Consider the following 60,948-nt stretch of genomic DNA (forward strand, 5'->3'; position numbering starts at 1 on the left):
GCTGACGAAGCATTGCTACCTAAGTGGATTGTTCCAACAGGGTATACCAATTTTTGTTTAACTATGTCACCAAAAAAGCATCAGAGGTATCAAAGTTGTTCGGATGGAGTGTCAGTAAACATGTGGAATTTTTTCTACATGTTAATAGCAATTTAGATTACGGACATGACGCGGACATTGCATAATTGTTATAATAAGAAATTCATTAATCGTGTGCCAACAAGTTACGTAAAATAGTAAACTCCAATGGAAATGTACAAATGATGTAAAAAATATTAATCGTAACTGATAGTTATTGGCTAATTAAATATATTAGTACAAATGTATTCTTAAACTTATTCGAACTAATTAATAATTTCTATTAGTAGATATGTATAATTATTAGTATAATTCATAATATTAATTATATTGCATAAATTAATATACATATATAATACATATATAATACCATTGTCATTGGTGCACTGAAGAGACGCATAAGCATTGTGAGCAATGAAAATAGATGGGGAGAAACAAAAGTTACTGTTCCTACACCAGAATGGAACGATGGGCAAAACAAAAGGCGTTGGGCCTTACGGTCATTGGTTAGGATAGCAAGGAGACGAAGAAACAGCCCATATCGTAAAAGCAGTTTATAGCAGCAGCGTAAGGCACCAGTTTACAAAACCTGGGCAACTGAAGATGATTCCCAAGTAGCCACTTCGGAAAACGTCTATCCCACGAAGAGATTTTGCGCAACATACGCTTCCACTTAATTTCCTATTTACAAAAAAGGACCGTAATACACAATTTGTCAACTACTTACTCTCTCCTATTAACCAAGTGCAGCAGCACTATTTGCTACAACAGTGCTTACGACGCAACCATGACAGTCATGCATCTTGTGATCCTTCTGTGCATGACGCCTTCGGTGGAACTACAGTGACTTACCCATCTAGACCTAGCTAGCAACCTTCAATACTCTTGCACCTCTACTCACCAAAACCTGCCTTATTTATTGCGTAACTGCAAACCGAACCATCACAACAGTTGTGCCTCATCTTTCTCCTGGACTTCTTTGTTGGTCACCTGTGTCCCTTCCACCGCTACCGCATGCTTGTGGTGCAAATGCTTGTCCTCTCCATTCGCCTGAGTCGCTCCACCCCGTACCAATTTCAATTGATTTTTCCAGCGATTCATCCAAACAATTTTCCATATGATCATCATGAACTGCTGTGTTGTGCGAATTCTTTTTGTATGGGCATGTTCGTTGGTTGTGGCCTGCCTGCAATCTTCAACCCATATATCACATGTCAAATCATTTGTGACTGCAAGTAACCACGTCAACTAAGTACATTGCTAACATTACACCACTTCAACTTTCTTGCACTGCCAATAACTTTGTATACTTTGTATGCACTTTCAATTATGTGTTTATTTGCTACTGTTCAAAAATACCCACATAATAATTATTACCTTCACTGTCCACTTCATGTATTTTATCAATTAACAAATTGCTTATAACTACGTATGCATTTTCGATAGTACCTGCAATGACCACACTTTCTTTTCTTCTTTGATTCTGCATGCTTGTGATCACCTTTACACCGGGACACCCTGGGATCTAACAGCCCGAATGTTCTTCTACTTCTATCGTTCATCACTCTTGAATCCATTGCAAATCCGTCTCCCCCATATCCACTTTCAATCCACTTCTCCTTTAGGTCCACAGAATGCTTGTCAAACATCTGCTGCAGGTCATTAAACGCATCATCCATGTAGGACGCATAGTAACACATACTATTACAGCTCGACTTTAAAGTGCCATATCTGGCCATTTGTGTCAGCTGTTCGTCTGCAACAAATGCTTTCATTCCATTATTAGTACTGTAAACTCCCTTTGTCCACCGCTTCGAAATGCATGCTTCTGGGATCCTGTTCATTCCTTCTACCACCATCACGCGAAACATGTGAGCACAAGGAATCCCCTTTGACTCGAATTTCATGCAAGAGCAGATTAGCTTCTCCATTGACCTATCATAAACCACCCTCCAACTAATTTCGTGTCCACCATATTTCGAGTAATAATATGTACGACTCCCTCCATCCTCGCTCCAGCCCTCAGAAATTAGAAGTCCCTGCCTGTTCAAATGCTTCCTCACCATGAAGAACACATTCCTTGTAAACACCTCCGCTGCGCTCCCCTCTAATTCGGGCAGGATTGTGGTTAAGACTGGTTTTGTGTTTTCGCTTGTGTGAACTGCTTTGCTCTCAGTATGTCGAAGCCATGCTATTGCCAAATCAAAACTTCTAACGAATTCATATAGTCGCATTTTTTCATTCAAGTACTCATTCAAAAAAGCATTCATTTTCTCACACCTTTGAGTGCTTCTCATACCTGCAAAAAAATGACCGCGTAAATAGGCCTCTGCCCATAACCTTCTCCTACGGTACAACTTCTTCACCCACTCATTCTCTACCACCCCACATTCATTAACTAACCTAGCCCAGCGATCCTCAAACTCAAGAGTGCTAAACTTTCTCGCCATCAGGTCATACAACCTGTTATTAAACTCCTCGCAGCGAATATTACTCCGTGCATTCCTATGCAAGTGCCACGAACATAGCCTGTGACAAGCATCCGGGAGAAGATTCTTTATCGCTCTTCGCATTGCACTGTCCCCATCTGTCATCACTGCTACTGGCTTTCTACCTTTCATAGCCTCTACAAATGTACTTAGCACCCATTCATATGTTTCAATCCTCTCATCTGATAACAGTGCACAGCCGAAAATAGTACTGTTCAAATGGTTGTTTACCCCTGCAAGTACAACTAGTGGCTTGCGGTATTTATTTGTTTTGTATGTTGTATCAAACACCAATACATCTCCAAATACACTGAAGTCCACACGAGATTTAGAATCTGCCCAAAACAACCTTGCCAATCTTCCTTCGTTATCTACATGATATTTATAAAAGAACATGTCATCGGCATCCTTCTTCGCTGCCAAGAACCCAAGTGCCCCTTCTGCATCGCCATTAAAAATATCTTTTCTACGTTCCTCGTCCATTCGGTTATACAGATCCTTAATGCAAAATCCCACGTTACTATACCCTCCGGCTTTGATAACAAAATGTTTCATTATCTGGCATATTCTGGCCCCAACCAACTTTAGACTTTTTGCCTGCGCATATTCTGCATCGCTCACTTTTCTATGCGACTTAAGGTGTTGCACACTTGCCTCTGATGCCAGCGGGTGATTGTGCTCCATAATGAAACGTGTCACCACATACTTTACCAATTCTGTGTCATATTTCACGCGAAAGCAAGCCCCACACCCGGTCCTTGTGATTGCTTTTGCTTCTCTTTTCCGGTCTTCATAATTAAACCACTTTTCATTCCTATAACCTTCACAGCAACATACCCATTTTCTAAATCTTGAAATGCCATCTTCATCTCGTTTGGCATTACTTTTACGAATCCCAAATCCGCTTAGTTTCGCATACAAATTATAAAATTCCCCAGCTTCTTCCGTGTCAAATGTTAATTTCATTACGTCATCCACGCCTATTGCGCCCACCAATTCATCTGCCTCCTCATCTTCGTGTCCTCCTATTGAACCACCGCTTTCTTCACTGCATGTGTCTCGGTCACACTCAGGTTCTTGGTTAAGGTCAAATGACATTAACCTGCCGCAACCATCCATCCCCATTTTTCCCTTCTCTGTTTCCTGCACCATGTCATGAGTTTTAAGCACCCCATCCTGCCCCATACTTACAACCCCTGTGTGGTTGTTCAATGCTTTTTCTAACCATGGTCGCTTAACATTTTTTTTTCAGCCTCCCCATATGCTTTCGTTTGTAACATAAATACTGATCGTCTACTAATGGAACAAAACATATATACACGATCATTTCACTTAACAAACCATACTTTACCTCACAACTTTCACAAAATGCAGACGATAAACATTACTCTAACATTCATATACACAGTTTTTATAAGTGTGGCTGATGCAATTATATCAACCTTTAGCACAAAATACCACTATCGACATGCATTTTCATTAACACCAACAAACTCAACCTCTACTGTGTGTTTCTTTAATTCTTTTCACATAACCATGCGCAATGCAGTATGGGGGCCATTATCGATGTCCACACGGCCATCCAAATCACTCTATTTTAAGACTTTAGTCCTGTTACAACGTCTTCTTCACGTCTTCACTCATTTCTGCTTAATTTCCTTTACACTATTTAATACAAATTAGAGGACCAACATTTCCTACGTACGTACACAAAGCTCCGTGCACAAATAAACTGCGATAATTTTCCGGTTTCGTTACATCTTCGTTCGAAGACGCAGGGTCTTACACCCCGTACTTCGTATTCCTTATTCCTCTATCATTGCCTCTTACAAGAACTGTAGAAATCACCCTAGTAGACGTACAGGTGTTTTACTCGTTATTTTACTCCATTTTTCAAAGTTATGGAAAAACTCAAAAAAGTACTCACTTTTGATTTCTCTGCTTCTGTTCCACGCCGCTGCATTCTGTCACCACAGCTTCGCAAGGGCCTTCCTCAGATATATCTACCGTCACCGCCTGCGCCTAAATTTACGCCAGTAGACACCACCTCTGTCTATTCCGCCTTGACTTCTTCTTTACCAAATTTTTGCCTTCGATTCCGACGTCCACCTGTCTTCAAACACACGCATCACTGCGGGCCCCAACATGGCTGTGTGTTTAGTACCTAATACGCTTCCTCTTCGGTGGCCCCAGCATGGCTTTGTTTAGTACTGCTTTCTTTTTTTCTTCGATGTTTTATACAACAGTCTGATGGACGAAAGCCGTAAACAGCAGGTCGTTTATAAGACAACCGTTTTAACTAAATTTTATCCCATTACCCAACATTTGTATTTAAGGCACGTTGGGTACTCTGTCACTGTAATGGTTGAAAGGCACAAAGAGCTGGTCTTTTACTCACCAACGGGTTTAATTTCTTTTTATCCGATAAATCAGTCTGTCTTTATGTCACCTTCGGTATTATGTTGTTGTAATGGAAGAGAGCCAAGGGGAGCTGAAACTTTTAAACTGGGACACCCGTTTGAATATAAGATTGACCAATCCAAAATGGATTTAATCTTTAGTTGTAGTGCAGGAAAGCCATAAAGAGTTGGCTATTTATTCTAAAATGCATTCCAATATGGGTACTGCGTTGTTATTATGGACGAAAGAGTTGAAAATTGGGGTTGTTTTAATAAAGTTAACGGGTTTTTTTTTACTCCTTACCCCATTATATTTATGTTAATTCCGTTTCACCCCAATACATTTCCAACATTTGCCGTACGCTACATTCACCGCGGTTATAGGTCACCACTTACTTTTTTAGAAACATTCCCTTCATCTCCGTACATGTCAGGTTGCTACGTGCCAGCTTCTTTGCCATATAATTTACTTTCCACACCTGTCTTTGAAATATGTGAATACACTACAGAATTTACCTTAAAAACATACTTGCCCCATGGAGGTAAATTCTGTAGTGTATTCACATATTCCAAAGACAGGTGTGGAAAGGTAAAAAATATGGCAAAGAAGCAGGCACGTGGAAAGGTAAAGAATATGTCAAAGAAACTGACATGTACGGATGATGAAAGGAATATGTTTACAAAAGCAAGTGGTGACCTATAACAGGCACGGGTCGGTTTGGAAATGTTGTGTATGGCAGAAGCTGAAAATGTATTGGGGTGTCACGAAATTAACATATATATAATGGGTATAGAAATAAAACACCGAAAAGGAAGCGTAAGCAGTACTAAACACAGCCATGCTTGGTTTTGAAGCAACATATGGACATTATTGAATAACGAGTTGAGAGCCTTTAAAAAGTGAAACTTAAGAAAATAAATGTTTGAAATATTAAGTTTTTTAATTATGTAATCTATTTTGATTATCGCTGTTCTAATATATAGTCATTTGGAGGATTTCTAGAGCTGAAGTACTAAATTCTTTTTGGACTTTTAATAAATTTGAGTTATTTTTCTTTTGGTTTCTCACTTTTCTAACAACTTTTATCTAACCTACTAAATTTGAATTATTTAAATTGATTTTAATTGTTATATTAGTAAAATATTAACATTTTTGGAAACTGGGTTCATGGGAAGACAGATTGTTGCATGTTTCATATTTAATTGAATACAAATATCTCTACTTTACATAAAGCGTCCAAGACTGAGGAATAGTGGATTCCAATTGATTCTCCCGATTATGGGTATTACATCAACAAAATACTATCTATTTATGGGCATTTTACTCTGAATAATTACAATTATGTAAAATAAATAAATGGTTATAACTAAAATTGAAAAACTGTTACACTAATATTTTTGTGAAAGGTAAACTGATTGTCCTGTATTTAGCATAAACTGATTTTGAAAGTAAAAAACAAATTGCCCATAACATACGTGCTCTTTATAATTTTTTTTGCATTATATCAACAAAATACTAGCTATTTATGGACATTTTACTCTGAATCATTACATTTATGTAAAATATATAAATGTTTGTAACTAAAATTAAAAAAGTGTTACACTAATATTTTTACAAAAAGGAAACTAGTAAATTTTGTATTTAACAATTTTTAAATATGTGAAAGTAAAAATGTTTTTGCCCATAACATACCAGCTCTTTATGAGTTTTTTGCATTACATCAACAAAATACTAACTATTTATGGGTATTTTACTCTGAATCATTATATTTATGTAACATACATAAATGTTTGTAACTAAAATTGAAAAAGTATTATACTTATATTTTTACGAAAGGGAAACTGGTAGATTTTGTATTTAACAAAATTTAAATATGTGAAAGTAAAAAAGATTGCGCCCATAACATACCAGCTCTTTATGGATTTTTTGCATTACATTAACAAAATACTAGCTATTTATGGACATTTTACTCTGAATCATTACATTTATGTAAAATATATAAATGTTTGTAACTAAAATTGAAAAAGTGTTACACTAATATTTTTACAAAAAGGAAACTAGTAAATTTTGTATTTAAAAATTTTTAAATATGTGAAAGTAAAAAAGTTTTTGCCCATAACATACCAGCTCTTTATGAGTTTTTTGCATTACATCAACAAAATACTAACTATTTATGGGTATTTTACTCTGAATCATTATATTTATGTAAAATACATAAATGTTTGTAACTAAAATTGAAAAAGTATTATACTTATATTTTTACGAAAGGGAAACTGGTAGATTTTGTATTTAACAAAATTTAAATATGTGAAAGTAAAAAAGATTGCGCCCATAACATACCAGCTCTTTATGAATTTTTTGCATTACATTAACAAAATACTAGCTATTTATGGGCATTTTATTCTGAATCACTACATTTATGTAAAATAAATAAATGTTTGTAACTAAAATTGAAAAGGTGTTATACTTATATTTTTACGAAAGAGAAACTGGTAAAATTTGTATTTAACATAAATTAACTATGTTAAAACAACATTACAGGTGATTTTATTAGTTACTTAATTTGCTGGTAAGAAACAAGGTTTTTTTTTTGCAAAATTTGTTCATTAGATTTTTTCAAATAATTAGGATATAAAGGTAAATTTTCACAATCTTTTATTAGCAATAGACCCCATTTCTTCCTAAGCAGTGACGAAATCAAGATTTTTTCCTTGGAGGGGGGTCCAAAATGATTGACAAATAAAATTATTTTAATATGTTATATTCAAAATAATTTTCATCTATTTAAATATATGGCATCCTAAAATATCAAATATTAACTTTAATTATAAAGGTATGTCTATTTAATAAATATGTAATATAGTCATAACAAAAATTAAGACAAGAAATAACATTTGATTAAATATTTTATAGGAAAAAATGCACTTTTCATCCTCAAAGTTTCACCCCAAACATATAGCATCCTCAAAGTTTCGTAATTTTGGCCAATTAAGGACAATTGACGGGAAATGAAGAATTGATCGTTAGAACCAACGATTTTACCCAATAAAAAATGGGTAAAATCGAATAGAGCCATTTTTAACGGAACAATTGCAAAGGACAAAAAGCTCAATTCTTCTCCTTCTTCACTCTGCCTTTATGCAACTCCAAAAATTTTTTGCCAATCTCTAGAGTTTTAACGACCATTATACAACTTTCAAAACAAATAAATTCATTCTAAATTTTTATTTGGGATTATTTCATAAACCAAATTGCGGTCACTTTGTGTAAAGTATCCCTTTCCCATAAAAGACCAGTTCTTTATGATTTTCCTCCATTATTAGAACAGGGTACCCATTTTTTTATAACTAAATTTATTTATCGAATAAAATAAAAATAAATTCATTTTCTAATAAAAGACCAGCTCTTTATGATTTTCCTCCATTATAAGAACAGAGTACCCATTTTCTCATAAATAAATTTATTTATCATATAAAATAAAAAAAATCTATTTTTTAATAAAAGACCAGCTCTTTATGACTTTCCTCCATTATAAGAACAGAGTACCTATTTTTCCATAAATAAATTTATTTATCGGATAAAATAAAAATAAACCCATTTTTCAATAAAAGACTGGCTCTTTATGACTTTCCTCCATTTTAAGAACAGAGCACCCATTTTTCCATAAACAAATTTATTTATCAGATAAAATAAAAATAAACCCATTTTTTCAATAAAACACCAGGTCTTTATGACTTTCCTCCATTATAAGAACAAAGTACCCATTTTGAAAGTAAAAAGGAATTTTTTTATCGGATAAAATAAAAATAAACTCATTTTTCAATAAAACACCAACTCTTTATGACTTTTTTTCATTATAAGAAAAGAGTGCCCATTTTGTCATAAACAAGTAACTTCTTTAATTAGAAACCATCGACCCCTTACCAAAGACGATCAAATGCAACTAAATGATTTTCTTGCAAGAAAGTTGCCAAAAGTAGCTTTGTGACTGTAGTTGCTACTTTTTTTTTTCACCCATTTTTCAACAGTACAAAGCACAAAGATACTCAAAGCCAAAAGCCAAAAGCCACAGCTCAATTCTACAGCTAAAAGCCAAAAGAAAAATGAAAAATGTCGAGAGCTCAATTGCCAACAAAGCTTTTCTTCGCAGCAGCATGTTGGGCCAACCACAGCACTCGCACGTATTTTCCTACAGCTCGTCCTGCAAAAGGGTGGAAGTAAGAGAGTTAAAACAATTGAAATTTCTGATAACAAATCATCATGGTTAACTCAGCACTGAAGGATCAGACAAAGCCCTTGCTTTAACATTTTCCTCAGCTGCGGCAGTAACATCTTCCTTTGTTTCTGATTTGGCGTCTGCATCATCACTATCTGCTTCATCAGCAGCATCATCATCATCGCCTTCCTCAGCCTAAAAGAACAAGTTTTTCCCATTAAGAAAGTGCACGTAATAAGAACATATCACAGATAAAATCTGGAGCAAAAAGAGTCTCTTTTGAGAACAACATTTTAGTCAGGAACTTACATCAGAATCGACAGGGTCATCCTTTGCTTCCTGAAACAAATCAGACAGGAGTTCGAGATATAAGTTGTCTCTTCATAATCAAATGATCACTGTTCAAATAATGCAGTATAAAGGAAGTCCAAAGTCCAAACTATACAGAAATGGAATTCAAATGTACTCAAGACATCATGCAACAGAGGAGAATTAATGAAAAGTACCTCCTCCTCTCTCTTCTTTTCTGCCTCATCAAAAGCAGCTTTTTCAGCCTACAACATGAACATTTTCATGTGTCAACAAGCAGACGAAAGTAATTTAAACCTTTTTATTTTTTGTGCATCGCTTGGGGAAAAAAAATTCCACATACATCCTTATGCTTGCCCCATGTCTCTTCAGCCAACTTCTTAGCATATTCAAGATCATCAGATACCAATACATTGTCAAATAGAGTTCCAGATTTCACCTGAAGAGATACCAATATATTGTCAAATAGAGTTTTTCTTGCGATTGTTAAATTGACCAAAAATGCAAGAAAAAGGCAATTGACAAAACAGAGATGAAAATAACATATTAAAAAACCTACACCATCGCTTTTCCTTGAAGTCTGCCATTGCATCGGAAGGGTCTTTAAAGTGTGTCCATGATTGTATAAATTCAGATCTGGATGCTAGAGAGGAAGAGGGGAACCATATGTCTATGGGAAACTGAAAATTAATAGAGAGGGAAAGAGAGATAGAAGGAGAAAGGTGCAGGGGAGGTTGCAATTGAACTTTCGAGCGCTCTGATCTGAGAACAATATTTGGGAAAGTAGCCTTGCAAGTGTGGAAGGCTTGGAATTCATGTGGTGCTAGGCTTGACAAGTGCTGTGCCGGGAATGGTTAAAAAATTTTCAATGCGCGGCTCTACCAAAAATTGGAAGGGAGCAAAATTTTGAAATTTTCACAAAAAAGCACCCATGATTTCTCACCAATAACATAGAAACTTTGGCCCTCTAGAATCAGTATTTGGAGGGAAGCTTTCCCGCTCTCCTTTTGGCGAGAATTTTAAGCGAGAAAAGTCCTTACCCTCGCAGAGTATATGATGGCTCCAATTTCTTGTGAGGTATTGTCATTTTCCTTGCTATAAGCCTCTTAAGAGCGTCAAGCTTTCTACTTCTTCATAAAGTTGTTGTCACTAATACCCTTTTTTGTTGTAGTGAAGGGAGGAAAATCATAAAAAACTGGTGTTTTATTGAAAAATATATTTATTTTTTCATCCGATAAATAAATTTATTTATGAAAAAATGGGTACTCTGTTCTTATAATAGATGAAAACTATAAAGAGCTTGTGTTTTATTGAAAAACGGGTTCATTTTTATTTTATTCGATAAATAATATTTTTTTTTAGAAAAATGGGTACTATATTCTTATAATGGAGGAAATTCATAAAGAACTGATTTTTTATTGAAAAAAGAGTTTATTTTTATTTTATTCGATAAACAAATTTGTTTATGGCAAAATGGATACTCTTTTCGTATAAGGGAGGGAAGCCATAAAGAGCTGATGTTTTATTGAGAAACGGGTTCATTTTTATTTTTTCGATAAATAAATTTTTTTTATCCGATAAATAAATTTATTTATGGCAAAATGGGTACACGGTTCTTATAATAGAGGAAAGGCATAAAGAGTTAGGATTTTATTGAAAAATGGGTTTATTTTTATTTTATCTGATAAATAATTATTTTAAAAAAATAGGTACTCTGTTCTTATAATAGAGAAAAGTCATAAAGAGTTTATTTTTTTATTGAAAAATGGGTTTATTACAATTTTATTCCAGCCAATTGTGACCCATTTTCCCATTAACCTAAGTTAGACGGACTAAATCATTGAGTTTGTTAACCACAGTCAAAATTAACACAGAAGCAACTGACTCAAATTACTCAATCCTTTATGACTTATACCGAATGAATACTAGGAAGCTTATTTGAAATAACAATAAAAATATTCTATAAATGATTTAGTACATTAGTTAGTAAGTACTTGTAACATACTTGTATAATGCATGATTATATGTATAATTTAATATTCTTTTGTACTTATATATTTTAAAATATTTTGTGAAAAATATTTTGACCTTTCACATAACCTTAGAAAATAATAAAATTTTATCGTATTATAAAATAATAATTTTATCTTATTATATTCATAGGTTTTAAGTTATAAAAATTGTGATATAGAAACAAGTGATATTCTACATGTAACTAGAAAGATTTGTTGTTATTGTTATCCAAACTTTCAAATTTTTCAAAAATTGAAAATGATTACAAACTTACTATTCTACAATTAGTATAATTTGTTAATTAGCCAAAATTCAAGCAAAAGGCAAGCAAATGCAACTTGTAATCAATCCATTCTGATGCATGAAAAAATAAGGTAGCATTCTGCAAATAAATAAAAAAATCCACTTTATATGGTTCGTTGTGACAACCAGGCTTATCCCCACTTTTGTTTGAGTTTTGATTACAATGGATATAACCTATTCCCTCCAAACCCCAAATTTTGAATTATAACATTCAACCAAAACATGCTCAAACTCTCAGGCTTGATCATACAAGGACAACTAGTGTGAATATCCGTGTTACGCACGGTACTTACATTATTAAAATAAATTAAAAAATTATACCATTTTAATTTGAAAAAAGTTAAAAAAATTATACCAACATAATTTAAATTTAAGATTTGTCTAACAATAGTTCAAAATATGACAAAAACTGTAAATCATTCAAGAATTGTGTTTTTGCAAAAGATGGATCTTAAAATAATAATAATAATTTACATTAGAAAATGAATGATATATGGATAGAAATAAATGTAATTTCATGTTTTTTTTATTTTAAAATGAAATACTTACCAATATTATGCATTCGATTTGATAATCTTATATATATATATGCATTATGAGAATATATATATGTATGTATATATCTGTGTGTGTGTGAATTAACTACCTTTGAATTAATTTTTTAAAAAAAAATTATTTATTTTTAATGCCTTTATAATTTGTGAATGATTGTGAGAGTAAAATATATTATGACAATAAGATACGTTGAATTGTGAAAATTGTAATTTAAACAGGCTCCTAAATTTTGGATATTTGACTTTCGTAGTTGCGAATTTCTTAAATTAACGGTTAGTTATTACTCTAAGTGATATGGTAAGTGTCAGTAATAAATGTGAGATGTGAATTGGAATTTGCAGATATCATATTACAGGGGTGGTTATTATCCGTTAGTTAAAGTTTAGGAGTTTGAATTTTATGGGGTAGTGGAAAAAACATAAGGGAAATGTGGAAAAAATATAAGTATGATTATAGGATTTGTAGGGCCGGTTACATGATTAGTTAAGAGATAAATATTTTTTAATTAAAAAATGTAAAATTCTATTAAAATAGCATTCAGACTTTTGATAATTTTGAAAGCTCCTTATCCAAAACCCCCTCAGCAATACATTTAGATATAGTTACTAAGCGATAGTTATGATAGCGCAATAGTTTTTACCTGATATAACACGTTATTACACTTTTAGCGATCATTTGATTTATTGTTGGACACATTCGCCTAAATAAAATAACACCTAAAATTATGGAAGTAAGTTTCCTATCTAAAATAGTAAGTTAAGTGTAATAGATTAGTAACTTTTATACCTCAAAAGGTAAATTGGAATAAATATTAAACTTAATTTTTAAATAAATAGATTACTACTTGATATCCCAAACTTACTTTTAAAAGAGTAAGTTTAGTTCAAATAACAGTAAGTTTTTATACATCAATAGTAATTCTTACTAATAACATGGCAATAAAAATGATTAAGGATCAAAATTTACCATTTTTTGGAATGCATGTACAATTTTTACATTAAAACCTTATCTCAAAGTAGTATTAGAAAGCTTATTTGAAATAATGATAAGATGTTTTTATTAATGATTAAAACTTAGTACCTTAGTTAGTAAGCACTCATAATATACCTTAGTAAGTTTAATTCAAGTAATAGTAAGTTTTTATACATAAATAGTAATTATTACTGATAACATAGCAAATTTGATTAATAATCAAGATTTATTGATTTATGGGACGCATGTACTATTTTACTTTAAAACTTATTTCAAACTAATATTAGGAAGTTTATTTGAAATAACGATAAGATGTTTTATCAATGATTAAAACTTAGTACCTTAGTTAGTAAGTACTCATAATATACTCGTATAATACATTATTATAGGTATAATTTAAAATTTGTTGTACTTATATATTTTAAAATACTATGAAAAATAGTATGAACTAAACCTACTCTCCAAAAAGTAAATTTCTGATATGCAGTAGTAATTTATTTTTAAAAAATTTAAGTTGCATATTTATTTCAATTTACGCTTGAACATACATCGATCGGTGCTCTTTGGATGCGTTCAAACTCCAGTGAATGTCTTTAAACTAAATTCTAATCAAAGTAGTATCCAAAATGTAATGATTCAGAGTAAAATGCTCATAAAACTTAGTACAAGGATAGCTAGTGTGAATATCCGTGCTATCCAAAATATTTATGTATTTTACATAAATATAATGATTCAGAGTAAAATGCCAATAAATAGATAGTATTTTGTTGATGTAATGCCCATAATCGGTGGCCCCAGGATGGCTTTGTTTAGTAATTAGTACTGCTTACGCTTCTTCACAAATGTTTTATTCTTAGGCCCTTTATATTTATGTTAATTCCGTGACATCCCAACACACTTTTAGCTTCTGCAGTACGCAACATTTCCAAATCCCGGTTATAGGTCACCACTTACTTTTATAAAAATAGGTAAATTCTGTAGTGTATTCACATAATTCAAAGACAGGTGTGGAAAGTAAAATATATGGGAAAGAAGCTGGCACGTAGCAACCTGACAGGTACGGACAATGAATGAATATTTGTAAAAAGGCAAGTGGTGACCTATAACCGCGGTTTGGAAATGTGAATAGTGCACTGCAGAAGTTCGAAATGTATGGGGGTGTGAGGGAATTAACATAAATATAATGAGTCTACGAATAAAACACCGAAAAGGAAGCGTAAGCATTACTATCTACTTATGGGCATTACATCAATAAAATACTTTTTATTTATGGGCATTTTACTCTGAAGCATAACATTTATGTAAAATACATAAATATTTGTAACTAAAATTGAAAAACTGTTACACTAATATTTTTACGAAAGGAAAATTGATTGTTCTGTATTAAACATAAACTGATTTTTGTGAAAGTAAAAAGCATATTGCCCATAACATACCTACTCTTTATGATTTTTTTGCATTACATGAACAAAAGGCTAGCTATTTATGAGCATTCCACTCCGAATCACTACATTTATGTAAAATACATAAATGTTTGTAACTAAAATTGAAAAAGTATTACACTAATATTTTTACAAAAGGGAAACTAGTAAATTTTGTATTTACCAAATTTTAAATATGTGAAAGTAAAAAAGTTTTTGCCCATAACATACCAACTCTTTATGAATTTTTTGCATTACATCAACAAAATATTAACTATTTATGGATATTTTATTGTGAATCATTATATTTAGGTAAAATACATAAATGTCTGTAACTAAAATTAAAACAGTATTATACTTAGATTTTTACGAAAGGGAAACTGGTAGATTTTGCATTTTACAAATTTTAAATATGTGAAAGTAAAAAAGATTGCGCCCATAACGTACCAGCACTTTATCAAAATTTTAAGCATTACATGAACAAAATACAAGCTATTTATGGGCATTTTACTCTGAATCACTATATTTATGTAAACTACATAAATGTTTGTAACTAAAATTGAAAAAATGTTACACCTATATTTTTACAAAAGAGAAACAGGTAAAATTTGTATTTAACATAAATTAAATATGTTAAAGTAATATTAAAGATGATTTTATTAGTTACTTAATTTGTTGGTAAGAAACAAGGTTTGTTTTACAAAATTTTTTATTGGATTTTTTCAAATAATTAGGATATAAAGATAAATTTTCACAATCTTTTGTTAGCAATAGACTCCAATTTTCTCCTAGGCAATGACGAAACCAATATTTTTTCCTTGAAGGAAGGGCCAAAATGATTGACAAATAAAATTATTTTAATATGTTATGTTCAAAATAATTTTCATCTATTTAAATATATGGCATCCTAAAATACCAAATATTAACTTTAATTATAAAGGTATGTCTATTTAATAAATATGTAATATAGTCATAACTAAAATTAAGACAAGAAATAACATTTGATTAAATATCTTATAGGAAAAAATGCACTTTTCATCCTCAAAATTTGGATGGTTGACCAATTTCATTCTCAAAGTTTTACCCCAAACATATTGCATCCTCAAAGTTTCGTAATTTTGGCCAATTAAGGACAATTGACGGGAAATGAAGAATTGATCGTTAGAACCAACGATTTTACCCAACAAAAAATGGGTAAAATCGAATGGAGTCATTTTTAATGGAACAATTGCAACGGACAAAAAGCTCAATTCTTCTCCTTCTTCCCTCTGCCTTTCTGCAACCCCAAAATTTTTTTGTCAATCTCTGGAGTTTTAACGACCGTTATATAACTTTCAAAACAAATAAATTCATTCTAAATTTTTATTTGGGATTATTTCATAAACCAAATCGCGGTCACTTTCTGTAAAATATCACTTTCCCATAAAAGACCAGCTCTTTATGGCTTTCCTCCATTATAGGAACTGAGTACCCATTTTTTTATAACTAAATTTATTTATCGAATAAAATAAAAATAAATCTATTTTCTAATAAAAGACCAGCTCTTTATGCCTTTCCTCCATTATAAGAACAGAGTACCTATTTTCTCATAAATAAATTTATTTATCAGATAAAATAAAAATAAATTCATTTTTTAATAAAAGACCAGCTCTTTATGACTTTTTTCCATTTTAAGATCAGAGTACCAATTTTTTCATAAATAAATTTATTTATCAGATAAAATAAAAATAAACCCATTTTTTAATAAAAGACCAGCTCTTTATGATTTTCCTCCATTATAAGAACAGAGTACTCATTTTGAAGGTAAAAAGGAATTTGTTTATCGGATAAAATAAAAATAAACTCATTTTTCAATAAAACACCAACTCTTTATGACCTTTCTCCATTATAAGAAAAGAGTGTCCATTTTATCATAAATAAATTTATGTAGCAAATTGTCATGGCCCTTGTTCCTTCACATGTGTGTAGGGACGGTAATTGTCATGGATCGCTTACAACTTATTCCCTCCAAACCTTTTCTTATAATGGAGTTTCTGATTTTATCCAAGTAATAAATTACTTCCGTGAAAAAAAAATAAAACTTTATGGAGAAAAGCCACAAAGAGTTGGTGTTTTATTGGAAACCATCGACCCCTTACTAAAGACGATCAAATGCGGTTAGATGATTTTCTTGCAAGAAAGTTGCCAAAAACAGTTTTGTGACTGTAGTTGCTATTTTTTTTCAATCATTTTTTTAGCAAGAGGTATCATTAATGTCAATATTGAGATATAGCAAAAATTTTATACGAAATAACAAACCAATTTGAAATTACAAATACAAAACGAGCAACAATATATTACAATCAATACTATCAACAGTACAAAGCACAAAGATACTCAAATCAAATCCTAATTAGGCTTTAATATGTACAACCAAAATTGTCAGGAATAACAAATGCTAAGATAGATCATGTGCCGATATACAATGAGTATCATGTTTGCATTAATTGGCGAAATCCATAATCGAAGTAGCTTGTAAGAGCTTTATAGCCAGGTTTACTTCAATCCACCATCAACCTATAGAGTCCAATGAAAAAAAAAATTATTAAACAGAAATTTACATTGATAGTTAGATAAATTAAACCTGCATTAGCCTAATATATCAACTAGGACATTGATCCTTATATTGTTGCATGAAAAGAAATGAAAATGAGGGACTTTAAAAAAATGCTAAGGATCACTTTTATTAACCACAAGTACAAAATGTGAACTGAATTTCAAACTACAAGTTGGTAGCATGTACTTAAGATGAAGAAATCATTATGACCCCAATTAACATGAAATCAATTGCAAAGTAACGCCAAGACTGTTTCCTTTAACACAAAAATCGTAAATGCATTCACCCATTGCAGTTCATTCAAAATTGAGAAGTAGCTAAGCAAGCGTAACATTCGAACTTAGAAAGCATGAAATGAACTTGAAAAAAGGAATTACATTTTACTGCCAACAAGGCTTCTAAGGTGCAAATAGCCAATGAGATCCTTTTTTCTAATCTTTATTATTTTTGTCCAGTATGTTCACTTAAAAGAAAACTATATTCTATTTTCTAGATCTTTAGTTAAGAAATAAACAATAAAATTAAATCATCAAATAGCAAAAAAATCAAATGCATTAAAACTTGCACAAACATTCAGGAGGAGGAGAAGTTATCACCTAAGAGAATCACATGCAGCGCAATAAAAGCATTAGAATTAGCCCAAAGGAAGGGAAAAAATATGCTTCACGAATGGTCCTACAACACTGAAACATAAAACAATAGATAATGATGAAGCACCACAAACCAGTCCAAAGACAAGCAAAATCACCTACACCATCAATCCTAATCACCAATCGGAGTAGAAAATCATCCAAAATTTCAGTTAAGTCACTGAATAAATAAGGCTTCAATCTTAGAACATGTCATAATCAGTGTTTAGCATTCAAAAATTGTGTAAGATACAGGGGGTTTGGGACAATTAGAGCTGGGCAACGAGAGGTACGGAGGAATGGAAGCGAGAGTGGTAAAGAGAGGAGATTGAACAATACGACAAAGCAGGGAAAAATCAAATCGTGGAAGGAAGAATTCTAGTATGAAAATATGTTGGAAACTACCTGAAATCTTAGATCTGAAATTTTGACGGCCAGTTTTCATTTTGCCTTCCAGTAAGACCCCTTTCTCTACTCCAACCGAGACGCCCATTCATTCTAATCCACTGAAGTAGATGCTTACAATTTCAAAAAGTTTATCTTGCGATTGTTAGATTGACCAAAAATGCAAGAAAAAAGCAATTGACAAAACAGAGATGAAAATAACATATCTACTTAAAAAACCTACACCATTGCTTTTCCTTGAAGTCTGCCATTGCATCGGAAGGGTCTTTAAAGTGTGTCCATGATTGTATAAATTTAGATCTGGGTGCTAGAGAGGAAGAGGGGAACCATATGTCTATGGAAAACTGAAAATTGATAGAAAGGGAAAGAGAAATAGAAGGAGAAAGGTGCAGAGGAGGTTGCGATTGAACTTTCGAGAGCTCTGATCTGAGAACAATATTTGAAAAAGTAGCCTTGCAAGTATGGAAGGCTTGGAATTCATGTGGTGCTACGCTTGACAAGTGCTGTGCCGGGAATGGTTAAAAAAATTTCAATGCGCGGCTCTGCTAAAAATTGAAAGGGACCAAAATTTTGAAATTTTCACAAAAAAACACCCATGATTTTCCACCAATAACATGAAACTTTGGCCCACTCGAATCAGTATTTGGAGGGAAGCTTTCCCGCACTCAATTTGGCTCCAAATTTTGATGAGGTATTATTGTCCTTTTCCTTGCTATAAGTCTCTTAATAGTGTCAAGCTTTCTACTTCTTGCTAAAGTTGTTGTCGTTAATACCCTTTTTGTTTTAGTAAACGGAGGAAAGTTATAAAGAACTGGTGTTTTATTGAAAAATATATATTTTTTCATCTGATAAATAAATTTACTTATGAAAAAATGGATACTTTGTTCTTATAATAGAGAAAAACTATAAAGAGTTGGTATTTTATTGAAAAACGGGTTCATTTTTATTTTATTCGATAAATAATATTTTTTTTAGAAAAATGGGTACTATATTCTTATCATGGAGGAAAGTCATAAAGAACTGATTTTTTATTGAAAAAAGAGTTTATTTTTATTTTATTCGATAAACAAATTTATTTATGGCAAAATGGATACTCTTTTCTTATAAGGAAGGAAAGCCATAAAGAACTGATGTTTTATTGAGAAACGGGTTCATTTTTATTTTTTCGATAAATAATTTTTTATCTGATAAATAAATTTATTTATGGCAAAATAGGTACACGATTCTTATAATAGAGGAAAGGCATAAAGAGTTAGGATTTTATTGAAAAAAGGATTTATTTTTATTTTATCCAATAAATAATTTTTTTTAGAAAAATGGGTACTCTGCTCTTATAATGGAAGAAAGTCATAAAAGTTCATTTTTTTTTATTGAAAAACGGATTTATTATAATTTTATTCCAGCCAACTGTGACCCATTTTCCCACTAACCTAAGTTAGACGGACTAAATCATTGAGTTTGTTAACCACAGTCAAAATTAATACAGAAGTAGCTGACTCAAATCACTCAATCCTTAATCATTGAGTTTGTTAACCACAGTCAAAATTAACACAGAAGTAGCTGACTCAAATCACTCAATCCTTTATGACTTATACTAAATCAATACTAGGAAGCTTATTTGAAATAACAATAAAATATTTTATAAATGATTAAAACTTAGTACATTAGTTAGTAAGTACTCGTAACATACTTGTATAATATATGATTATTTGTATAATTTAATATTCTTTTGTACTTATATATTTTAAAATATTCTGTGAAAAATATTTTGACCTTTCACATAACCTTAGAAAATAATAAAATTTTATCGTATTATAAAATAATAATTTTATCTTATTATATTCATAGGTGTTAAACTATAAAAATTGTGATATAGAAACAAGTGATATTCTACATGTAACTAGGAAGATTTGTTGTTTTTGTTATCCAAACTTTCAAACTTTTTAAAAATTGAAAATGATTACAAACTTACTTTTCTACAATTAGTATAATTTGTTAATTAGCCAAAATTCTAGCAAAAGGCAAGCAAATGCAACTTGTAATCAATCCATTCTGATGCATGTAAAAATAAGGTAGCATTGTGCAAATAAATAAAAAAAATTCACTTTATATAGTTCGTTGTGATAACCAGGCTTATTGCCACATTTGTTTGAATTTTGATTACAATGGATATAACCTATTCCCTCCAAACCCCAAATTTTGAATTATAACATTCAACCAAAACATGCTCAAACTCTCAGGCTCGGTCATACAATGACAACTAGTGTGAATATCCATACTACGTACGGTGCTTACATTATTAAAATAAATTAAAAGATTATACCATTTTAATTTGAAAAAAGTTAAAAAAATTATACCAACATAATTAAAATTTAAGATTTGACTAACAATAGTTCAAAATATGACAAAAACTGTAAATCATTCAAGAATTGTGTTTTTGCGAAAGATGAATCCTAAAATGATAATAATAATTTATATTAGAAAATGAATGATATTTGGATAGAAATAAATGTAATTGCATGTTTTATTTGATTTTAAAATGAAATACTTACTAATATTATGCATTCGATTTGATAATCTTGTACAAAGGTGCGAATATTTTTTACACCAATCAACTTTTAGTATGAAAATTAATATTGGTGGTTTAATTAATTCTATTGAATTTTGAAGAATTCGTACTACAAAAAAAGTTCAGCAAGACTTGTATTTTTTTGAAATGAACTTGCTGAATCTTTTTAAAATATTTCATTGGGATCACTATGGTATGAGATTCGCTTTGTGATTAGTTATTTTTTTTCTTTGTAATCTTACAGGTTTGAAATTAAGATGCTGTTGAAATCAATAATGGAACCAATGGGGGCTAATGGAGGTCATAGCCCTCCTCCCCAAGTTTTAAAAATTTTAAATTATATAAATATTTGTGTAAAATAAAACTGGTCCTCCAAATTTATTATAATTTTAGTTTATATTATGAGAATATATAAGTATATATATGTACATGTGTGCGTGAAATAACTACATTTGGGTGGGATCACCATAGTGTAAAATTCATTTTGTGATAAGTTATTTTCTCTTTTGTAATCTTGCAGGTTTGGAACTAAGACGCTATTGAAATTTGTTTGGATAGAGTGTTATTTAAAATATTATTTGAAATAATTATGATAGCACTTTTTGTGATATGATGTATGTGAGATAAAAAAATGGATTGAAAAATGTATTTATAATATAAGCAAAATATTATTTGAAAAAATCTGCTTTCCAAACACTCCCAAACTAATAGGGGCTAATCGGGGCCATAGGTCCCTTCTTTTCAAAGTTTTAAAAATTTTAATTCATATTGTGTAAATATTTGTGTAAAAAAAAGTTAGCCCTCCTAATTTTTTATAATTTTAGTTTATATTATGAAAATATATATATATATATATATATGTATATATATGTATGCGTGTGTGTGTGTGAATTAACTACCTTTGAATTAATTTTTTATTAAAAATTATTTATTTTTTAATCCCTTTATAATTTGTGAATGATTGTGAGAGTAAAATATATTATGACAATAAGATACGTTGAATTGTGAAAATTGTAATTTAAATAGGCTACTAAATTTTGGATATTTGACTTTCGTAGTTGCGAATTTCTTATATTAACGGTTAGTTATTACTATCAATGATATGATAAGTGTCAGTAATAAATGTGATATGTGAATTGAAATTTGCAGATATCATTTTACAGGGGTGGTTATTATCTGTTAGTTAAAGTTTAGGAGTTTGAATTTTACGGGGTGGTGAAAAAAACGTGCGGGAAATGTGGGAAAAATATGAGCATCATTATAGGATTTGTAGGAGCGGTTACATGATTAGTTAAGAGATAAACATTTTTTAATTATAAAAATGTAAAATTCTATTAAAATAGCATTCAAACTTTTGACAATTTTGGAAGCTCCCTATCCAAAACCCCCTCAGCAATACATATAGATATACTAAATGATAGTTATGGTAGCGAAATAGTTTTTACCTAATATAACATGTTGTTGCACTTTTAGCGATCATTTGATTTATTGTTGGACCTATTCACCTAAATAGAATAACACCTAAAATTATGGAAGTAATTTTGTTCAAAATATTGTTGTTAACAGGTTTGTTTGGATTGTGAATTATTAGAGATATTTTTACTGTAGCACTTTTTGTGATGTGATGTATGTGAGATAAAAAGGTGTGTTGAAAATTGTAATGATAATGTAAGCAAATATATTTTGGCAAATAAATCGCAATCCAAACAAACCCTTCCTATCTAAAATAGTAAGTTAAGCCTAATAGATTAGTAACTTTTATATCTCAAAAGGTAAATTGGAATAAATATTAAACTTAATTTTTAAATAAGTAGATTACTACTTTATATCCCAAACTTACTTTTAAAAGAGTAAGTTTAGTTCAAATAATAGTAAGCTTTTATACATAAATAGTAATTCTTACTAATAAATAGAAATGTATAAAAGTATTTATCGAAAAAAAGTATAAGAATGGAGTACCCATTTTCCTTAAATAAATATTTATTTATCTGACAACATTATATTGAAATGCATTTTTCGATAATAAAACTAGTTCTATATGGCTTTCCCCCATTATAAGTAAAGATTAAACCCATTTTCCGTAGAGGCCCATTCATATATTCAAACGTGTGTTTCAATTTAAAAGTTTCAACTCTTTATGGCTTTCCTCTCTTACAACAACATAATACCCAAGGTGCCTTAAAGACACAATGTTTTATCAGATAAAATGAAAATAATCCCGTTGTTGAATAAAAGACCAGCTCTTTATGTCTTTTGGACCGTTACACGGACAGAGTAGCAAGGTGCCTTAAATAGAAATGTATTTATCGGAAAAAAAAGTATAGTTAAACCCGTTGTCTTATAAACGACCAGCTCTTTATGGCTTTTGTCCATCATACGGTCAGGAGTACCCAATTTTCTTAAATTGAGTATTTCATTTATCGGAAAGTATACAAAATAAACACATCGGTGTTTATTAAAAGAACCCCACTTTTCAATGCTTTCGTCCGATTTCGTGCTTCTTCCTTACTACTATACATACTGTGTTTAGCTTATCCGCCAAGCTTCGCGCCTTTTTTCCCTGCCCTTACTTCAGCGTACGACCACCTCACTTTGGAAGTTGCCTAATTTAGGCACTCCACATTTTACATTTGCAGTTGTAATCCCCCAACACCCAACAGCCCTCTAGGTTGCAGGTAAAGAAGCCCTTTACAGGTGTCTATCATCCACACTTCCCCTATCATTTGTGGTCACAATCATACCGCAACAACTTTCCACACCTCTTCTCTGATTCCTAAACATACCGCAGCAACATCCATAAAAATAACCCTTCTTGATCTGTACATGTCAGTTTCTTTGAAATATTCTTTACCTTTTCACGTGCCTGCTTCTTTGCCATATGCTTTACTTTCCACACCTCTTCTTTGATTACTAAACATACTGCAGCAACATCCGCCCCATGGAACACTAAATTTAGGAACGAATCTCACAGGGCCCCACTTTTATGATTTTTTTATTATTATTTTGAAAATTTGGCCTTTATTATTTTTTTTTTGTCAAACAAAAATTGGTCTTTATTTGAATGTGTCTTTTAATTTTTTCGGTTCCTGCTTAAAAATGAAAAATGGTAATGGGCCAAAGCTTCATTCTTGGACCCGTTAATAGAGTTGAGGCCTCCGGACCTTTCTTATTTGCCAACCTCTTAGTATTAAAAGCCTAATCAATAAGCCCCGTCTATTATAAGCCTAATCTTAGTATTAAAAACCTCTTAGGATTAGTCAGGGCAAAACCCTGGATACCGTGGCAGGCAACCAAAAAAAAAATAAGCCCCGTCTAAAGGAATAAAATATCTAAATTTTGCAGTATGCATTTTTTTTTTTGGAGCAAGCATGTTCTTTGTCTCTTTAAATGATTGCCCAGAGAACTAAACGAATCGTACATCTGTTCTAAGGGTAGTAGGATTTTCTACGCCTCTACTTTTCCTTCAATCTCCTTCTATACTTTCTTTTAGACTTCTATCTTCCATTTTCTACATCAGAATACTTCTTCGGAACACCAGTTTGAATCATTGTATCAGGACCCTCTTCATGCCTTTGGTTGGAAGACAGAGACAATGGATCCATTAGATAATTCCTATTAGAATGACAACTTTTGCCTAAATAAACAAGTGCTTGCTAAACACCCGTTTGATAACCGTTTTGGGTGCATCGATCATCTTAACAAACTCATTACATAGTAATATTGTATTCGGAAAAAAGAAGTCTCACATTTGTATCATGTGATCAAGTACGTATACATTTACTTTAAAGATAAAAAGAAAAGTAAATGTGCATTCTGTTCCCGATGATTTTTTGGATTATATATAAGCTTCAAAACACGAGCATGGGGCAACCAAAAAAAAAGGGTCTGTATTCTGATTTAGATTCTGCTTATGTTTATCTCAACCCCATCAACTGGTATTGGATGTCGGTGGTAACGCATCCCTGCATTAGCAATTACTAGTTCCCATCTGAAATGTTTTACCAGTATAAAATGTCTCATTATTCTGCTAAGAATATAAAGTTACATTGCTTAATGAACAATACCTTTGTTTCTCATTTCGAAAAGAATTCAAACAAAAACTAGTTTTCAAAAAAAAAAAAAAATTATATAGACATATAACACATTTTACCTGCACCCCGAGACAAAATGGTGGATAAAAATGGCAACCTGCATTCGAGCAAGCATATTTCCTGGACATAACCTTGACCCCCCTCCAAAAGCCCAAAATGTCCCAGGATTTGATTGTCCCTGAGTAAGTACATATCTAAAATTTGATAAATATGCATTTTGAAACTGGTAATTTCCAGGAAGTACAAATAATGTTTCCACTTACGTTCCATCTATCTGGATCGAAACACAACGCATCTTCATAATTTTTTGGATCTGTAATTCTGTGTGAATGTGCCTTAGCCAACTTACAACTCTCCATCCTCTGGATATTTTGTATCCTGTCAAGAGCTTCATCAACTCTTAAGCTATATGCTTCTCTAGAAAGATTGCCATCATCACGTAATAAGGAAATAAGGAAGAAATGTACTTTTACCTTTGTGATTAACATCCCTTTTCCCAGTTCGGAAAACAATGGTGATAGATTGCCTAATCTCATAGTTTCTTCCACAAGCTGCTTGAATGTCAATCGTCTATACATGAGTAATTTAAGACGATCAAGCAAATAGTAAACTAGGAAAATCCTTAGGTACACATACACTAACATTCGTAAATTGTGTCATCAAGATTTAACCATATCATTCATCATATAGATTCTTTAAGCCAGTCTGAACTACTTCTCCATCCCATTGAAATTATTATACTTTCCATTTTGAAATATTCTAAAATGCTTGTCATGTTATAATAGTCAAAGCCATTTTTAGCCAGTAATTCCAGTCTTGTCCCTTTCTTTATTCACATGCATCTTATATTCAAATTCAAATTTTAAAATTTGGAGCATAAAGTTGAAAAGAAAAAAAGAGAAATATAAATTTCACAATCAAAATACTATTTTTAAAAGGTTGGATTCTCGAAAAGTCTATTAAAATATTTTTCCTCACAACATGATGCATCATAACCACCAAGGCAGACAACAAACTTGATCATGAATTTATCAAGAAGATACACAAATTAGTTTAGTAGAAATCTTTGTGCAGATATACCTTGTTTATGTACGGCAATTTTAGAATGTCGTCACATGGGATGAAATCGCCCTTTGTACCAATTTTCATGTGCTCCTCCTAGGGTGTAGGGCAAGGACGATTATTAGATCAATTGTCTCTGAACAGTGTAATATTTTTTAAATATTTTGTAACTTCTAAGTGTATTACTTATAAATCCTTACAAGATAGGTATAACATTCTGTTACTATTCATGTGGATCCATACATAATAATTATGTCTCTGTTATGAAATTTTTATAAGCATTTCACATACAGTTATATTCTATTCAAAAAAAAAAAGTTACACCGTTCATAATGATTGTCAAATAACAACCGTTGGTGCCCCTGGTCCCTCTTCATATAATTAATTTGAGCTAGATTCATGGAGAAAACAAAAGGTTTAATCAAGAATGTTATCAACTAATATTGTCAATATGTACCTATAGCTTTTTAAGTACATTTGGGTATTTTGCGAGGTAATGAACAGCCGACAAGATCGAATGTGAAGTTGTCTTTGATAGCCAGCAATTATGAGGCCTATAATGATATCAACCACCTCTATGTCCTGAAGCTCATGAGTTGATCCAACAAATCATACTTGTGAAGCATTCCCTCTGGACTTTCTCTTAAAAAAAAAAGGTCACAGCATTCTTCCGACACTGTTGAAAGACAAATTTGTTATTGGGATGATGGGTTCTTAATTTTATGTCTAGCTCGGAGAAATGATATTTGAGAAATTATGGACTTATTGTGAGAGAATTGCTGAATTGCTATTATTTTTGTTTAAGAGTGGACTGACTCTTTTTCTGAACCCTTAGATTATATCAACTCTTACTTTGAGCTTTGGGGCGGGTTAGGGAAGGGGTTGGGTTGAGTGACTGGGGAGGAAATATAAGTAAAAAATTCTGAGTTTGAATCCTTCCATTTATACTTTAAAAAAAAAAACTCTTGCTTTGTGCTCAAAACTTTAGTTGAGTATATGTTACACCCTGCATTTATGCAATCATATTGTTTAGGTCCAATAATTAAGCATTAATTACACTTAACCCCTCCACATAGTGGTAAGTTGTGCTTTCTCCGTTAAGATTATTAATAATCACTTTGCTGTAAAGACTGACAATCAAAATATTAATTAACTTTTCTATCCAGAAAATGACAAAAAGTGTTAATGTCTTTCACAATTTAGTACACGGACTAATATTCTTTCTTTTTTAACTTTTTTCATTTTTATTTCGACACTTTCTTGGTTCTCCTACTATTTCTCAAACTTATAATCTTTCTCTCAAAACACTCTTGTAACAATTGATAAAATATTATGCCAAAAATAATTGACAATTAAACATTTTTTGAGGCTCCTTAATGGTCAATAGGTATCATACAATTAGTTTATGCCATCAAAGAAATGGCTTATTTGTAAGAGAAAGACTAAGCAAGGGTGCTAAAAGTTTATTTTACTTAATTTATCATGTTAGATTTTGGATTTTTTTAAAATCTTGTTTGTTTATACAGATTTTATGTAGGAGTAGGTTTAAGTGTTTTATCTACTAAATAAAGATAGACGAGTTTACAGTAACACTTGTTGAGATGAAAACTTGGTTTTATTTGTACAAGTAGTATTACGCATATCCGAATTCAATTCTATTTCTACTGCTATAGAAATAGTGTTTTGGTTTGCCTCCTCGAAAAAATAAAGATATTCCTCTGTAAATTTTTTAGTTCTTGGTTAACTCCAATTTTATTGACCAAGCAGGAGTTAGAAGAATGACCAGCCTAATGATTTGTTTTAAAAAAGTTAAATCATCGCACTTTATAACTCGTTCTTGCAGTTATTGTTTTCACCTATAAAACTGATTCATCATATGATTTGACAATTTAATAGAAAGTCAAACTTGCAAAGTGTAAGTTGACTAAGTCATCATACGACATGAACTCACGTCAGTAATCGGGAAAAATTCTTCAAATTTCCTAAATCTACTCTAAATTGGATACAATGGGGACTAGTTTTGTTCTTGCCAAAACTTTAAGGACAAAATTGGTATAGGTTGTAAATTTATTTTTATTAAAATATAAATCGGGACCAGATTTATTTTTATCAAAAAATTAAGGACTAAAATCATACAAATGCTAAAAATTGGGAATTAAAACTGCATTTTTTTATTTAATAGAAAGTCAAAACTGCAAAGTGTAAGTTAAGAAATATGTTCATATGAGCAAAACTAACACTAGATAGATAATGCTGATTTCATTCACCATGATTATTCTTCAAAGACTTCATAAGAAAATAACTTAGTTCTTTCTTTGATTTATGTGTTCACTTGGTCTTCTTCATATTTTATGTGGAACAAAAACACACTTAAAATACATACACAATTAAAACACAGGACTTTCAATCTAAAACTAATGCAATCCACTAATTAGAATACTTAAATACACAGTGATGAATAAGTTCCTTAAATGAAAATGAAAGTTAAAATGCACAATAGAATCAAATAGGTGAAAAGAAAAAGGTGATCTATAAAGATAACCATGAACAAGGGAAAAAAGTAGTCGTATGTCCATATGGTTGATTAAGAAAATGAAGAACAAAGTAAAGGAAGGGTACATTGGCTGATGCACTTATTATACAAGGGTATGAAAGACTCTTAATCTTGTTTTTCAATGTCAAAATTAACCTAAATAGTTAACCATAAGTATTTGAAGGTTAACTGATAGTAAACCAATTTCATCAAAGGCAAAGTGAACCAGCAAAATTACAGGGGTTTTTAGAAAGGGAAAATCGTTCAAAATATCCCTTACATTTTGTAAAATTATTTTTTTCGTCCCTCACTTTTAAAAGTGTAATTTTACGTCCCTTACAAATTCACATTGGTCAAATTTGATCCCTATCTAGGTTTCCGACTAATTTTTAACCGGAATCCATCATGTGCCTTGCATGTGATCATTTTTTAATGGCAAAATTATGAAATTAAATTTTACATAATTCAATTTATAGTTCCCCACATTTCACAAAATGAATTTTTTCGTCCCTCACGTTTCATAAAATGAATTTTTCATCTTTCACATTTTTCAAAATGGATTTTTTCATCCCTCATTGATCATATGTGCGAATGGTTTTTTTTAAACCCATGTATATATCTATTTAATTTCACCTCATCAGTATGAATAGTATGTAATATATCTCTATTTGATATATATTACATGCTATTCATATTGCTCAGGTGAAATCAAATAGATATATACATGGGTTTAAAAAAAATTATTAGTTTTTCACTCATATTCGTTTCCTTTTACTTGAAAATTGAAAACAAAGAAAATATTTAATCCTAAACATTATCGAGTATTTATATCAAATTAAATTTGGATTAAAAAAAGAAAAAGTATGACAAAAAGAAGTAAGTGATTAACACTTTCAAATTTTAAGACAATCACAATGTAAGTAATTCAACTATTAGTCTTAAAAGTGGCGAGTAAAAATTTTATATTTAAACTACAATTTATTAGTACGACTATAGAATACGAATTAGGATCCATTTATTAGATAGCCTTATTATACAACTCAATAAATAAATTATTACCAAAAGAGAAATGCCACAAATATTGAATATGTTCACATCATGAAATCATATAGATATATACATGGGTTTAAAACAAAATTGTTAATTTTAAACCCCTGTATATATCTGTTGAATAGCATGTGTACAACTACAATTAGCCTGTTTAAGTAAAATTAAATAGAGATATATTACATACTGTTCATACTGTTCAAGTGAAATCAAATAGATATATATATGGGTTTAAAGAAAAAAAAGCTATTCGTACACATGATCAATGAGGGATCAAAAAATCTATTTTCAAAAATGTGAGGGATGAAAAAATTCATTTTGTAAAATGAGAGAGACGCAACAATTCATTTTGTAAAATATTAGGGACGAAAAAAATTTATTTTGTAAAATGTGAGGGACTATGAATCGGATTATGTAAAATTTAATTTGACAATTTTGCCCTTAAAAAATAATCACGTGCACGGCATGTGATGGATTCCGACCAAAAACTAGTCGCAAACTTAGATAGGAACCAAATTTGACCAAGGTAAATTTGTAAGAAATGTAAAATTACACTTTTAAAAGTGAGGGACGAAAAAAGTCATTTTGCAAAATGTCAGGGACGTTTTGAATGATTTTCCCTTTTAGAAATTCTTTTTTTAAGGGTTTTTCAGAAATTCAACAAAAGAAGAAGAATGTTTGTGCCAACATAAGTATTTGATGGGTTTTTTAAGGGTAAGAAAGGGAAAAAAAACAACATTTTCAATAAACAAATAACTTTCTAGCCCTTCTGGGAAAGAATCGAGCAGTATACTTGGCCTCCACTTGACAAATTGTACGAACTAATAGTCGTCTTCGACCAGTTTTTATACCTTGATGCAAAATCCAAGTAAAAGAGAGAGGAAGGATGAAAAAACGTAAAGCAAAAATTAAGAACGCGTGCTACTCATGACATGCAATTTTTCACTCAAACTCTGAACGGCTAGAGTTTACAATTTATCAAAGTGCAAAATGGGCCAAGTACCATAGTTAAAGGTGCAATATAATATCTCCCATATTAGAAAGCTTAACGGGTAAAGTGGGAAGTAGTATAAAGTTAGAGCATGAAATAATTAAGTCCTTTAAGGGAGTTCAATCATTGCAATCAATCTTTTTTTTTTTTTAAATAAGTGAAAGATTTTAAATTCAAGATTTCCTATTTATAATTCCTCTCACTTTACCACTTAACCCAATCCTCCCCCATTCATTGCAATCAATCAACGTTGACGTGTACATCCTAAAGTTGATTACCATTTATTTAGACATCTTAGAAACCAATAAGTTAAGTAGTTCATGTATCAAAAAAAAACAAGAAAAATTAATATACTTATTTTTGATGGAGCGCGTATACATTGAATTGTCAATCATGACCCTTCGAGTTTGAGCATCGGAAAATTTAAGAAAACTTCAACAACTTCATAAAGATGATCAAAGACCTTATATTGATTCCTTTTGTTCAAAGTTATTGAAACCAGAAGAGTTAAGAAAATTAATACCAATCCTTAAGTGCAATTTGTGAGTCCTCGATGCTAACCTGAAGGGCATGGTGATAAGTAGCTCCTGGAATTTTATTTGTGGAATTGTCATTCCCTTTATGATATTAGCAAGTAGCTAGTCGAGTGAATCCAAATGGGGTCCTAGCTCCAAACTGCAAAAGTAGTTCCCGATATTCTCAAAAATAACCATCAAGGATAAAAGAGGTAATGTCATTGAGGTCTTGGTCTAATAGTAAAATAATCAAAATTGAAGCCGTTTAGATAACTTGAGCAACTCTCACTTATTGTGAGTTTTATATTAATATTTTTTTGATAAAAAAATTGGATGGGTCCGGCTCTAACCATCATCTTAGCCCTAAGTATGCCCCGGAATATAGGTCTGCTTATAGGAGTTTTAACAAATTATTCACCAACACTGTCTTTATATCAACAGTGAAATTCGATCACAAGACCTTTTATGAGAAAGTAATCTTATCAACTGAACCAACTTATATTGGTTTAATTTATTGTTAGAGTTTGTCCTGCAACTTGCAAGTAAGTTGTGATGATGACAAGTAGTAGCGTGTCTGTATTTTTTTAAACAACCGAGTAGCATGTCTGTATATCCGGAAAAAAAAATGAGTAGCATGACTGTATAATACTATAATTCCTGCAGTTGCACGTTGACAGTATCTTATTAAAAAGATAAAAAAAATGCAATAATCAAAAGATTAATCTTCTGTATTATTTACAGTATATATAATGTAAGGTATAGATGCATGCCTTATGTATAAAATTTTAATTTTAATTTTAAACTAAGATTAGTTGACATGCATTTAAATCTTATATAATATATACTGTCAATATATAAAAGATTAATTATTTCTCAAATTAGTCTATCTTGTTAGCTTCATGTGATGCTTCCTTTTCTAACCATATTTGTTCGTTGTTGGACCATAATGGCTATCCCACGGGAAGCACCTTGTTGATTGATGGCCTTCATTACTACTGAGCCTCTAATCCTCGCATGTGATGATCCTTCGAGGACAAGGGTGTCATTGTTGCCTAAAATTTCCTTGATAGGCTATCCCATGCCAAAATTTTCATCCCACGGAAGGATAAATTTGTTTGGCTGATCATGGTTTGCTATCACGGATCATGGTCGCAATTGTTCCACATTTGTCACGATATATCGATTAAATATCAGGTACTACGCACATTATAGCACATAAAAATTTTCAAAAAAGTGAAAAATAACTAAAAATAGAAAATATCATAAAATACACAATTTAAAAAAAAATCCGAATCGACTCTGAGTGGATTCGGATATTTTGACTGATTCCATACATCACGGATTCGAGTTGCCCAATATCGGTCGAGTCAGAGTAAATCGCTACTAATATGGAATTATCCACGATTTGGAAATTGCTATCATACCGATCCCTTCCATTCCGATTATGATTCGACCAAGTCGTATCGGATTTGGCTGAGATGGTTAACCATGTAGCTGATGGAGAGCGTGCAAGTATAGCTAGGGAACCAAATATATGAGTTTTGTACAATCCTTCTCTATCACTATATCTGATCATGGATACCATGTTAATCAAAATCAGTTTTGCTTAAAACCTGATGGAATAAACTTGTGTTTTTGTTTTTCGAAATCTTTTTCTTTTACCTTTGACAAGAGAAACAACTAAAAATGTTGTGAACAAAAAAAAATAGAAATGTTGTGTATGATAGGGAAAATGTCAATTCAATCCCCAAGTTAATGAGAATTAGCAGATTGGAGATACCGCATGATGGTAATATCTATGTATCTAAATAGAAGAAGGTAGAAGTTTGGTTTTCAAAATTATTCGACGAAATAAATTTATTGTTTGGTTGGTTTGGCATATTTTCCTAAAGCCTGTATTAGTATTTTGTCAGGACCTAAAACTTACAAACTTTTTTGGACAATGACTCATGTGGCAAAGCAACTGCATTTGAGCTGGTATGCAGGAAATTGTCTTAAAAAAAATGTTGAAAATACAAAAACTGAAGCTTGGAAAAAAAAAAAGTCTTGCTTGTTTCTTTTATTGTTGATGTAATCATCAGGTTGATGAATAACCTTAAAATACCTAAGAAAGTGAAGCATTTTCCCTAAGATCGGAATCCCCATGTGGCCAGAAGGAAGCTTGATGCCACCACTTGAACACCAGAAAGTAACTAGTAGAACGAACCAGAAATAATTCCACCACCACATCCCCTAACCCATTAGTGGTACAACTCCGACCAAAATTGTCATCCACATTCCTGTGTGGTCATCTCCATTCTAGGGAATTTGAGTCTCTTTACAGTTTAGTTTATCTGGTTCTCTATTTATTTATGAAGTAACAACTGACCAGCTTTCTTGAAATATATTTTAGATGCTAAACCCCAGCATATATATTATTTTTCCATGCTCGATAATAAGTGGACAAATATACTGCATGAGATTTTATCCTTGTATAACCTATTCTCTTGTCATTTTCTTTAAATGATTCGGGTTGTATTCAAAAGTAGAGCTTTGTGTAGGCTTTTAACTTTGGAGGTTCAAGTGGCCTTATCAACTTTCGATCACTAATTCAATACAAATTATGCTATGCAATAAAATAGAAGTCTTGCCAGACTGTTATTATACAAAAAAGTCGGTACGCAACTTGGACTAATCAAACTTGGACTAATCAATCTTTTTGGGTCTTGTTCTTTAACTGCAAAAATGGTTAATTTGTCTGTATGAGTGCTTGGAATTGTGGCCGAAAGTATCCAGTTGATGTCTTGCTTTGGAATTTGGATGTTCAACGGCAAACTTGCCATCAGCCGCTATTTTATCAGATTTCGGGACCATGCTTTCGGACCTGTCCCTCAATTGGGCTGGTTCAACCAATCTCAGCCCATTTGGTTAGCTAGAATTAGGACTGAACTAAATATGAGATAGGCTATGTGGGGCTTGGGCTTGGGCTGGTCAACCCAATCTCACCCTTGTCTTGCCAACAAATTAAGTAGAGGTGGCAAAATGGATATATTGATTATAAATGGTTCATGGATTATATGATCCAATCCGTTTAAATACATGTAATAAATGGTTGTATGTGGATTAGATCTAAATGAATAATGGATATCCAATTATCCATTTAAAAATCATTTAACTAACCTACGCAGTATATTATAACCACATGTATATGGGTAACTGAGAAATGCATGTTTTGGGCTGCAACTAATAAAAAGGTCTTAGATACATTGAGAACTTCATTTTTGTTCTTTTGTATATTAACTTTTCTGTTTTTTAATCAAATGGTCTACTCCTAATAAGTCCCTTGATTCTGATTTGGCTTCAAATCACTATCATACAGTAAAACAAATTAAATATTCATTAAAAAAAAACTTCTCAGACTTCAATATCCCCAAAGAACCTTTGATCGTACAATATGCATTTTACAAATTTGTCAAAACTTGGAAGATGGCCTTTCCAAAAATGCATGTCACATAATTGCACATAGAAAAATACTTAAAAAGTTGCATTTTCTTTGTGAAAAACAATCACTCTTTTATATCAATTTTATATCGCTTTTCTAGGATTTTACATATTATAGTAATAAATCAAGCAAATATGTAAATAACATCACTTAAAAAATTTTTATAGGGTAAAGTAGAAAATAACCCCTTGTGATTTTACAAATATACACATTGACCCCTTATGGTTTGGATCCCTGCATTTTAACTACTTTCTTTTGGAATTACATTTTAACCCCTTATGTTTAGGCTAATGTGAAACTAATAGTTTTCATGTTAGAGTTAATGATCAAATGGTGTTAGTCATACTTTTTGTTACAGAACACTAATGAAGTTACTTAATTAACCTTAGAATAGAGGTTAAAATGAATTTACAAAAAACCTTTGGTGTCGAAATGAAATTTCTATTATTCTTTTTCTCCTTCCCCGGCTAAGCAACAAGGGTAGTGGTAGATCTATTCCTCTCCATGGCTCTATGAATTCCAGCCACCATTCACAGAATCCATTGAAGCCTCCCCATCATCTTTGTCCACTTTTAATGCTAAAGCCTACCAAAACAGCAAAAATCATTTTTATTTTTTTCACCAATTTCAACATAGATGGCCTAGCACTTCTTCGCTCAGCCCAAACCAACATTTCAATCTTTTAAACCTGCCAAGAAATTCAACAAAGGTTGTTGTGGTCTCGGTGAATCTATGACAGCAGTTGTGTGTTTTTGTTTTCTTTGAGCTCTCATTGAGCTTGAACGGCCTAGACTACTAAGAGAGAAAATTGAGTTTTGGATTTTTTTTTAAGACTAGTTAGTTACAGGAGTCTTTGGGATCAATTTTGTTTGATGAGAATTAGGATGGCTAATGAATGATAGTTATGGATCTAATGACTAGCAAGCTTCAGGAGAAGACAAACATGGAAGCCATCAGTTAGGGGGGGAATGGGGAGAGTTAGATAAGTCAGATTATACTTTTCATCCTCTTTTTTATAATTGGATAAATATGGATAAAATGGTTTATCCATTTAAATCCGCCAACTTAATTGGTTTTAAATGGTTATCCATTAAAGTCATTAGATTTATTTTAGTCATCCAAATCCATATAGTAGTGGTTTACATTGATGGATAAGTGGATTTCAATCCAATTTGCCGCCTCTAAAATTAAGAATCTATGGATCAAGCATTTGAATGGTGAGGCCAGAATTTCATTTACTCTTTGTATTTGGCCTACTGGCTTCAATTGGAAAGGTTGTGTGGAAATTTGTTGTATAACTATACATGTATTGATTGATTCCCCCAAGTCGTACCACAATAAAACTTGTAACAACAAAAAGTTGTTGAAGTTAGTATTTAAATTTGAGGGCTGGAGAGGATAGGCCAAAAGGAGAAGGTCAGCAGTATTCAGCACATGTTATAATGGATTGGTACATATATCCAAACACTCAGGCTTTAGAGATGGTCATGTCCAGGAGTATTGGATGGGAAAATGAAGATGAAAATGATGTTGGAGATAAAGGAAGCCAAGAAGAGCAATAGAAACGAAAAAATGGATTAGTAAGTGCATGTAGGACTTAACATGCATAAAGAATAGCAATCATTATAGTAAATGGTTTATTTTATGGTATTTGCTGCAATAATTGTAGTTTATGTACTTCTATACATATACTAAAATACATTATCGATTAGATGGATCATGAGCAAAGTGATGCCATTGAATAGTTTGGATTTGTCCCCATTTTGCTATTGAGGATCAACGTGGATAGAGATTTTTTCTATTGACTTGCATAGTACTTTGATAGGGATTGAAGGAGGTTGAATGTGCATGGAATCTCAATGGAGCTAAAGCCAAGTGATATGAAATATATATTTGGATTGAGCAGCCATAGAGTGGATATTGAGAACAAAATGTATCAACAAGTAGTAGACATGAAATTGGAGAAATTGAACATAAAGGTGACTAGTGGAAAAAGTGTAGTGGAGCAGTTAGAGAAAAGTTTGTTTGGAATGTGAAGTATTGATTAGAATTTAAAGTTAAATTTGCACTATATGAGGTGGGGAAGTTGTTATTTTCTAGAACTAACTTCACCATCAATAGGATGTTGATTTCTATAGCCGCAAAGACAAAAAAGTGTGGACTAGTTTGAATTGGTCAAAATTTATAACCAATAACTTGGTTAATGGCATACAAATCATGAAAGCAATGGAATCGTCGGGTGTACTTTTTTAATCTTGGTAAGAAATAAAAGAGGCATTCAATGTTTTTCCTAGGCTTATATCCACAATTATTAACTTGATGTTACTTTGTTTCTAGATTTAGTACTGGGAGCATTTCTGCTTTGAAGGTAAAGAAGAACTCAATATTGTTAAGAAATCATGCCACAAATAAGGTTTTGGGATATATGAAAATGCATGATAAGGTTGAAATACTGAAAAAACACTTCATATTCAAAGTGGGAAAGGTAAAAATCTATACTTAATGTTAAAAAATTAAGTTGTAAAAGTTAACTGTTATTTTGAGATTGATTAATTTTATAACTTGGATAATTTTTTTATGTGATTTCTGCATAGGCAATTGTTAAATATCTGACCACAATGATAAAAATAGAAATGCAAATAATGGATTTTGGGAGACTAAGAGTGATATTAAGGACTTGCGGCTAACATTTTCTAAACTTTGAGCAAAATATATGTAGCTTACACCTAATGTTTGAAACAAAATTAAAAACCTTATTAAAGTTGGTTGAGCATGGCAACAAAAGACTGGAAACATGTGCACATGCTTTTGGTGATGGAAAAGGGAAGGCATGACATGTATTGTGGGCAAAAGATGGAATAATGGAATGAACTTCAACCAAAAACACCTAAGTATAGTGTACAGATTCCTAGAATGTGAATATGGACAGTAAAATAATTAGCCGCCTACCAAGTAGTGCAAGAAAGGTTTTGGTACATAGGCAATATACACTGTGCATAGAGAGAGGTTGAACATGGAATGAGCAATATGGGGATAGGTACTCAATGTTTTGTGTTGTCAATTATTTATGGACTCTTTTCTTTTTAAATTATTTTGTACGTGAATAATAGTGAGAAAATATATTTTCATACTCAACTGGCAATTGGATTAGCAAAAATAAGTAAAATATTACAAAATTTTATCGTATAAGGACTATGGTTGAATTACTTAAAATACAATATAAATAGTTAGTACAATTTCAGAAAACAACAAAGATGGCAGCTACATGCAAACTAAGTGAAGGTAGGAAAAGATCATTAGGTTCCTTTTTATTAAAGTCATCCTGACGGTAAGATATTGGATGCCTATGCTACTTCAATTGGAAGATATTAAATGTGGAGTTTGAAATACACCCGTTCATTAAAAAAAAAAAAGAGTGAATAGTATAGAAGTATGAAACCCATTGAGAAAACCCATTCTCATTTCAACGGTCTTTTCTCTCTTTCGTGGTTTGGCCCATATTTTTATTCTTTTGTAGTGTTGACATTTCATCATCGATAACTTGAATCTACTTTGGATCTATAAAGGCATCTTGCACTGTATTTGGAGTTTCAATCGAGCATAAACTATGCATTAAGGCTTCTAGTGGTTTAGACAGTCTGTGAATCAATATATAGTTGGTAATGGGATATTTAGACCTTTTTCTTTGGCTTTTGAAGAGTGTCAATTTGATATATTACTATGATTGTGTCTATCAGGTAATGCATATCTAGCAACTATATCCAAATCAATAGTTAGCCACTAAGAAGTGAGGGGTTATATTAGCTGTATCAGCTTCATCACATCAGTAGTAGTTTTGTGAAGACCATCCGAAACTGAAGGATCCTGTTAGCATTGATGATTGGGAAATTAGCCATGTCACTATCAGTCACAAGCAAATTGGCATGAGTCATATCAGCACTTGGTCATACCAATCCCAACTAATTTTGCACTTCATTATCTCTTATCTACTCCTAAAATGAAGAATTGGATCCCGATAGTGAAAAGAATGTATTCAATTCTTGGAAGGCAACATCTATTGTTTCATGAATTCTCTTCATATTAGATCATAACACCATTAACCTTTCTTATTCATACCATACCCTGAGAAAAAGCATTGAATAGCACAATAATCCAATTTAGTGTATTGATTCTTGTGTCAATAAACAAAGGCCACAAAACTGAATACTTAAGGAGGAATCAGTATGACTAAGGGTAGGATAACATAAGTAGAAAGAGTCTACAATGGAGTCTGAAAGTCTATAGTTTTTGAAGGCAATCTCTTCAACAAACATACAACTATGGCGACTGCAACTATCAAAAATTAGTATGGAATATTTACCCCAATCAACAAAGTATGCTCTATTTCTAGCATGCGTCAATTATTTTCTTCGCAATTCCATGCTGTTGTGGGATCCGAGTGCAAGATGCTCCATGTACAAGGCCATTAGTATTGGAAAAATCCCAAAATGGTTGACTATCATACTCACCACCATATTAAACCATAAAATCTTGATTGAAGTTGAAAATTGTGTCTGAATAATAGATTGAAATGATTTAAAAATATCAAACACTTCATTGTTCAAATCAAATTAAGTCAATCTAGTACAACCATTCATTAAAATGACAAACTAGTGAATAAGTGAATGAATTAGTTAGTGAGGGTCCCCATATATCATTATGCACTAAAACATATGAAAGACTACTTTTATTCAAACTTAATGGATAAGGAAGACTATGACTCTTGACTAGAATACGATTGTCACATTTCAAATCAACAGCAAGTAAGGTGGAAAAAAATAATGGAATAAATTCCTTATATAATTGAAAATGCTCTAGACATCAATGCCATATCCAGATCTCTCATTCCTTATATTTAGTGTTTTGCATCTAATTTGCTTTGTCAAAACTAAAATTGTCATATAATATAGATATGCTCTTCTAATGCCACGACCAATGATTTCCTTGGTAAGAATAATTTGAAGAGGATAAAAAGTTGGGCTGTTTGGCACATCAGTTGTACATAATTAAAATTAGCTCTAATTGAACTTATGGAAAACAAGTTATTCGATAGAAATAGAATTAATAAAGTATCAAGTAAAGAAAAGAATAATAATAGAATAATGGTTGCAGCCCTTGTTACTGGATATGTGACACATTGAACAGTAATATAGAAAAAATCATTTGGATCAAAAGTCACATGGTCAATAGCCCCTTGAATCAACAAACAAATCATTATCATGTGAATAAAGCTACATTTACTTTGATTATTACAAGTCATTCATGTTGTAATGGTAGAAGGGACGGAAGGCACTTGTGCAATGAACAGAGCCATGAAAGATGCCACTAGATTGGTAGTTGCTATGGTCAGTCTACCATAATTTTCATCTCAATCAATAGCATTTGACTAATCTGCTTGTCGATTTCATCCTTTGTATTCTTCACTTTCACTAGTCTGGATACCAATGAAGTTTGAAGCAAGTATGTTAATGTCTTTTGCTACTACAATAAGTAAAACTATCTCTTTCAGTTGGCATCCTGGTTTGAATTAGCATAACTGTCCTTTTCTTAATTCTCTTAAAAGCCATGATAGTGACTATTGTGTTATTTCCCCCGTCGCCATCACCAATTGTCTAGTATTTTCATGTTGAACATGGGTATATGCTTGTTCTACCACTAGAAATGGACCCAATCTCATTACATCACTCTAAATCTTATCTGATTAACCATCCAGTTCATCAAAAAAAAGGTATATACATCTCTTCTTATATAACAAAGCTATTCATGTCGATATAAGCAATACACTCCATTGGATTGGACCAATGAAATCAATCTCTCTCCATATGCTCTAAAAGTTGGTATAATATTTCTTAATCAGCCCTCGAGTTTATCTCATCCGAGTTTTTATGCTTTGTAACACATTTACCTAAGATGTACTAGTCCCATCAAAGTAGGTTATAGCAACTGAATTTCATACTATTTTCGTGTTCGAAATAGGTGAAGTTGTTGATTAAGGTGGATCCATAGAGTTATTTAGATATTTTTTCACAATTAAATCTTCAGTCCAATAGTATCAAAATATTGGATCTGTTAGTGAGCACTAAGAACGTTCACCATTGATATCCTAATTTGTATTTGCCAGATATAGGCATCTCAATAACACCCAATTTGACTCCAGTCATTGCCAAGGGGGAATTATTGTTCGATAGGCCTTTCACTTTGGTCAAGACTTCCATCATCTTTGCAACCAAGTCTTCTAAAACCGAGTTAATCTACGCTTTCCTATCTTGCAGTGTTTCAGTTAATTCGACCATTTTTTGAAGTTCAAGCTTTAGAGTAGAGTTTTATTTCAAGTAGAGACTATATAATCCCTACTTTGATACCATGTAAAGAAAATAAAGATTGACAAAATATTTTTTTATTTCCTCCTAGAGTTATAATGGTATAACAAATATTTATTGGTTTACATAAAAATAAGGTATAATGAATCTAGATAAACATTCAAATGTAACTAATTTAACTTACATTTATCTAATGTCTAATTTATAGTTTAAATTCAAAGAAGAAGCATTTATAACTCACTCACTCTAATAGTACTAGCTAGTGTAAAATTACTTTTACTTACAAAGGAAGTATTAAGAGCCAATTATAACCATTGTATGTGTCGCGCCCCATTTTTTATAAGAAAAATGAATGAATTGAAAAGTGATTTTTGATTTACAAAGAAAGTGGGTCTAAATGGGACTTGAAAATGCGACGATTTGACCCAAAATATAGTTTAAAAAGGGTTTTTGAAATAAAAATCGGAGTCGCCACTTGGTATAGAGTTAAGGTGTACCAAGTCACCTAAAACGAATTTTTTTAAAGGAAAAGGTAGAAAGAAACCCCTTTTAAACGACTCCTAGTCTACGTAAACCAACGAAAAAGGTTCGGGAGTCACATTTGACGAAGGGGAAGACAAGGATAAAAATCCAAGGCACCCCTTCGACCTAGCCAAGGCCAGTTGCGCGATTTAGTCAAAGATTTTCTTGTTTTAACCAAAGCATTTATCACATTTGGATGCACTATATGAATGCAAAACCTAGACCTAGGGGGACATCGGGGGGCAAAATTTCTCTTCAAAGCTTGAGTGGTGCCAATCACATTAATTGTGATGCCCAATAATGACCCTTTGAAGAGGTCACGCGAATAATGCAAAAATATGAGACTCTAAGAAAAGGAAAATGATAAAATTATTATAGAAATATACATGTCTTAGAGGAATGCATCACGTCGGGTACGGGGGACTAATGTTCGTGACTCAATTTTCCCTTTAACAGAGGGAATACGAGCGTGCTAAGGCTAGAAAAGCCAAACTCGTCCATATCCCATATTCGAGGGGTATCCCTGATCTAATCAAGCAAATGAACTAACCTAGTTCTAATGCTTATATGAGATGCAAGTCTAATGTCATGTTTCATACAAAAGGGGCAAGTAATATACATATAAGGGAAAATATGGGGGAAGGGGTATACGTATATAAGGAAAGTGTCATGCAATATGGTGAAAGAGGCCCTAAAAAAGTGAAAAAATATGCATGAGATGAAGGCATGCGAATGTACTAGCGAGGGACGGCCCTATTGGATCTAGCATTGGACTAGTCCTTCACTAACGCTCTCTCACAAGCATTGGACTTGCAAGAGCTCGAGGGGAAGACCATGACTAGCGTTGGACTAGCCACGGTTTCGTGCATTTGCATCCATCATACATACATAAGTAAATGTGCATAATTAAAGCGAGTAGGCATGTGAGCACGTAATTCACATAACACATAACACATAAGCATGATATCTAGATGCAAGAACCTAGGAAAGCAATAACACATAGCACGTAAGCATGCAAACCACACAAAACAAAATAAAACCAATAAGCCCTAACTATTACATTTTTAGGGGGGAAGCCTACTACAATCTAAGAGGGAAAATGGAATGAAATAAATGGTTAAAATAAATCTAACTATTACAATCGTGGCATTTAAATGCCTTTCAAATAATTGAAATTGAGAGGGAAATGAAATAAATACTCAAAATTTAAACAAATAAAGCAAATAAAAATTGGATAAAAACATTCAAAAGACATGCAATTTAACACATAAAGTCAGATAATGCACATAGGGTCAAATAAATGAAAATAAGGGATAGAGTGTACCTCCCTTGAGTTGGGGCCCTAATGGAGTGAAAATATTTATTTACCCTCCAAAAACAAAGAAAAGGTCAAGGCATCACTTTAATTAACAAGTAACCACAAGCAATGGGAATAAGCATGAAAATTGAATCAATTGAAGGCACCCAAAAGGAGACAAAATACCCATGTTTAAGAGATAAAAACAAGTAGAGACTTGCTTGCAAAAGTCAAAGAATTTCGAGGGATCAATTTATTGAATATTAGGAGTTTAAAAGGAACGAAATTCAAATTAATGGCTTAAGATAAAAAAAACTACCAATCAAATGACAAAAACTCACAAAAATAAATGAAAAGCTATTTGCCATGATTGAACAACAAAATGCCAAAAATTCCGAAGAAAACAAATTAACTATAAATCTAGAAAAAGTTATTAGACCCTTCAAATTCATCCTACGACTCCTTAAGAATCTACCCAAAACAAGTCAAGACATATTAAAGAGAAAATGGCATGTTAAGGGGACAAAAATGATTAAGTTTTCCAATTAATTGGGCCATAGAAGCATTTCTAGAAGCCAAGAGGAGTTAAGTAAAATTTTCAGAAGTTATTTGGCATGCAAAATCCATGCAATCACGTAGAAGGCTTTCTGCAAATGAGACAAACAAAACTGCTGCCTTCTTCATTTCACTTGCCAACACTAGATTCAGATTCAATCACACACCATAACCAAAGTTTTCTTGATCTAGCATCCCAAAACCTTAAACTAGACAACAAGACATAAATTTGACATCCAAACAAGCAAAGACATAGGAGGAAATCATGCAAACATTGGAAATACTTCATGCAAGATGGTTTGGCAGCAAGCTTGCAGCAAAGCCTTTATGGTGTTTGATGTACCTTCTTTCCATCCGACTACAACTAATGACTTAAACAACCAACACTTGGACTATGGTAGCAGAAACTCCAAACATTTTCCATCTTTTAACCACAAGAATCCTTATGTTTAAGCACAAAACAAATTAGATGAAAGGATCATGCGGGTATCTCAGAACAGTTTTTCTCCGACAACAATGCTTCTGCAAATTTTGATACAGAAGAATCATGCAAAGCTTCAAGCAAAACAGTGAACCTATCATCTCAAACCCCTTTAGCACTGAACACTTCAAATGAAACAAGAGTTATTTGCCATAAATACAAATCTCAGCAGATCATAACTTGCGGCCAAACAAAGACAACCGAGCAGAAACTGAAGTAGATAAAGTGTCAAAGCCGCAAACCTGAAACAGCGAACTAGGAGCTCATGCAGAGTAACATAGAAAATGGGTAGGTTTAGTTTAAGTATTTCCATAAGATGCAACAAAACAACACAACCAAGTGCCATGAATACCTGCCGAAATCTTAAACTCTAGCCCTTAAAGACATCTAACCCAAACCAGAAAATGAATACCCAATGCATGGTTAAAATTCAGGTCCCTCCCAGTTTCAAAATGCATTCACAAGAAAGCAAACTTCTTTCACTGATCTGTTGTTTTCCGTTTACAATTTTTGCAGGTGAACTGACAGCATGCGATGATCTTAAACTGGAAAACAATCCCACATATTCATCAAGCTTCCTAAAACTATCACCAAGAAGCAACGCTGAATGTACAACGAGGGAAACAACTGAGCAGAGGAGGAATTCCTTAGACCCCAGATTCGTTCATCAGTTTCACAGCTAATGACCTTTCCAAACACAGCTTTAATATTAGATGCTATTCATGGCATTCCAATCAAAGTAGAGAACAAAACAAGCCTTTCAAACGACCCACAGCTTCAGCAAACAAAAGGAAAAAGGAGACTAATATGCCCAAGCTGCTGCAACAAGTCGAAAGATTCAATCTTGTTGCAGTAGAAAACTCGATCTAAGGATTCTAGCAGGCGGCCTACGAACCAGAACAAGAGGTCACACTCACACGGGAAATATCACATTCAGCCATCAAGACACTGAACAAACTCGTGATTCTCATAGGCCCGTCATTTATCAATAGAAACTATTGGTAAGAAAGGGCAAAAGAAAGGCTTACAGTACCGTTTCTGATGAAGCTTTCGGCAACAATGGTGGCGGCGGGTTCCTTTTCCGTGGTTGCCACCAGTTCCAACTCTCTTTTTGGTGGCTTCTCCTTCTCTAAACCTAGCTGTCCGCAACTCCCTCTCCTCCTAGCTCTCTTGGTTGCACCTTTCCAGCCGTCACTAGATCTTTTCCTTTCCCTTTTTTTCAGATTTCCTGCCGTCCCTCCATGCTCTGCTGCTGTCCTCTTCACTCTCAGATTTTTCTCGCCCTAGCCGTCCCTCTTTTCCAGTTTCCTCACTCAACTAGCCGTCCAAAACCTCTTTGTTTCTCAGCCGCTATTCTTTTCCTAGTTTCTGGTTCCTCTTCTTTGCTCCTCCGTTTTTCTATTCTGCCCAGCGGCCTCACTCTTGTTTTCTCTCTGGTTTCTTGCTCTCTCTCAAAACCCTCGCCGTTGTTGAACCTCCCAGCCGTCACTAAGTCTCCCTTTTTTCCTTCCCCATTTCAAGGCTTCTTATAAGCACCCGAAACCTAGTATCCACGGTGCACAGCTGCTGTGTTTTCCTTCTACTAATTTCTACACCATTGGATGGCCTCCGTTCCTTATGAGATTGAGGTTCAAGATAAAGGCCAGATGGCCCTGTACTTATGCCAATCTGATGGAGTAGAAAAATCGGGCAAAAATGACCGGAAAACCCACTGGACAAAACTGCATTTTTGTTTCTTGCATGCGGCTATTTCCGCGTTCTTCTTCTTTTCCTTTTTTCTTCTTTTTTTTTTCTTTTTTTTCCTTTTTTTTCTTTTGAGTAAATAACAGTAAACTAAAAGAAAATAAAGCATATTTTTTTGTGAATGATTTTTCTTCTTTTTTTTTCAATAAATTCTATGATAAAATGACTTAAAAATAAAAGTAAAAGACTAAAAGTAAATAAAAATAATAGTAAACAAAAATACCCTAAAAATTTGGTGTCTACAGTATGCATCACACTCCCTCAATGTTGGAGGAACACATAATGCCCAATTTGGTCTTTTCCTACCTTGTATGAACTGTTGAGTATTTATGAATAGATTCATTGCTTATCAATTTGTCATGATTATCCTACTTTTTAGATCCTAAGTTGAGAATTATATTTGTGATTTGGATCCTAATAGGGGCTTTTACTAAGATATTGGGCCTCAAGGTTTATTTTTAAATTGTATATGTGATTGTCTAATTGTATCATAACTATTTCATTAAAATAGTTGGCTAGCTAGTTGGCTGAAAAGGAATATCATGACTACTTAATTAAAACAGTTGGCTAATTAGTATTTCAAATATAGTTACTATCACTACTTATACCACCAACTAATTATGATTCTAGTTATAGTTCTTTTATGGTTTGACTGATAAATTTACAATTGAGAAAACTCATGTCTTGTCCGTTAGATAAGGTTTTATAGTGCTTATTGGGGGTTTTTTTTCCTTATTTCATGTACTTTCTCTTTGTTTGGGTTGATCATTTTCCCAAAAACAAGTTTTTCATACACATATTACAATCATATACTCTCAAAAACACTTCTAAAGACACCTAATCCATATAAATCTTAAATACAACTAATAAAAAATAAATAAAATAAAATAAAAAACCCACCACCTCTATTTTCTTTCGCCCACCACCTCTATCTTTTTTCACTCACCACCTACCACTACCATACATCATCACCCACCACCGACCCTCCTCTCTTTCATTGCCATTGCTGTCCCTCCCTATCCTCCTTAGATCTCTCTCCTATCTTTTTTTGTCCCTTTCTTTCTCCTTTCTCCTTTCTCCTCCACCTTTTTTCTCCCCTCCTATCCTTCCCTTCCTTCGACTATACCCCCTCTTTTCCCTTCTCCCCCGATCGCGATCAATCTGGTTATAACTAGAAGGAGGTTATGACCAAAGGGTTATGAGCTATACTATCATTAGACCCCTGCACTACCTATTGATGGAGCAAATACTAGAAAGCTACTGAATTCAATCATTTTTTGTATGAGTTAGAGTTACCATAAGCTAAGCTAAAGTAGTTCAATCCACATTGCGAGAAAGGATCTAGCCATATAACCTATCGTAGACTGAACACATTCCAAAACTAGCAGTTCGACTACTTTTCACTTCCTTCATCTTTCCTTGCTACGGATTGCTATCGGTCGTCCCGTTTATATGCAACCTATGTGGATGTGTATTGGTTGCGTAGAAAAAAACCTCTTTCTCAGGTCTCTAAATTTGAGAATATCTAAATTAGACATGCCATAGTTATCACAACACCAACAAACTAGTATTCCTGCCCTCTTCCTGGGAATATCATACCATAACTCAAATATGTTGATATTTTCAAAATGGAAAATATAGGCTTGTGCTATCGTAGCTTGTAGCTGGATCAGACTCCATCGTATAGGGGCTATGCTACCTTCAAACTTTCCTTCTCTGTAGTTAGATTTTTTGGAAAAACATCTTTCATGTCTTTTTAATAAGACTGATAGAAATGAATCAATGTGAAAATAAAAAAAAAAGAATCAAATCGCACCATCTCTATAAAAGGTAAATGCCTCTCTTTCTCCTGAAGTTGCAAAAATTATTCGTAATAAGATATTGGTCACAATTGGAAATTCCATTTATTCATGATCTAGACATAGATAGTGATCCATTGTATAATTCTTCTCATGATCTCTCATGAGAAAATGATCCGACTAAAGAAAAGAATTGTACAGTACGAAATAATATAAAAAAATTTTTGAAAAAAAAAGAAGATATGGACTCTTTCCTTTCTTCCAATTCTTCCTTTTTTGAAAAAATCAATACTTCCCGTTAACCACGATCTATAGCAATGAGGCTATCTACTGCATTTAAACATGTTTGCATAGGCTCGTGCATAGATTTACATTTGATTATCCCAGGGCTTTCACTTCAACACCTCTTCGCTCATGATCAGTTAGTGCTCTTTTTCCATCAATAGGTACTCCCAACGTGTCGACCACACGCCCTAACATAGCCTTTCTTGCCAGAACATCCATCTTGAGCCCAATTCCATTTTTTGAAACAAAGGTTCAGAAAGTCAAAAAAGGATAGGTACAGAGACTCAATGGAAGCTGCTCTAACGAATAGAGTTGGTTACATTAATAGAGAAAATATTTCTATCTAAAATTCCAAAAGAATAAAATGAAAGATAAACGTGCATATATGTATTGAATACTATATCAAATGATTAATGATGATTTGATTGAATTTGAATTTTTTATATGAAAATGGAAGAATTTGTGTGAACAGATTCCACAATAATTCACTCCATAGTTTAATAGATGGGAGGTTTGGTTGCAACCTCCTTTGGTTGTGATTGGAAAAGATGGGGTAGGGCAAAGAGGGGTCTAGTAGGGGAAAGGAAAAGAAGAAGGGAAGAGGAAGGAGGGGAGAAAAAGGGAAAGAAAAGAGAGAGAAGGAGAAAAGGGGGAGAGGATGGTGGTGGTGGTGGTGGAGGGAAATGGTGGATAATGGCGGAAGTGAGTGGTGATGGATATTTTTTTACTTTGTAAAAAAAAAACTCTAATAAAATTTTAAATTTTAAAAATACTCTAATAAACAACTACAGTAAAATCTTTTCATATACAATGTTATAGTAATTTTTTTGAAAAACAACACTAAAAACACATAATCTATATGGAGTCTTTGTTATATGGTAAAATAATATATCTTGGGATTTTTTTTAAGTTTGAAAGATTGGTTGTAGTCTTCAAACTCATGATGGCTATACGATATTTTAGATGTTGTAAAATAATCCGAACAATGCTAACAAAATTGAAAACGTAATTTGAATAAGCTTGAGTCGTGTTAAATAGTACTATCCTAAGAAACTATTTCAGAAAGTTGAAATGTTTTTTCATGATTAAACAAGTATTCTTCTTGTAATCAAGAAAGAATGGAAATGGCAAATATTGTATAACCCTAGCAGAGAAGTAAAAAAGAGAATAGAGAGAAGAAAGAGGAAAGAGTGAGCTATTAGAAAAGTTCAATTGGAATTTTGTGTTGTGAGTGTGCTTTCTATATTAGGAGTGGCTAGTATTTATAGATTGCAAAAGTAATGTTAGAGTAAAGATAAGATTAAAGAACATTGCTAGAAGCAGATTTTTCGTAATTGACATCTTATCTGTTAAGATGAAAATCGCGTGGTGATTAGCATTTATTTTACCAAATGTGTAGGAAATTAAGTCATGGAAAGAGTCAAAACTCTATCTATAAGATAAAATTCATGATTTCGCCGTAAAGTAAAATAAAACTTAATTTTAGGTAGGAAACTCTTGCAAAATTAGATAGAAACAAAATTAAACTAGGTCGTGCTTAACCCGCACGCAGGGGGCAACTCCATTAGTTTGCACTGAATAGGCCCGACTCAACTTCCCTCTCATGTGCGAGTCCACACTAGTTACCAACTTAGCACAAATCCAATAAGAAGGTAAACATTATAAAATGATTGGAGTCACTTTATTTTTTCAATGTGGGACAAATCTTTTGAAATATGCAATTATTTACAACAACCTCCTTCCTATTTCAAAAGATTTTGGATGAAAGTGTAAATAAATAAAAATTGATCTGGTGGATTTGTTTGGGTGTAATGTAATTAGTTTGATGTCTTTTGGACTATAAACCAAACTTAGATTGACAAAATATAACCTATAGAATTATTGGTGAAATATGAATTTCTATAAACCAATAATTCTTGTTGTATGACAGAGATTTTATCAATCATATTGCACCTCACAATTTGCTGTCCAATGCGGTTTTGTATTTTTAAGCTGTGCGCCTACCTAGTTATTCATAAGAGCTCTAAAAATTCGGTCAAAAAATCTTATAGAAGCGCCCCACTCCACTCTTATATAGGTGAATTCATCAAGTGTATACTACTTAAATACACTATCTTAAAGGAAGATGAATTAATTAAGAGTTTTAACTTAACTTCATAGCTACTAGCAGTTAAAGCACTTACCTCAGAAGCGACTTAAATTAAAAGTATTTTACAGTCAACATTGACTTGTTATTACCCATTTGAACCTACTTCATAGGATTCCCAATCACATAGGTTGGGTTATCATCTCTATTGACAACTCGTTGGCCTAAGTCCATTTCCCTTGTAGTTTGAAAAATTAATTTTCTTCCTACAGGCTTAGTCAAAGGATCGACTAAATTCAACTTTAACTTCACAAAATAAATGAAAATCATTCCATCTCTAAGCAGCTGCATTATGACATCATATTTTAATTTCATGTGTCAACTTTTACAATTGTCTTGTTTTCAGTAATAGCAATCACTGCTTGACAATGACAATGTATGGATACAGGAAGCAACAAATCCTTACTTGGAGGAATATCGACTAAGAAATTTCTTAACCAATCAGCCTTAAAACCAGCTAGTTCCAGAGCTATAAATTCTGATTCTGTAGTTGATCTAGCAATTATTGTCTGGTTGGCTGATTTCCATGCTATTGCACCACCATCAAAAGTGAACACATAACCACTAGTGCATTTGTTCTCATTTAAATCAAAAATCCAATTAGCATCACTGTAATCCTTTAATACAATGAAAAATCCACAATAGAAGATACCATAATTCATGGTACCTCTCAAATATTCCATTAGTCTGACTAATGCAAAATAATACTCAATCTACATACATCATAAGTTATATCAGATCTTGCAAAATAAATAAAATGTATCAGACTCCTAATAATCTGAGCATATTTAGACTAAGCAACTAGGTCACCATTATATTTCTTTAATTGAGTGTTAGCATCATAAACGGTATCCATAGGTATCACATCAAAATTTTTCACTTCCTAAGAAATCTCTCAGTATAATGTTCTTATGACAATATTATATCATCATCTCTTCTTATTATTTTAACACTCAATATCATTTTTGTTTCACCCTAATCTTTCATATCAAAATTAGAATAAAAAAATATTTAGTACTATTAATAATATTTAGACTTGTACCAAATATAAGCATGACATCCATATATAAGCTAATTATCATATATTGATCATTTACAACTTTAGTATATACACAGTTATCCACTTCTATAGATAATCCTTCTCTTATCAAAACTTAATCAAATTTCTCATACCACTATTTAGGAATTTGTTTTAGACCATAAAGTGATTTAACTAGTTTGCAAACCTTATTCTCTTGTCCAAATGCAACATAACCTTCAAGTTGAGTTATATAAATTTCTTCTTCTAAATCACTATTTAAAAAGATTGTTTTAACGTCAATATGATGAACAAAAGTTTATGGATAGAAGTCAAAGCCAACAAAATACGAATGGAGGAAATTCTTGTTAATGGTGTAAATGTACCAAAATAGTCAATATTTCATTTTTGAGAAAATCCTTTTGTTACAAAACGAGTTTTGTATTTTTCTATAGAGCCATCAGAATTATATTTTCTTTTGAAAATTCATTTGCAACTAATAGGATTTTGTACCAGGAGCTACATATACCAAAGTCTAGATTTTATTTTTCATAATAAAATCAATTTCAAATTTAATTGCTTCTTTCCAAAACTTGCAATTAGAAGAAGAAATAGCATCAAAATAAGTTAAAAAATCATTATCAATAGGAAAAGTTTTGAAAATCATTTCTATAAGAAAATTCTTTTATCGGCCTTTTACTCCTTCTCAATTCCTAATTAGAGGTTATTTTTCTATTTATTTCAACAAGTGCATGTGAAATTTTATTAGATAGTAGAAAAATATGTTCAAAGAATTTAGCATTCTTTGTCTCAATAATTGTATTACAATCAAACATATCACTTCGTAAAACAAGAAACATATATGCAGTATTGTGTTTAGTATATCCAATAAACATACAATCAGAAATTTTAGAATCTAATTTTCTTTTCTTACATTCAGGCAATAATACTTTAGTAAGACACCCCCACACTTCTATATATTTTAAATTTGGTTTATAATATTCATAATTCATAAGGTGTTTTTTCAATGTATTTATGTGGAATCATATTTTGTAAATGACATGCAGATAATATAGTTTCTCCCCACAAATTATCAAGAACATAAGAACTAACTAACATGAAATTTATCATATCTTCTAGTGCTCTAATTTTTGTTTCAACTATCCCATTAGATTTTGGTGAATAAGGAGGTGTTATTTCATGTATTATGCGTTCATGTTTATAAAATTTATCTAAATCTAAATATACCCCCTCTATCAGATCTAATTCTTTTTATTTTCTTATTAAGTTGATTTTCTACTTCAGATTTATAAGATAAAAAGGCATTATGAGTATCATCTTTATTTCTAAGTAAGTAAAGGTCGGTATATCTAGAATAATCATCTATAAAGGTAATATAATATCTTTTACCTCCTCTTGTCATAGTTTGCTTTAAATCACCTAAGTCTGTGTGAATTAAATTGAATAATTTAGTTTCTCTTTGGACAGATACACAACTTTTGTTTGTTATTTTAGTTTCTACACATATTTCACATTTATCTATGTTGTTATTAATACTATAAATTAGGCCACATTATTGCATTTCCTTGATATAACTAATATTAAAATGTTCTAATCTAGCATGCCATAAAGAAATTGAATAAGTGATATAAGCAGAAAAAGAGGCATTTTCATTGATCACATAGGAAATGTTAAGTACAAAAAGTCCCTAGTTACAATAACCTTTGCCCACAAACATATTGTTTTTGGTCAGTACAATATTGTCAGACTCGAATGACACTTTCATCCCAACATTTCCTAGCAAAACCACAAAAACCAAATTTGCCCGAATATTTGGCAGTTCACTTGAGAGTTTCAAGAGCACTTTGTCCTTACCCAAAAATTTAGTAGTGTGACGCCTCCACTTCTCCCTAAAGTGAACCAAAGAGTATCCGTGGGATGCCTGCCCAACTCTCGTCAGGACTCGATACAATTCCTGTTCAAGCTTAATACAATACTAGCTATCACGACAAGATAAAGTAAGTAGGATAAGTCGCTTCCATAATTAACATTCAAACTTACACCATGAGTTCCAAAATATATCAAATTTCCAAAATATACAACTGCCAGAAGTCTAGTCAATTACATTTGGAACCCTAATACAAAAGTATAACAAAAGGGTTTCTCCGAGTTTCACTCCACGCCCATGTCTGTTAAGGAAAACAAATCTACGGGGTGAGCAATCACTCGTGAGGCTAAGAAAACACACATACAAGTACGTTGTTCAAGTAACAATCCCAATTGACGAGTAAAACAATAATATTCAAGTAAATATCAATTCGAGCTAGAAAAGTAAACAGAAACAATTCAAGAATATATAAGCTCTCAGGAGCTATTTTCCACTTGCATAATCAAGAACCTCCATGAATTGACACTCCGTCAATCGGGTAGGCTACAGTCCGTAGAACTTCACTTATCATGTCCCCGTTCACCATTACATACCCCTGTACCAGGCCCACCTTTCATTTGTTTGAGGCGATACTGCTCAAGTATGCCAAGCAAGACCTCTCAATAGATCAAGTTTATATTTTCTCATGGTTCACCAAGGAGCCCGACCAAGACATGCTGGCTCGAGTCAAAGGTTGGCTAGTGGAAATTGGGCATCCCCCACTTAACATTTATGAGTTGAGAAGATTCACTCCAACGATGTATACAACCATAGCATACCAATTCATTTATTCAATCATTCAATATAAATCAATCATTCATTTCATTCAGTTTATTCAATACAATTCAATCATTCATTCCATTTCAATCAATTCAATCATGATTCATTTAAATAGGAACGAGTGTGGTAAAGTACACACTCGACTCCATTTTCAAAATCCCCAATCACTAATAGCAATTAAGTACGTATCAAGTTCACATACACTTGACACTCACCAAATAATCAAGAAGTGAAACACACTTAAGGGTTCAGGCGTCCACTGTGGGATCCTCTTGAAGGTCGTGTTGAGTGCCTTAACAATTAATAATGAACTACCACTTAGAAACCCCCAATTATCATGGAAGATTGCACACTTCTACAATCGAGAAAATATCATGAAAATGAGCATTAATTACTTGAAAATCGAGACTCAAAAGTGGGGTTTAAAAACACATGAGAAATCGGATTTCCATCTTTGAAATCAAGTGCAAAATGATCAAGCAATATCGAAAGAAAAAGGTGAGTTCTAAAAACTCAATTTTCTTTAAGTCCGGAAATTTCAGATTTGACAAGTAATCTTAGAAAAATCGTATCTCACTCTCTATAAGTCCAAAATTGGAACACTTGGTACCATTGAAAACTACTTCTAGAGTACTAAAAGTTCCTAGAAAGCACTTTTCCATGATTCCAAATGAAAGACATTCAAATTTTGGCTTCAAATTGCTGTTTTGGGCTATCGAGAAAGTTTCGAGATTGGTTTTTGGCCAACTTTGAAAATTCGACAAAATTCACAAGCCTCTGAAATTTGGAACTTAGTTAGAGTTATGATCAAAGTTTAAAACACAACAAGCAGAACAAGAATTGGAATTTTGAGCGCTGAGATATAGCAGCTCAGATTTGCTGAAATTTCTTCACTGAACAAAGATTTTCTGGATTTGAAGCTTGAATTTTGGGACTTCGGTTGGGTATCGAAATGGACTTGGAATGACACCAAATTTGGTAGTGTTATCATACCGTATAAGGGTTATTCCTCTGTCAAATTTCATATAAAAATTTCCACGGAAAGTCAGTTAACAAAGTCACTAAATTTCCAAGAATTTTCCAAGGCAAATCTGCCTTGTATTTCAATTTTCCCTTTTTTAACTTTTGGTTCAATGAAATCATCTCAAACATGGTTTATTTATGAACACAACGTCTAATAAATATCCAAGATACTTTTGGTAGGTGGTTAACACCAAAAATTTCAAAATAACAAGTCCCAAACAAAATTCGCCATTGATCAGTCCAAAAATGAGGGTTTTCAAGCAATGACACAGGTCTGAAATTTGGCCATAATTCACTCAATTCAACTTGGAATTTAGCGTGGTTGGTGGCGTTGCAAACTAAATTCATATGGATACAATTTTTCAGAAGAAATTATATTGAAATTCTGTCCATAACTAGCTCATTTCCAGGCAACAAATCGTAGCTCATAACAGGCTTCCCAACTCAGCCGAGAAACAGGACAGGTGAATTTGAAAGGCTGGTACGGTTCACTCAAGTGGAATCATGGGATGCATTTTATACGGTTAGAAAACTGGAAGTGTCTAGTTTCTAATGCCACAAACATCACTTCATTTTGACATCGGAGCAAAGAGTTATTGTCGTTTGAAATTTGCTGCCAGAGCAATTCGAGACACAATTTCCAGTTTTGAAATCATTTCGAAATCTAAACATTTACCCATCCAAATCAAGTGTTTTTTGGTGAAAACTTTCCATACAACCTATACAGTATATCTACATCAAAACCAAATCAATTGGACCACAAAAATTTGCACCAACAAGTTTGGCAAAGCAGGGGCAGAACCGGCACTTTCTTCCTTTTGTTTCCTTTGAGTTTTCTTTCCACTTTTCAACTTATAGTCACTAATTTAACCACTAATTCAACATAAATGACACCAAACAACATCACATCAGATCATCAAGTCCATTGTGAGATTTCATAGAGCCCACTCACAAGATCTACAACAATCCAAGACTACCCACATGAAGTTACAAGATTCTAAGATCAATATAACTTACATAAACTAAGATTCAAGGGTTTGATCGTTAGTTACCTCCTTAGATGATTAAACCAGAAATTTTTGGCCCTTTAAAGCTCAAGAAAACCGTGAGAGTGCTGCCCCTTTCCTAGCTTAAGTTGATCTCCAAGTTATTTGCAAGGTGTAGTGTGATTTTGAGAAGATTTGGTCAAGAAATGAAGCAAGAAAATGAAGAGCTTTTGGTTCTTCTTCCTCCTAGTGTTGCATGGCTGCTTTGAGGAGAGAAAGAGTGAGTGTTTTGCTGATAATGAAGCTTCTTGAGGAAGCTTAAAAGTGTGTGGCCAAAAGTGCTTCAAAAGTCAATTAGGAATAGTGCGCGTATGCACGCGTTTCCTCTCGAGTTTGTTTCACTTGTGCACTAAACCTCTAATGCACTTCCATTGATACTATTATTATTCACTCTTAATAGTCTAAAAATAAAGGTCTAAAGTCCCTCAATTAATCGCGCGCACGAAAACGCGTACTTCCGATTTGTGTGCGATAAAGCGAAATTTCTAAGGAATTCTTGTAACGGTAGTATTACTAGCTAATACTTGAGTACTTAATCATAAAAATACCTATTTTAAGACTAATATATGAGTCTTCAATCTCCAAGCTCACTGTACCCTCAAATCGATTATTGCCTCCAAACGCGTATTCACTATTCTCACTAGACGAGCTTCCAAAAATTAAATTTTGTAACAAGTCATTTTAAAATTATATGCAAGTCATAGTTCCATGTAATCGGGTCTAAAAAAGTTGGAATAAAATATTCGGAGCAAACGGGCAATTAAATATTTAAATAAACTAATAATAGGAATTTAAAATAAGTAAATTTGCGAGTCCTCACATGAATCTAGTATTAATTTCTCAAGTCTCCAATTTGTCATGTGGTACGACTTTCGAGAAATTATCGACGTACGTGTAATAAAAACTTTATTTAACTTAATTACATCTAATCTCTCAATTAACTCTCCTTAGTCCCCTATTGATCATCCTTAATTCTCCAAAATCATTATACTCTCAGATCGACTATCATCTCGAAGGTGTATATTTGTTATTCCTTAATAAACGAGCCTTCGAAATATTTAAATTTGTTAGCGAGACGTTTTAAAAGTATAAATAAGACATGGTTCCATAAAAATGAATTTAAAAGGGTTGAAATAAATGGTTCGGAGAGAACAGGTAAATAAACATTTAGATAAGCCAGTAATATGAGATAAAATGAGAAAATTTTCGGGTCCTCACATCTTTCCCTCTTTAAAAGGAATTTCGTCCTCGAAATTCACACTTAGGACAATATCATTCCCTTAATGGTTAAGCCTATCAGATCAATCACTAACTTACGTTTTCCAACCCATATTTCGAAATTTCTATTCATCCAACTAGCAATCAAACATTGATTTTTCCCCAATAAGCATTTTAACTTCCAAGTCATAAGATAGCTTAATCGATCTCACATCTATCTTACTCACGAATCTAGGGTTTGTAAAAGGAATGTGTCATATCATGGTTACTTAAAACATTAGCTAAGTAAATTCTACCAGTGTTAAGTACTTATTCCAACTTTCTCCAAAAATCCAAGATACATGTCCTTAAGGGCCTGAATTGTCCTCTCGGACTGTCCATCAGTCTATGGGTGGTAATTGATCGTACAATCATAGTCCTCTAACTCCACCTATCTTTGTTATCTCAAGTTCAACTCCTTTTGGGGAAAACAGGTATTTAAGACTCTTGTGATCCATGAAATCCTCAAAAGTTATTCCATACAAATAAGTTCTTCACTTTTCAATCTAAAATCTTTACCGGTCCTTTATCATAGGTCAAATTTTCATCAAGTCCTATTTCTTTCATTCAAACTCACACTTACTGAACTTAACAAAAATTGGCACCCCCTCGGGATTTGTAAAACTATCATCAGGTGTCTTTCATGATTTTCTCTAACCTTAGAGTATACCGATATATCATCAATAAATAGCATCACAAATTGATCCAAATACGGTTTAAAATCTCGATGCATTAAGTCCATAATTACTGCTAGCGCATTAGTCAACCCAAAAGGCATAACTGTGAATTCAAAGTGCCATGTTTTAAATTAAAAGTGATCTTGAGTACGTTAGTTTGTATGATCCTCAACTAGCAAAAGCTTCTGTTTTAAATCCAATTTGAATAATTCCACGGCCCTTGCAGTTGATCAAACTCTTATCTATACGAGGCGAAAGGGCAATTGTTCTTAATAGTCATATTATTCAAGTCTCCAAAGTCTATGTATAGTCTCAAACTTCCATCCCAAGTACTATATCATGTCCCTTAATTGTTACGCTCATTCAATCTATCAAATATTTCCTTTCACTAACCCAAACCTCACAACTTTAATATATCAATTTAGCAATCAAATATCGGGTCCCAACTTCAACCCTAAGTTCTCGATTTTTTTCCATCACCGATCCCTGGTCATCTCTGAGACCTCGGGGTTGCCTATTCTCTCAATTACAATTTCGACCACGTCTACTACCGTCCATGTCTTATCACTAAACTAAAGGTGTGGGGCAAAGTTTAAATATGCCTGTAAGCCATGAAATCATTTAAAAGCAAGTAAATTGTCATATGTTATAAAAGATCATAATAGTTATGTCAAGTTGGAATAGGTCTATCAAATCATTTCAAAAGAAGAAGGGAAACGAGAAGGTCATAACCGAACCAAAATACAAAACAACAAAAGTACTTTTCTCTTTTTACAAAAGATTGCCGCTTCTAAAGTGTCAGTCTAGACTAGGTAAACTATAACCTCTATTCCTCGGACAGAGTCAAATCCATTCCCGCTCGTATTACTTCCATTACTTGAGTCTCTCTCATAGCCATTAGCATTAATCACTCCTTCTGACCCTCGACTACTTTGCAGTAGATTTAATAGACTGCCGAGTTTTTCCTCTTTTCTAAGAAGCTCTAAGACAATTTGAAAACTTATGTTCGGTACTACCGCACCTCAAACATTTCCTTGTTTTCTCCAACACTCAGTTTCAGCGTGGTTAATCTTGCCACAGTATCTACAATTTGTGTGAGGAGTGACGACTTGACCAGTTTGAGGTTTTCCTTTGTATGTCTTCTCCATTTCTACGTTTTGGCATAGCAACTCAATTTTCTCTGCATATTCTTATTTCTACCGTCCTTCCTAGTAGTCAGCTAATTTTCACTGAAATTTTACCTCATTTCGAAGAATATCCATTTCCTTATGCATTTCTTTCAAAGTTGTCATCTTATCGGTTGGTTTAAGTCAAATGCTAGCCTGCCAAGTAAATCAAAGGGTCAAAATAAGTAGCTATTCACAATGGAATCTCTGGCCATGTCACTCTTTCATTATTTGACTTATAGGTTACTTCAACTTATAAATCTTACCTGTTCTCTGCTTAACATGGACGGGCTCTTGAGTCTCTACAAGATTACTAGCATTACTTCTAAACATAACGAAATACAGAGATCTTATTCCTTAAAAGTTTCATACCCTAATTCACTCTCCAATACTCAATTGCAAAGTTGCTCAAGAAGAAACCCCAACCTCTTGCTTTCACTAGCACCTTATTTTATCCCCTCAAATCAATTCTACTATTTTGAGATTAGATCTTCCATGAAACCCAGATGGGCGAACTTTAAGAATTGTTCTATCCTCTCACCTCTCTTGATTCTAGATTTGGTTAATCGGTTTAGAGTCTTGGTGCTCAACTAATCATGGTAAAATATCAATCATATGGTCAATAGCAGTAACTACGTGATTGTTTCCTTTATTTCTAGGGTTTTGGTTTGACCCAATTGCCGTTCCCTAAACCTCCTCTTGAGCTTGGGTTACTTAACCCCTCGCCCTCGATCCCTTTTCACTTCTTTGATCATCCATAAATTTAACATTTTTAAGGGCATGACGTAAAATAAATACACATAAACGAAGTTTGAAAATAACACTTTGATCATGCAAACCGAAAATAACAAAAGGGACACCGAAACAGTTGTCAATGTGTACAACCCATAACATAGTTTTAAGGTCATAAAGCAGTAAAATCAAGCACCTGATATGTAACATTCAATTGCTTCAAAAGATAGGAAGCATAGTCAAGCAAAACACAAAATGCAATGGCCTTTGAATAAGCATCACCACGACTAACTTTGACAAAACCATTAAAGTAGACTAAGTACTAGCATAGTGATTGGTGGAGCCAGAAGTCTCTGCTACTTCAGTAGGATAATTTTCATTTCCTGCACTAGAATTTTTAATCTCATGTCCCTTATCGAGTATATTGTCATTCTCCACTTGTTCAACCAAGGTAACACACCCAACCATCGACTTATTTATCCGGTCTCAAATTTCGTATAATACCCTAACAAGTCGGTTCTTAGCTTTTGAAACTTCTCACAATGACCCTTTTTCTTTTCCTTGCTCCACAAGTATATCCGTCTCCACTTCAGGAATTCTAGTAATCTGGGCCTCCACAATTGCCCTCAGTCCTTGATTATCCTCCTGAATTACCCTAGTTTGCTCAGATACCCACCTCCGGTCATCGATTACCACTAACACTACATTATTTGGGTACAAGTAAGCCCTCTAGCAATCCCATGGAGTTCTAGTTTGGCGAGTTGGGTTATACCTCCAACGAGCTCCCCTAGGCTCTTCCCGACAATGGTCACCGGAATGCGTCCCCGAAATGGTTCAATACCACCGTTACCTTCCGTAACTTACAATTAAAATTAAAAGGTTAAATGAGTCCAAATATACTAAATAAACTAGATTTGATCACCTCATACTATCCCACATATCTCTTACAAGATCGAGACTCCTACTTGTCCATTAATTCAAATCTAGGTTCTAATTTTCATCCCTACAAATAGTCAGTTAACTTTCAAATCAGTCCCATAGCCCGGCATCCTAAACTTCAAGTCTAGGATACACTACAAAGATCTGAAACCTAAACTCTGATACCAACTGTGATGCCCCTACTTCTCCCTAAAGTGAACCAAAGGGTATCCACGGGACGCCTGCCCAACTCTCTCCAGGACTCGGTACAATTTTCGTTCAATTTTAATACAATACTAGCTATTATGACAAGATAAAGTAAGCAGGATAAGTCGCTTCCATAATTAACATTCAAACTTATGCCACGAGTTCCAAAATACATCAAATTTCCAAAATATACAACTGCCAGAAGTCTAGTTGATTACATTTGGAACCCTAATACAAAAGTATAACAAAAGGGTTTCTCCGAGTTTCACTCCACGTCCATGCCTGTTAAGGAAAACAAAATTACGGAGTGAACAATCGCTCATGAGACCAAGAAA

General features: G+C 32.8%; 3 protein-coding genes and 1 long non-coding RNA gene across 4 annotated transcripts; all 4 read right to left on the reverse strand.

The window, feature by feature from the left end:
- Positions 1-1,020: 1,020 nt before the first annotated feature.
- LOC113738882 (protein FAR1-RELATED SEQUENCE 5-like) lies at positions 1,021-3,752 on the reverse strand. Its single transcript, XM_072067036.1, has 2 exons — positions 1,528-3,752; positions 1,021-1,264 (listed from the first exon to the last, which is right to left on the reverse strand). Exons 1-2 carry the CDS (start codon positions 3,750-3,752, stop codon positions 1,021-1,023), a joined length of 2,469 nt encoding a protein of 822 aa, XP_071923137.1.
- Positions 3,753-9,231: 5,479 nt separating this feature from the next.
- LOC113711348 (uncharacterized) lies at positions 9,232-10,176 on the reverse strand. The gene is made up of 5 exons (XM_027234513.2): positions 10,052-10,176; positions 9,836-9,931; positions 9,690-9,737; positions 9,493-9,522; positions 9,232-9,378 (listed from the first exon to the last, which is right to left on the reverse strand). Exons 1-5 carry the CDS (start codon positions 10,082-10,084, stop codon positions 9,232-9,234), a joined length of 354 nt encoding a protein of 117 aa, XP_027090314.2. The 5' UTR covers positions 10,085-10,176.
- A 6,895-nt stretch (positions 10,177-17,071) lies between these two features.
- LOC140014978 (uncharacterized) lies at positions 17,072-18,826 on the reverse strand. The gene is made up of 3 exons (XR_011821725.1): positions 18,610-18,826; positions 18,387-18,487; positions 17,072-17,312 (listed from the first exon to the last, which is right to left on the reverse strand). It is a non-coding gene; the product is annotated as an uncharacterized lncRNA (long non-coding RNA).
- A 31,347-nt stretch (positions 18,827-50,173) lies between these two features.
- LOC140015140 (secreted RxLR effector protein 161-like) lies at positions 50,174-50,545 on the reverse strand. Its single transcript, XM_072067037.1, has one exon. It carries the CDS (start codon positions 50,543-50,545, stop codon positions 50,174-50,176), a length of 372 nt encoding a protein of 123 aa, XP_071923138.1.
- Positions 50,546-60,948: the final 10,403 nt, after the last annotated feature.

Source organism: Coffea arabica, chromosome 10e, assembly GCF_036785885.1.
Source record: "Coffea arabica cultivar ET-39 chromosome 10e, Coffea Arabica ET-39 HiFi, whole genome shotgun sequence".
NCBI lineage: Eukaryota > Viridiplantae > Streptophyta > Magnoliopsida > Gentianales > Rubiaceae > Coffea > Coffea arabica.

Coding starts and splice junctions, on each gene's coding strand:
- LOC140015140 (XM_072067037.1), bottom strand. CDS start 50,545: ATGGAATATTTGAGAGGTACCATGAATTATGGTATCTTCTATTGTGGA.
- LOC113711348 (XM_027234513.2), bottom strand. CDS start 10,084: ATGCAATGGCAGACTTCAAGGAAAAGCGATGGT. Junction 9,932..10,051: donor CTTCAAGGAAAAGCGATGGT/GTAGGTTTTTTA, acceptor GTATCTCTTCAG/GTGAAATCTGGAACTCTATT. Junction 9,379..9,492: donor ATGACCCTGTCGATTCTGAT/GTAAGTTCCTGA, acceptor TTGTTCTTTTAG/GCTGAGGAAGGCGATGATGA.
- LOC113738882 (XM_072067036.1), bottom strand. CDS start 3,752: ATGGGGCAGGATGGGGTGCTTAAAACTCATGACATGGTGCAGGAAACA. Junction 1,265..1,527: donor AGAAAGTGTGGTCATTGCAG/GTACTATCGAAA, acceptor TGAAGATTGCAG/GCAGGCCACAACCAACGAAC.